The following is a 72,089-nucleotide window of genomic DNA, read 5'->3' as shown; positions in this document are numbered from 1 at the left end:
AACAAAGGCGGACGAGTATGATGAATTATGAATCTAAGTTGTAAAAAGTTGTCAAGATTCGTTCTGAGGGCACGAATCCAGAATGACGGGATATTTGAAATCAATGCTTATGTTGTGTTTGTTCATGAAATAATGATAAGAGAAAGAAAAATAATAAGAAACTGAAGTGGAAAGGAATATAAAGGCAATAGAGTTTGAGGTATGATAAGGGAGTTGGGTATAAGGAAACCCTAAAGACTCGTAGCAATAGATATAGAAAAGTATGCATTCGTAAGGATGAGGGTGATTCACCATGAGTTAAAGTTGATGGTGGAAGGCATAAGAGATATATATAGTTTACCCCCTGTAAGTTGGGGGGATTTGAGGAAACCTTGAGATAGTTTGAAGGATAAATAATGAGACGCGGATAGACTGAGGAGACAAGGAAGTAAGAAATTAGGAAAATTGGATGAAGGAAGTGACCTTCAAGAATGAGAAGTGTAAGACCGGTGGCTTGATACCCAGAAAGGGAGACGCCAGGTATGAGAGATATCCCAACATTGAGGTGACTGTTGAGATAAACAACAAAAGTAAATAAGGAATTATTAAGAAGAAGTTCATGTTGAACACGACCAATATCTTCCAGAACATCCTTGTTATCGTTACCAAATTAGGCAAGACAAGCGGATAACCGTTGTTATCTTTTGGAGGCCATATTTATTAACCTCATTTGAATACAGATGTTATTGTGAAATTAGGCATTTACTATCGAGGTGGGAAAGATTGAATAAGATACCCATATCAGGGATATATGACCTTATTTATCCATGGAAGGATGCAGGTACCTTTTAAAGGTGGAATTAAGGATAGAACATCGGTAAACTAAAATGAATCCTAGGGGAATGCATAAAGGTTGGCATTTCACCCTTAATAGGGATAGTATGAGTTTTGACAGTATGAATTGGAAAGGGTTAAGGTAGTAACAACCTTTAAGGATCAATGGAGAAATTTTTTCAGAAGTATATAGACTATGATTCTGGTATTAGTAAATGGTATTTTGATATGCCCTGTATCTAGGGAATACAGGAAGAACGATTGAAGGATAACCTTAGAGGTTTACAAGGAGAAAGGTAATATTCAAAATTCTCAAGAATAAAAATGTTGATAAAGGAAATATGACGTAATTATAATGTTGCCAAGTGGGGCACGTGTTAAACCACGAGAAAGTATGGATCGAACCAGTAATGGTCGAAATTGTTCAGGGCAATTAGGGCCTAGGATAAAAGATGTTCTAAGTATGATTGAGAGTCAGTCGTGACAGTGATTAACCTCTAAAGACTGAGGCAATAACTTATGGAAAAATGGTGATTTTTTTTACTCATCAGATATTAAGGAAAACATCTTCACTTAAGCAGTGATCGGAAATAAGGTAGAAAATTTATTTGGAGGTGGTTAAAAAGACATTGACTGTAAGGAAATTTTACTATCAGGAAAGGCCGAAGAGGTGGCCGACACTTTAAAGGTAAGTGGATAATTATAGGCGCGTGTGCCAAAAGAATACAGTGATGATGGTTAGAAATGCGAAGGTTGAATTATGGTTTGGAAGATTGACATTCCTTCTGATGACGGTGCAATACCCAACCGTAATAGTAGTAGGTAAAGGTTTAATTCGTGTAATCGCCATGAACGGGCTATCTATCTTAGAAGGTCCTATCTTGAGAATAATCCAGGACCATATTTCAAAAAGGACTACACGAACCTTTAAGTTAAGTCTTCTATTGAAGGCATATGATTAAGAATGGTATTAACCCGCTATCGGTGCTTTGATTGAAACTCTTCTGCAATTTTATATGCTTCATGTCATGTATGTATGTCAGGATCAGGAGTGTTCTTCATGAATCAGGAGTGGTGATTATGTTACCTCCTTAGAATGATTTGATACGACATGGATAGACTCCGTATGGTTAGCTATTAAGACTTCATGGAAAATGAATGACTATAGTAGGTCAGTGGTGGACCATAGTAAGGCAGCAATGATTCTGCGAGTAATGAGCTGATTACAACCGTGAGAGTTGTATTGGAATGGGTGTTGAGATTGAGTACCACTAATCGGGTCGTGGTAGTGTATAAGTTATCATTGATAGACTAATTAAGTAGAGTATCTACCTAGTGAATTATTATTCTTTCTTATCAATAGAGAGTCGTATTATTATACGAGGAAGGTTGCGGTGCAAGCATAGAATTCAAGTAACGATGATGTCTAGAATGAGATCCCAGATTCGATTTTCGATGTCGAGGGAGTTCCAAAGGTAATTGTGTATAAGCTCGAGGAAGAGCATGGGTCCATAGAATGATGGACGGGATAGCGAAAATATTTAGGCACGTGAAATGTGATGCTATAACACTTGATGTTGATATAAATACATATATGTTTTGTTCTTCTATGACAAACCTCTATAGTTCAGAGGTAGATTCCAAGCCAGATATTTTATGGCAATAAAATTTTTATGAATATACAATTCTCTTCAATTCGTTCTTTTCTCTTCTTTCATTTCATATAAACTGAGAAGAACAACCCTTCCAGAAGGGGAGGTATTGCCGAATGACTATCTATCTGTGTGATAGAAGCCTAGTAGGATACCATCTATTGTTTAATTGCTTGTCAAGTACTAAAGGCTGGCCACCTTCTGTACTAACTATGCGATATAACAAGTGTTCATGATCATAGTGATCTCTCAACAAATTCCTTTAATTCTATTTGATTGATCAAATTTTGGAAAATAGAAACAGCTGAAAAAGGAGTAATAAAGTTGTGGTAGTATTCGGAATGGAAACACATTCGTGATACTAAGGTTGGCATGGTTATTAAAAGGTTATAGAACGCTAACGAGCAAAAGTATAACCAGTATAATATTAGGAACGGAAGGTAGTAACGATTACGAACTGGAAAAGAATGGGTATTGAGAAGTAAAAGCTTTAATGTTAAAAGCTATAATGAGAGTCTGTGCAATAGACTTGAAAGAAATTAGAATGATCACTTAACACGGATTGAGTTTTCTTACGACAATAGATCATATGTCAGTATTGAGATATCGCCGTATGAGATCCTTGAGGGAAGACAATGTCGATCTCCCTTATGTTAGGATGAAGTTGTAGAGCGCAAGATGCTCGGACCCGCAGTAGTCCCAAGGACCAAGGATATGATAGATCTAATCAGAGGACGGCTGGTAGTAGCCCAAGATGGACATGATAAGTATGTTGATTTGTCATGAAAGGATAAAGAGTATGAAATAGGGGACCTAGTAATGTTATAGGTATCCCTTGGAAAGGATTGATGAGGTTCGGAAAGAAAGGAAAGCTAAGTCTACAATTTGTTGGACCCTTGGATATATTAAGATGTTTGGGAAGTTAGCATATGAGCTAGTCTTAACCCAGAACCTGTAGCAAGTTCGTAACGTGTTTCACGTATCAATGTTAAGGAAGTGTAATTTAGATGCCAGATAAATAGAGGCATATGAGCACATAGATATGCAACCCGACGTAACCTATATGGAGCAACCAGGAAGGGTTATAGAGTGAAAAGGAACAAGTGCTTAGGAGAAGGGTTATCAAACTAGGCAGAGTTTGGTGGTAGGACCACAATGTGGAGAATTGACTTGAGAGTTAGAAAGTGCAATACTAAGGAAGGTATCCCTATTCATTTTCTATCTGATTCCGGGACGGAATCCTTTTAAGGAGGGGAGACTGTAATAACCCCAATTTTTGGAAAATTTTGAAACCCTTATGAATAGTGTTTTTGCTGAATGAGAAAACTTTTCATGCCACGCTATGTAGGGGTTCTGTTATTGATCTTATGGGATATTATTAGTACTCTATGAAGTATATAAGTGTATGTAAAGATCGTCAGAATCCAATTCCGAACACTTTGGTTTTTCCCGGAAATCCACAATATACGGAGAGAATTGAGTATAAGGTAACAGGATAAAAAGGATTTAAATTAAAGGATTATAAAAGAGGATCATAGAAGGAATATAATATATTGAGAAAGGTTAAGGGAACCTAAGTAATAAGATCCCGGGTATGATCCTTCAAACGATAAAACGAGAACGAAAGTTAAGCGAACCGTATAGCAGATCAGCGGTCATTAGGCAAACGATTAGGAAGTTAATCAAAGGGATTAATGGGAATGATGTCATCCAACCAATAGAAAGAAGACAAGGAAGGAAGGATGACATCATGAGGATGAGGTAAGCATGACATGGGAAGGAAGGAGGTGTGGTTGAATAAGAACCACACAAATTCAAGGGCAAGGTAGTAATTTGCTAAATCAAAAACAAAAACCAAGCCAACCAAGCTAGCAAAATCATTTCATCAAAAATCAAAATCAACCAAGGCCTTGTTCTTCACTTTGCTCTCGGCTTTTACACATTTTAAAGGGTAGATTTTTCAAAAATCAAGATCCAAGCATCCTTAATTGGTAAGAAAATTCCCTAATCATCTTCATGCTTAGTTATGGCTATATCATGAGTTTAAGCCATTAATTCTTTCTCTAACTTCTTCATTTAACCAATGAAGAAGACAATGAATAGTGTTTTCAAGATTTTTAACTTGAAGTTTGTCTTGTTTTCTTGAAGATCCAAGCTTTCCTAAGGCTTCTCAAAGTTTCTTAAGGCTTCCTAGCTCTACCCACCACTCCAAGGAAGGTATACCATTTCCAAACCCTAGGTTCATATATATTATAAGGTGATTTTGATGAGTAGGATGTTATGGTATCTTGTTGTTATGATTAGAGTTTGAGATTTGGAATGGTAGTGAAATGAAATGGTAATTTTGTGGTTTTGATTTAAAGAAACTTAAGTATGATTAAAGTTAGGTTTAAGCATATGTATGAATGATTAAAAGTGAATTGGTTGGGATTGTTATGATGTGATAAGGATGGATGTTTGTTGTGTGTTGGATTTGAGGATGGTTTGGGTTGATTGTGGATGGTTTAAAAAATGGGAAATCGCGTAAACATAGCCGTCGTAACGTCCGATTTTCTTTGGACTGTTTTTGTGCATAGCAATAGGACCCGAGAACCCCCTGCTAGATTGTGACCACTGCCATGTTTAGATAGCTCATGTTACGAGCTTCGTTTTGATATGTAGTTCGTTCGATTCCGATTTACGGTTTAGGAGAAACGACCGTTTCAAGTAACGGCGTTTCACGAACGAAACTTTTTCCCTCGCCTTACTTTGAAATGTAGGTTAAAGACCAAAATGGGTTAATTAATGCATGAAACATTTATGGTAAGTGTTTTAGGCAGTTGGTAAGTCACTCGCGAAGGAATCGCTTTAAAACTCGTAAAGGTTAAATTATTAAAAATGGTGGAGCCGAGGGTACCCGAGTGACTTAAGCGAATCAGTGAGCGCAAAACAAGCGTTAGAGTCTAAGTTAGTTAAAGTATAGATTTACAAGTGACTTTGGTTTAATTCCAACTTACTTGTTGTTTATAGGTTACCAGACTCGTCCCGAGCCATTCGTAACCCCCAGTCGCTCAGGCAAGTATTCTATCCGTTATACTGTTGTTGTGATGTATACACTTGTATATGCATTATCTTGCGATAGATGCATGTTGGTTATTTAGCAAATTCTTGCGATATATTGTAGCATGTGATATGGTATATATGCATGCCTGTTTCATATTCTTGAAATATATATCTGTTGGTTCAGTTGATAATACCTATGCTAGAGGATAGCGGTAACTTGCATATACCCTTAGTATAGGGACCCAAAGGTGAAAATATTTTCTAAAACCGGGAGTCGAGGATCCCGAGTAGATTTTATATGGATATGGATATATATATATATATATATTTATATATATATATATATGGTAATAGTTTTCCAAACTATTAATCGAATAAGGTTTATTCGATAACTTTAAACTTTATTTTATTATTGAATATTATTTCGAATATTATTCGAGGACTTATGACTCCTTTTATATTATTTATTGAATATTATTTAAATATTCATTCGAGGGCTTATGACTCTTTTATATTATTTATTGAATATTATTTGAATATTCATTTGAGGATGTATGACTCCTTTATTTTATTTAATGAATATTATTTATAATATTCATTCGAGGTATTATGACTCAGCTTATTTTATTTATTGAATATTATTTGAATATTCATTTGAGGATCTATGACTCCGATTATGTGCTGTAATATATTCTTTATTTTATTAAAGAATAAGGTGTTAATAATCAAACTTATTTTCGATTATTCAAATAAAGATAATACTTTCATATAAGTATATCTTTGGTTATTTAATACTCGTTTCAAGTATAAGTTTTAATACTTCTACTTCAATTATTTTTATAAAGATTATTCTTTATGGGAATATTATTTAAATAATAATATTCAGTCATTTTCTAAATATTCTGGGGACTGATTTACTTCATTAAATCAGCCTTACTCCAAACACTCTTTAAAGTGTTTTCGAGTCTTCAAAATGATTTTTAAAAGTCAGAGCGGATCCCAAAACTCATTTTTATATTTAAGATCTTCCTTTTAAGGGGATTTAAATACTCGCTCAAAACCTGGGGAATCCGGCTCTGTGGTGTATTTTATATTCGCAACAAGGTTGCAGATTTGGTAAATGAATTGATTACTTGCCCAACGTTCGGGAAGTAAGCCCCTCTCATTGAGTCGGCATAAGCGACAGGCCGGGGTACGGTCTATTATTGTGTAAGTGGCTCAGTGGGAGTCCATCAAATGCATAAGTGGCTGAGTGGCAGTCCAGCATAGGTCTTAATTATGACCAGGGTGATGACCAGTGGGGAATTCGTCCATCTACTAGTAGAAAAGGTTACTTATTGGTATCTTTGCCTGATCAGCAAGATATCGGGTTTATGCCAAAATTCTTTTCCTTTCCAAAATTCATTGGATGTTTCAAACTCCGTTCATACTTTGCATAACGGAGGTTCCAGGAAATGTTTAAAGGGATATATATATGTGGATATATATATATCGGGAGTAAATAAAGTATCTCATAACTTTTTCATTCAATAATATTTCAAAGATTGAATCTATTCAAGTCTTATCTTGTGGTCTCATCAGTGGGATGAACTTTTGAAATTGATTATAACTTGAACGGTGGTAGTTCAAGTAGTATTTGGGAATGATATAAGTGTAGTGAAGTATTTGGTAACTTCATCTTTTAAACTTATATCTAATTAATAATTGTCTTATGAATGACAAAGATTTTCAGAAAAACGTTGAGACAAGGTTAGATATATGAGATCACCTTGCAACGATATTTTTATACAGTTATACACTGGGATTTTGTGTATATTATGCATGGGAGAGGACTTCCAATATTTTGAAAAGTATATATATGTATATATATACTGAATATTTTGCGACTTCATCGCATTAAGTTATCAACTTGGTTCATTTCTTTTGACCAAGACTTTCATGAGTATTATGAGTAGACTCATATACTGTAAATAATTATGCATATTATTTTGGTGGGCTTGCTGCTCACCCTTGCTTTCTTCTTTCATCACACAACATCAGATAGACAAGATGAACCGGACCAAGCTCCCGATTCGCAAGAGGTTAGAAATCGTTCGGCAGTCTTCTGGAAGCGTTGATGCTGCTGTAGCTGAGGTAGGAACTACCAATAGGCTAGGCCTTCAACTTTTGATGTACCAGACTTATGTATAATATGAATTGTAGTAATGGCAAATAAAATGTAAATCTATTCAGAAAACCTTTTAAGGTGTATTGGCAGATAATTGTGGAATATAATTACTTGTGGTTATATTTTTTTTATGTTCATCTCTGAGACTATAACGGGTTGTGGTGTGTGTTAGTGTGGGGTCACAGCATAAGGTTATTTTTATTAAGTAAGTGAAGTGGTATTGTGGAATGAAAGACCGTGACGACCCGGATCCCCGACCCCGGATCTGGGGGTGTTACATCCTCCTTTCTTGAACCTAATAATTCAGCTTGTTGGTTGGGTTCTCAATTTCAATGTTCTCAATGAGATGGTTAGCAAGCATCATAAAAAATCTAGCATAGTAGACACTTTTACCTCTCTTATTCAGTTTACCAAACTTATAACCTAACTCAAACAAGACCAAGTCACTAAAATTAAAGTATTTATCAGTAACTAGCATGTTAAGCATGGAAATGTTAACAGAATCAAAGTTACTAATCTTACCAGAAAATAACTTAGTTACCACATCACACAAAAAACTCCATTCCTTTAGCATGTTAACTATATCCGTGTCTGTGTGTGGAACAGTAACAATATTATCAGGAATTCTAAAGCATGCTTTGATAATGTCACTATTAATGCAGAACTGTTTACCTTTGAGAGTGAAAGTGATGGTCTTATCAGTAGAGTTGTACACTGCAGTTGTCCATATCTCCTCTACAACCTCACAGTAGATTGTGGGAGATTCCAGCGTCGCACAGTTGAGTTTATAGCTTTTCACAAAATCCATCATTTTGTGAAACTCTGTAGGCTGTTGAATCTCTTTGTTTATAAGAGCTGTAAAGTTGTTCTTTTCGTAGATATATCCAGTTTGAGACATGATTTTGACGACTGGTGCCATTGTTAGAGACTGAGTAATTTGCAGAGAAAATATTTGCTTTGGAGAAGAAAGGAAGTTAGAGCAATCGAATTGAGAATGATAAAAGAGTAGAATAAAAATGAATTCTGCTTTTATACTATCTCAGAAATAAACTGTCAAAAATAATAAAGTGAAATAAAGTAACCAATCAAAATAGCCCAAAATAGCCGTTTAAAAATAAATAAACTGTAAAAATTCTGTTACTTATCCGTCGTGTCATGCTTACAAACTGTAAGTATACTCGATGGATAATGTTCAGAGTTTTAACGGCTAAGATTGAGACAATTCGACAGACGAGGATAAATCAATTATCCGTCGAGTTATGAAATAATCCAGAAAAGTAATTGATTTTTATTAACAAATAATATTCCGATGGATGACCAAACTCGATGAATAATGAGCATCCGTCGGGATGTAAATTTTGACTTAGCCAAAATTTCATCCAAAGCTGAAAAATCAATTAATTTTCTGGTTGCATTAAAACTTGCAAAAATATATGAAATAATTCAAGAATAATTAAGCATACCTAACTCACTTACCAACCTTGAAAAGGTAGATTCATCAAGTGGCTTGGTAAATATATCTGCAAGCTGCTTTTCACTTGGAACAAAATGAAGTTCCACAGTACCATTCATTACATGCTCCCTAATGAAGTGGTACTTGATATCTATGTGCTTTGTTCTTGAATGCTGTACTGGATTTTCAGGATGGCAATTGCACTTGTGTTATCACAGAAAATGAGAATTTTATCCACTTGTAGACCATAGTCCAACAATTGGTTTTTCATCCACAAGATATGTGCACAGCAACTACCAGCAACAATATATTCAGCTTCAGCTGTAGAAGTAGAAACTGAATTTTGCTTTTTACTGAACAAGGACACAAGCTTGTTCTCTAGAGATTGACAGGTTCCTGTTGTACTTTTTCTATCTATTTTACAACCTGCATAATCTGTATCTGAATAACCAGTTAGATCAAAATCAGAATCTCTAAGGTACCAAAAGCCAAGTTTTGGTGTTCCCTTGAGATATCTGAAAATTCTCTTAATAGCTACTAAGTGAGATTCTCTAGGATCAGCGTGAAATCTAGCACAAAGACAAGTAGCAAACATTATATCTGGCCTACTAGCTGTTAAGTACAGAAGTGAGCCAACCATGCCCCAATAACTTGAAATATCCACAGACTTTTCAGTAGTGTTTAATTCAAGTTTAGTTGCAGTGGACATGGGAGTTTTTGCAGATGTGCAATCCATTAGATCAAACTTCTTTAAAAGATCATGAATGTATTTAGTTTGACTAATGAATATTCCATCACTAACTTGCTTAACTTGTAAACCAAGAAAGTAAGTTAGTTCTCCCGTCATGCTCATTTCATACTTACTTTGCATCAATTTGGCAAACTTTTTGCAAATTTTTTCATCTGTAGAGCCAAATATAATATCATCTACATAAATTTGAACAAGTATACTAGAGCCATTAACATTTCTAAAGAATAAAGTTTTATCAACAGTATCTCTTGTGAAGTGATTTTCCAAAAGAAACTTTGATAAAGTGTCATACCAAGCTCTAGGTGCTTGCTTCAGTCCATAAAGTGACTTCAAAAGATAGTAGACATAATCTGGAAAATTTGGGTCTTCAAAACAAGGAGGCTGACTAACATATACTTCCTCCTCCAAATCTTCATTCAGAAAAGCACTTTTGACATCCATTTGATAGACCTTGAAATTGGCATGAGTTGCATAGGCTAAGAAGATTCTGATGGCTTCAAGTCTTGCAACAGGAGAAAATGTTTCATCAAAATCTATTCCTTCTTATTGACAGTAGCCCTTAGCAACCAGTCTAGCTTTGTTCCTGATCACTATGCCATTTTAATCCATCTTATTTCTGAATACCCACTTGGTGTCAATTGGATTCTTCCCTTTAGGTTTGGGTACCAGCTTCCATAATTTGTTCCTTTCAAATTGGTTTAGCTCCTCCTGCATAGCTAAAATCCAATCAGGATCCAACAAAGCTTCTTCTACCTTCTTTGGTTCTTTCTTAGATAGGAAGCAGCTATATAAACATTCTTCTTAAGTTGCTCTCCTTGTTTGAACTCTAGAAGATGCATCACCAATGATGAGCTCAAAAGGGTGATCTTTAGTCCACTTTCTTTGATGAGGTAGATTAGCTTAGATGAAGACGCCTCATTGTTGTCTTGATGTGTGACTGAGTTTTGATTATTAGAAACTCCCCCTGAGTTTGTGAATCCATGATTTGAGAATGGGGAACTTTCTGTAAGTGATCTATTCTGACTTTCAGCTTCTCTTATTGTTCCGACGGATGATGCACTTTGTGTCCCGACAGATGAAGCTGACTGTCTCCCGACGGATAAGGCAGATTGTCTCCCGACGGATGAAACATTTTACAACTCGACAGATGTTAAATTATGTGCTTCATTAGTTGTAAATTTTTTTACATTATCCTTATTCACTATTTCTTGATCACTTTCATCATCACTCTCATCACTAACCATCTCCATATTATCAAACTTGAGACTTTTATGGAAATCTCCATCTTGTAGTCCTTCAATCTTTTTGTCATCAAACACAACATGTATTGATTCCATAACAATATTGGTTCTTAGATTGTAGACCCTATATGCCTTTCCCACAACATATCCAACAAAACATCCTTCATTAGCTTTAGCATCAAACTTCCCATTTTGATCAGTTTGATTCCTCAAGATAAAACATTTGCAGCTAAAGACATGAAGAAAATTTAGAGTTGGTTTCTTGTTCTTGAACAATTGGTAGGGTGTCATACACTTTTCTTGATTAACCAAAGAAATATCTCGAGTGTAGCAGGCGGTACTCACAGCTTCAGCCCAAAAATATGTTGGTAACTTTGATTCTTCAAGCATTATCCATGCAACTTCAATAAGAGATCTGTTCTTTCTTTCCACTACTCCATTTTGTTATGGAGTTCTTGCTGCAGAAAATTCATGCATAATCTCATTCTCATCACAAAATGATCTCATCACAGAATTCTTGAACTCAATTCCATTGTCACTCCTGATTCTTCTTACTTTAAAATCAGGATAATTGTTGACTTGCCTTATGTGATTGATGATGATTTCACTAGCTTCATCTTTAGACTTTAGGAAATATGTCCAAGAGAACTTTGAAAAAGCATCCACAATTACTAGGCAAAATCTTTTCCTAGAGATGGACAACACATTGACTGGTCCAAATAAATCCATGTGTAGCAATTGCAAAGGTTCTTCAATTATTGAATCAAGCTTCTTTCTGAATGATGCTTTGATCTGATTTCCTTTCTGGCAGGCATCACACAATCCATCCTTAGAAAACTCCACTTGAGGAATGCCTCTAACCAGTTCTTTCTTGACAAGCTCATTCATGGTCTTGAAGTTTAGATGGGACAGCTTCTTGTGCCATAGCCAACTTTCATCTTGACTTGCTTTACTAAGAAGACAAATGATAGATTCTGCATTAGATGCGTTGAAGTCAACTTAATACACATTTTCTTTTCTCACTCCAGTGAGAACCACTTTGTTGCTTCTTTTGTTTGTCACAACACAGGCTTCAGAATTAAAGGTTACTGAATTGCCCTTATACAAAGCTGGCTGATACTCAACAAATTGTGCTTGAGACCATCCACAAGGGCAACCTATTCAATGATGACATTGTCTTTTAAAATCAAGCCATATCCCACATTATAACCCTAGTTGTCATCTCCAAAAGTAATATTTGGGCCAGCTCTTTCCTTGAACTTTGTGAACATGGTAGAATCTCCAGTCATGTTCCTTGAACAACCACTATCCAGGTACCAAATATTCTTTCTGTTTCCCTGATTACTTGAAGAACTTGTTTCTATTTTATCAGATTTGGCCATCAGGGCTAGGTTGACATAGCTTGTTTCTTCATCTTCATCCAATCCATCAGATGCCCAGTCATTTTCTTGTGTAATGAAAGCCCTTTCCTTTTGCTTGAGCAACTCAAAGTATTCTTGTTTATAATCAACAGGCTCAAATTTCTTCTTGCTAGAATCTGACTTTCTACACTCACTGACAAAATGCCCAGCCAAGCCACATTTGAAACATTTGAATTTGGATTTATCCACCTTGTTTCTACTTGGCTTGGCTGCTTCAAAGTTCTTTTTGAACTTGAGGTTGGAAAATCTTTTGGAAAGGAATGCTAAATGTTCATCTATATCATCCATATCATCTTGGCTCAAATGATCTTCATTTTCAGCTACCAGCCCTTTGCTCTTGCTTTCACAAACCTTTGATGTAGACTCAATAGCTTCTACCTTCATCTCTTTCACTTTCTCTAACTCAGCAACCAGTGCTATGGACCCTCCTTTCTCCATCCTCTCATCTTGCTCTATTTCAAGCTCATATGTTTTCAGGATGCCATACAGTCTCTCCAAGGTGAACTCCTTTTAATCCTGTAAATTTCTCAATGAGACTGTCATTGGCTTCCACTCTTTTGGAAGAGATCTAAGGAACTTGAGATTAGAGTCTTTTGTTTGATAGACTCTTCCATGCAACTTCAGAGCATTTAGTAGTTTTTGAAATATACTAAAAATATCAGTGAGAGATTCATTGTCTTCACAATGGAAGTGCTCATATTGCTGAATTAGCAGCTGCATCTTATTTTCCCTTACTTGCTCAGTACCATCACAAATAATCTGGATAGTGTCCCAAACCTCTTTGGCTGTTTTGAAGTTAATGATGTTATCCAACATATCACCATCAACTCCATTGAACAATATATTCATGGCCTTCTTGTCTTTCCTGACTTGCTCAATATCAGGGTCTAACCATTCATGCCTTGGTTTTGGAACAGATGGCTCATTGCCAGTTGCAGCTCTCATTGGTACATGAGGACCTCTCTCTATGCAATCCACATAGGCCTCATCTTGGGAAAGAAGATTTAGGTGAATCTTCACCTTTCAGTGGTGATAATTATCTTTGTCCAGAAAAGGAATTTTAACTCCAACATCCTTCTTGTTCATCTTGCTGTTTGTTGTGATCTTTACACTCTTTGTACTTCAAGAGCTTGCTCTAATACCAATTGTTATTCCCTAATAATACAACAAGAATTACAAAAGGGGGGTTGAATGTAATTATGGCTTCTTTTTTTAGATTTAAAATAGTTCTTACTTGATAATATATAAGTGTTTGATTTGCAGAGTGCGGAATAAATACTTTATATGAATCAAAACACAAAGTAATAAAAACACACAAGCTTTTAAAACTTTCTTGTGGATTTAAAAGTTTCCACCAGATATATATATATATATATCGAATGAGAACCTTGTGAAGCTTGATTAGCTCACAGCTTCTTACAAGTATGAACAACTAAACTGACAGAGAAATGCTACAGAATACAGCTTGAAAATGTTTCTCTGAAAATGTGTGTGCTTAGTTCGATAATTGTTCTACTTGCTGCACTTGGTTTATATATCACCAAGTTTACATGACAATAAGACAAGATAATAAAAAAACATATCTAGTCTAACTCCATGATACTTCACTATTCTATTCCAGCATCTTTGAATATCTTCATAATAGCATGGAAATGGTAATGCTTCTTTGTTCTCAAATTCCTGCTAAACAGGCTGCCACATTCCTTTTACAAACACCCAACGCATGTGACTGTGTTGTCACTATCAACAGATATTTGAATTTGATCATCCGTCGGGTACATGCTTATCATCCGTCAGGTAGGTTTGTTGATCATCCTTCGGGTAGCTTTGTTGATTATCCGTCGGGTAGCTATTTGTCACTTGACTCCATTTCATTTATACAGAATTACAAGACATCTCATATTTACAATTAATCAACCTATTCTGCATATCCACTAGTAGTCAACATGACTCATATGCTCCTACAGAATTTATACAAAGTTATTTGCAGAAATGTGCTACAATACTTATTATTACATAAGCTACTCACTCGATGGATGTCAAATCATCATCCGTCGGGACTATATTAAATCATCTGTCGGGACTATATTTAATCATCCGTCGGAACTATATTTAATCATCCGTCGGGACCTACAAAATTCAATAAGTTAAATCTACTAAGGTGTTTTGTTTAATTTATCATCAAGTTCACAACATATTCCTAACAAAATATGATATGTAAATCTATATCTCTAAGTATGTGACTTAGAGATGAGATTATGAGAATAGTATTGATATTCATAAAGGTCCATAGTCAAGTATTATTATTAAGGGACGATAATAAATACATTGAGACTAGTGTGTTTGTTGACTGATGATCACATCTCATTGATCATAGGTATGGTGATACTAAATTCAAAACACAGGCACATGTATTAAATACATGGTGTTGGATTGACCCGTTGTGAGATACTACATGTTTAAAGTGTCATAAGTTAATCTCACAGTGATAATGATGTATTGGTACTTTGACCTGAAATCATTATATTTCTATACGAGAATTAATATACTTTGATACGATTGAAAGTTATCCTTGACCGGGTAAAAATAAAAGTAGACATTGGGTATATTATGAATCGTATGAGAAATATGAATGATCTAGATAGGATTTAGCCCTCCTTTATTAAATGAGTGATATTATTGGCCTCTTGATTGAGTAAGACTATAAACGTGCATGGTCGTGCTCAAATACTGATTTGTTTGATAGTTTACTCATTGATCAAGGAAAGAAGGATTAAACGTTAATAGAGGATGACACAATGCCTGCCTCGAGTTTGATCTATAATATAAGGCTAAAGGGATTATATTACATTGTACATTATTCACGAAAGGATTGATTGTATCACCAATTATTATTATTACTTGGGGAGCAATGATGTATTACTAGATGCCACTCATTGTTTATAATTTTATTATTAAAAAATAAAATTATTGCCAATGTAATAATAACCTAAATGGTCACATACAAAGAACGTTTAAAACGGAGTGTTATTTAAATTATGAATTTATATAATTTTATTATTATATATTAGAATTCGAATTTAATAATAATATAAACCTAAAATTAGAATGGGTCCTTTTAGAAGCCCATTAAGATTAGGGTTAGGCCTAAATCCTTTCTCCCTATATATACATTAAGATGCATATTTTTAGGGTTTAGTTAACACATCACATTTTTGAGAAAACCCTAGCAGCTCTACATCTTAGAGAGGCTAGACAGAGAGAGAAAAGAGGCAACCAAATTGGCTAGTACCGGCTCCGGTGATCATTGGACGATCGGGCGTTCGTGTGGATACCTTGGAGAGCAGATCTTCGAAAGGAGGGCTACTGTGTTGGTTCATCAAGATCTGTACATTCATCACAATCAAAAGGAAAGCTTTATTAAGATAAACATCTAATCTCCGAATTAAATGTCTTGTTTCGCATGGATCCTGCATTTGGGGTTTCATTTTTCTTATTTATTTTTTATTTTTCCGCTGCGTTTGTGTCATGAATCCCAACAATATCGTTAAGTCAAATTATCACTAGAGATCTCTGAGATATCGACAAGTCATTTCTTCACTAGAGAATTCAGAGATATCGATAAGCCAAAATGAAGACATGAAGATTGGAGACCTCGACAAGCCTAATTCTCTTATATAGAACTCAGAGACTTCGATAAGTCAAAACAACTATAGAGTAATAAGAGATCTCGATAATCCATTATACTTCTCTATATGACAAACTGGAGATCTCGATATAAAACTCAAAATACAAAATGCAGATCAGTTAAATATCCAGGATTATCAATCAACAAACAAATCAATCACTGATTTGAAAAGTCTACAAAAGCAGCTTGAAGAGTGCAAGATCAAAGGCCAAGATTAACTGACAAAGTAAAGTCACATACATGCACGATTTTCAAAGATACACTAAGATGGAAATAAAAAGATTTAGTTATCTAAAAGTAGGGTTTAGTACATGCTATTACATGCTGTGTAAAACCAGTGTTTGCAGTTCTATAAAGTAAACACTGGATGCTTTGTTTTAGTTGTAACAAAAGAGATCTAGAAAAACTTGTAACTCTAAAGAGAGAAGCTGAGTTCTTAACATACCAAGAACCCAGAAATTTGTAGAAAAACACTAGCTTGATTTTTATATATAATTAAGTGAGTTTTGAAAGTTTGTGTTCACTGTCTTTAGTTCAGGTAACATTATGTTGTTACATTTCTTGTCTGCTTTGCTCACCAAGTCTAAGTAAATTAAAAAGCCATTAAAATTGTCCAAAATAGATTAACCCCCCTATGTGTTGTATTCATTACCTAACAAGTGGTATCAGAGCAAAATCTGAAAGCAAACAGATTAAAGATCTTGGAAGAATGAATACACAGAAACTCAACAGTATCAAAATCCCTACCTTTGACAGATCTAACTACACACTATGGAAAAAGAAAATGATGTTGTTCATTAGGATGGCCAATCCACTATACATTCGGATCCTCAAGAATGGGCATTTCACCCCCATGGTAAGAGTTGAAGAATCTACAGATGGAGACATGGTCATTGCAGCACATTTTGCTCCTACAGATCCTTCAAAATATACTGAGCCTGAAAAAGAAAAAGTCTCTTTAGATAGTGACTTGTAGTTGATCTTGATAGAGTCACTTGACAATGTAATGTACAATAATATTGTCAACTGTGACACAGCCAAACAAATCTGGGAGAAAATAGAGATCTTATGTGAAGGAACAGAGGAAGTTAGGTCAAACTAAAGGAGGATTCTGGCTTCTCAGTATGAAGGGTTTATGGCTAAACCAAAAGAAGGAATTATTGAAGTTTTTGAAAGGTTCAACAAACTGATAAATGACTTGCAGCTACATGATAAATATTATGAAGCTGAGGAGGTTAGGCTAAATTTTTTGCTAGCCCTTCCTAACCATCTTGAACAAAAGGTATCAGCCATAAGGGAAGGAAGATATTTAAGTAGAATGACTTTGGAAGTTCTATATGGAATCTTGAAAACTTATGAACTTGAGATGCTGTAAAGAAAGTCATTGAAAGCACATCATGGACATGTTGTTGATGGTTCAAGCGCTTTGATTGTGAATGACAGAGAAGAAAATGAAGATGAACAAGATGATCAAGTTCCAGTTGTTCAAGCTATGGAACAAAAGAATAAAGGACCTCAGAAGCAAGTTGTATTAGAGCTGGAGGAAGATGAATATTATACCTTGGATGAGCTAGATGAAATGGACCAATCCATGGCTTACTTGGCTAGGAAATTCTCCAACATAAGAGTCAAGAAGCCAAGGTTCTTCAAGAGTATGGGACAATCTTCCTACAGTAATAATTGGAAACCAAAAACTCAGTATAATTCAGTTAGCAAAGGTGGCTACAAAACAGGATCTGTGGACAGATCAAGATAAGGTGCTTCAACTGTGATGAGTTAGGTCACTTTGATATTGAATGCACAAAGCCTAAAAAGGTGAAGAAGGATAAATCTTACTTAGAACTGGAAGCAAAGTATGAATCTCTCTTGAAGAAACAGTCTAGAAAAACTTAAATTGCAGAAGGAAAGAGTTGGGATGAAACTGATATTGATGATGAGGATGAAGAAGTTGGAAACTATGCACTAATGGCTTTTGAGCATGGAGAAGAATCCATTTCAAAATCAAAGGTACCAACTCTAACCACCATTGATTTAAATGCTAGTCAATATAAGGAGGCTGTGAAAAAGATGAGTGTGGATATGTTTCATATACACACTAGCTTAGTAGCAGCTACTGAGGAAGTAAGTAGGCTAACAAATGCTAATGAGAAGCTTGAGAGTGAGAGAAAAAGATGGATCTACTGCTTGTGGAGCTTGAGTCAGTCAAGCAAGAAAATGAATATTTGAAAAAAAGCTGAAGTGTGCCAATGAGATTGAAGCTATGTTAAGAGAAAAGATTGAAAAGAATGAGGTAAAACTAAAATCATTTAGGAATGCATCTGAGTTGGTTGGTCAATACCATAAGAAGAACAAATCATGTGCTAACATAGCAATTGGTCTTGATTATGATGCTTTGAACAACAACAAGAAAGATGTATGCTGAGAAAGGTTGGCACCCCTATGTTCAAAGCATGTGAAATAGATTTCAGTGAAGAAGAGTTGATCATAAAGCAAGAAATTGATGATGAGGATAATGAGAAGAAAAATGTAAAAACAACTCCAATTTCCAAAACTGAAAAGAAGCTCATGGTCAACCAAGATTCCAAGACACCTGTCAAGGAAGTAAAAATTGAAGATGGAAGAAAGAAAAAGAAGAATAGAAATGGGAAGATTAGGATAAACAAGAGCAATAATTTTGCTTATGTTGCAGAGCTCCAAGAAAACAATGTCAAAAATATGGCTCTGTGAATCATCTAACTCACCTCTATAAAAAGGTTGTTAGTAAGCCATGAGTGGGAGCATGCAAGTACAATGAGGCAAAAACTAAAGATCCCTACTCATTCTGTGACAAGTTTGATTGCATATCTTGTAACATGAAAGTAATGACAAGTTTCCATAAGCTGAGAGTTGATCTTAAGGAAATCAATATTGAGTCCTCAGTTAAAAAGGACAATGCACATCACTCAATGAATTCTATTCTTTCTGAATCATCAAACTCTACCTCTATCAAATTTGTTAACAAGAGAATAGTACCCAACACTGCTTGGGTTGCTAAACACACCTAAAACTCATTGTGTGCAGGGCAAAGGAAATAAAGTCATATGGATCATAGACAATGGATGCTCAAGTCATATGACAGGTGATATGGCCCTGCTATCACAGTTTGAGAAGAAGGCTGGCCCATTAGTGACTTTTGGAGACAACGACAAAGGTTTCACAATGGGATATGGCAAATTAATTTCTAGAAATGTTGTCATTAAAGATGTAGCACTGGTAGCTGGTCTTGAAGTGAATCTCTTTAGTGTCAGTCAATTTGCAGACAAAGGATTTAAGGTCTCATTTGACAAAGGAGAATGCATTTTTATCAGCAAAAAGACTGGTGAAGTTTCTCTAAAAGGAGCAAGGAAATGAAGCTTATTTATTGCAGACTTAGACTCAGCAAATAAGGATGGAATTTGTTGCTTCTACACCAAGGCATCTATAGAGCAAAGCAAGTTATGGCATAAGAAACTGTCTCACTTGAATTTCAAGTAAATCAATACTCTAGTAAAAAAGGAGTTGGTGAGAGACATGCCTAATCTAGAATTTGTTCAAGATGAAGTCTTTGATGCTTGTCAAAAAGGGAAATTGAAAAGATCAAGTCACAAGAGTAAAACTGTGAATTCTATAAGTGCACATTTGTAACTTATTCACATGGACTTATTTGGACCAGTCAATGTCCAGTCAATTTCAAGAAAAATATAAGCACTTATGATGGTGGATGACTACTCAAGATATACATGGGTAGAATTTATGCACTCTAAAGATGAAACTCCACACATCATAATTGAACACATCAAGAAGATTGAGAAGCAGGATGAAGATCAAAATTGTGTGAAAATGATTGAGGAGTGACAATGGAACATAATTCACGAATATAACCTTAACTGAATTCTACAAAGACAAAGGCATTGTTCAAGAATTCTCAGCAGCTATAACACCTCAACAAAATGATGTAGTTGAGAGAAAGAACAGAACACTAGTGGAAGCTGTTAGTAAAATGTTGCAAGATGCAAAATTGCCAACTAGTTTTTGGGAAGAAGCTGTGAACACTGCATGCTATACTCAAAACAGATATCTCATTAACAGGAATCTTGAAAAATCACCCTACTCAATCTTGTCTAAGAGAAAGCCAACTGTGAAGCAAATTCATGTTTTTGAAAGCAAGTGATATGTGTTGAAAGACAACTCTGAATATGTGGAAAAAATTGACTCTAAAGTTTTTGAGGCAATTTTTCTGGGATATTCATTGGAAAGAACTGCATACAAGGTCTATGTGCTTGATCAAAAGAAAATTATGGAAATCACATATGTTACTTTTGATGATGACAAGTGTCCAGGCTTGGAATGCCTTGATGAAAATGAAGCTAAAACCCTAAAGTTTAAAAATCTCAACATTGATAGTGATTCTGATGATGAAGCTGAAATCAACACAAATCACAGAACAAATGAAGAGTCAACTGAAAAAGTGAATCATGCGAATGAAAACTCATCTCATGAACCTGAATTTGATAGCACAAACTCAGGGGGAGAAAGAGAGAAAGGTTCTGCAAGTCATGCCAATGGTGAGGAAAACACAGAAAACTCAAGTCAACAAACTCACCCCAGAAAGTGGGATAAAAGTCACACTAGAGAAGTAATTATTGGTGATCCAACTGCTGGAGTGAGGACTAGAAGTGCAACTGTAAATGAATGTCTACATGCATGTTTTCTCTCAAAAATTGAGCCAAAGAAAACTAAAGAAGCTCTACTTGATCCTGATTGGATATTTTCTATGCAAGAGGAGCTAAATCTGTTTGAAAGAAACAAAGTTTGGGAGTTGGTTCCTGCACCAAAGAACAAAAGTATAATTGGAACAAAATGGGTGTACATGAACAAGATGGATGAGAATGGAATTGTCATCAGGAATAAGGCAAGGTTGGTTGCAAAAGGATACTCATAGGAGGAAGGAATTGACTATGATGAAACTTTTGCTCCAGTTGCAAGACTTGAAGCAATAAGGATTTTTCTTGCATTTGCTGCACATTCAAATTTTAAAGTATATCAAATAGATGTCAAGAGTGCCTTCCTAAATGATAAGTTAGAAGAAGAAGTTTATGTGCAACAGCCACCTGGCTTTAAAGATCCAGAATTTCCAAACTTTGTATACAAGTTACTCAAGGCTCTCTATGGACTAAAACAAGCACCTAGAGCCTGGTATGACACATTGTCATACTTTCTACTTAAACATGGATTCACTAGAGGAATAATAGATAAGACACTCTTCTACAAGCTGCATGGTAGTGATATGATCCTAGTTCAGATATATGTGGATGATATCATTTTTGGTTTTACAAATGAAAAGCTATGTCAAAGATTCTCTAAGCTTATGCAGAGTGAATATGAAATGAGCATGATGGGGGAATTAAGTTACTTTCTTGGACTTCAAGTCAGTCAAAGAAGTGATGGAATTTTCATCAGCCAAACTATGTTAAGGATTTATTGAAAAAGTTTGGTATGGTTGATTGTTCACCTGCATCTACACCTATGTCTACTGATACAAAGTTGGATGAAAATAAAAAGGGCAAAAGGGTAGATATTTCTAGCCACAGAGAAATGATTGGATCTTTGCTATACTTAACTACAAGTAGACTAGACATCATGTTTGCAACATATCTGTGTGCAAGATTTCAAGATAATCCAAAAGAATCACATTTGATGGCTGTGAAGAGGATTTTCATATACTTGAAGGGGACTCCAAACTTGGGATTATGGTATCCTAAGGGAACTAGTTTTGAAGCTGTTGGATACACAGATGCATATTTTGCTGGATGCAGGGTTGACAGAAAGAGCACTAGTGGTAGTTGTCAGTTTCTTGGACAAAGACTTGTATCCTGGTATAGCAAGAAATAACAATTTATGTCAACTTCCACAGCTGAGGCTGAATACATAGCTGCTGGAAGTTGTTGTGCTCAAGTGCTTTGGATTATAAATCATCTAATAGACTATGGCCTAGTGTTACACAAAATTCCAATTATGTGTGACAATACTAGTGATATATCTATTGTGGCTAATCCAGTTAATCATTCTAGAACAAAGCACATTGATGGGAGGTACCATTTTATTAGAGAACATGCTGCAAATGGTACCATTGAGCTCCATTTTTTCCAACAGAAAAATAATTAGCTGACATTTTTACTAAACTTTTGGATGAAACAACCTTCACTAGATTTGTAGGTGAAATTGGAATGTTAAATTCTTCATCCTAAGGCAAGAAGTCAGCAAATGTTTTGCAGCAGATTAATTTCTAGTAAATCAAAATTAATTTGATTTAATTAGAAATTAGCTGAAATATGAATTACAAATATTTCAGAAATCTCTGTATTTATTTTTCAAAATTCATAATTTAATTTGGAAATTTTCAAATTCTATGTAAACTGTGTAAATGTTAATTTGCATTCTCAATATGTAGAATTAACACAAGGCAGAATCCAAGTAATCAAAAGTATAGAGAACTGAGTTCTCGATAAGTCTCATTGACTTATCGACAAGTCATTTTAAGACTTTTCGAGTGAGTTCTCGACAAGTCAATTTCTGACTTCTCGAAGGATTTCTCGATAAGCTTCATTTTGACTTATCGATAACTCATTGTAGAGTTCTCTACAAGTGTTATTTTACAGAGTTCTCTACAAGTACAATTTTAGACTTATAAATAATTCAGAACTGAGATAATTTAATTTAATAAATTATTTTGATAAAATACTTTTGACAAAAATAATTTTGATTTTATTCTGATTTATTCAAATAAAAATTAGAAACAATTCAGTCCATTTAGGACAAACTAAGTATTTATTTGATATCTCGACAAGTCAATTTTAGTTCTCTAAAAGAGTAAATTAAAATGACTTCTCGATATGTAATTCTCTTTTTAAAATGACTTCTCGATAAGCAAACTCCAAACGTCTATTTTTCAGTTCTCGACAAGTCATTTACTTTTACTGTAAATACTCAGACATCTCGACATACACATACTTACGCCTTCGAGAACTCTAAGTGACCTAGAATTTTCAAATCAAAACCGATTTCTCTCTTATTTCAAACTTTTTCTCTTCAATTTTTCTTACCCACTAAACTTCATACTCTCCTCAATGGCAGCAAACATTATTGTACCCTTTATCCCAAAAGAGACCAACTTTCTTGCATTTTTGGATGCAAATCAAGCTCCTGAAGCTTTCAAAAGCTTTGTAAAATCTTTGTTTGAAATATACTTTGTGGGAGCTCTCACTGCTAATCTTGTGCTTTACTTGGATGTCTTAGGGGATTTCTGGAATACATCAGTGACAAGAACAGTTGTGCATGAGAATCAGGCTGCATCAATTGTGATAAACTGTACAATCAAGGGCCAACGGGTGGGGATTTTTGAGAATGATGTCAACATGGCATTAGGCATACCTACTGACAAGTTGGTGGAGGCTCCAACTCATGATGAGCTTTATGAATTCATGGACTTCATCAATTATTCTGAAAAGATTAATCTTTCAAGCATGAACAAAAAGAACATGAGAAGAGAGTGGTCCTTTCTTTTTGATTCAGTAATAACGACTTTCACTTGCAGAAAGTCAGGGTTTGACAACATCTCTAGTATTCTACAAAAGCTGGTCTACTCAATGGCTCACAACAAACAGATCAATGTAGGACACTACATATTGGAGGAGTTGAGCACCAGGATAACAATGCCATTAGAATCAAAAGGTAAGGAAATACGTCTTCCTAGATTCATTATGTCTGCTATGAACTATAAAGTAAATGACATATATTTGATAGATGGTGTAGATAGATCATTAATAGGAAATCGTAAGAAAGTGTCCAAAATTCTATTTGGATCATTAGTTACAAAGAACAAGATAACTGTAAGTCTCAAAATCACTACATTCATGATGGAGAGGTTTAAGACTTACCCTTACCCCATGCCTGACATGAGGAAAAATGCTCAGTCTAGTACAACAATGGTCCCTGAACCTGTGGAAGTACAAATACAGGAACACTAACAGGGACCTTCCAATACTCATACCCTTTCTTCGATACCAATAGCTGCTAGGAAGCCAACCACTTCATCCTCTCAAAAGGGTGAAGTGAGTAAAAAAAAGAGAAAGCGGGAAACTTTACCAATTATAAATGAGAGTGGTGAGGAACAAACAACACCTGAGTCACCCTTGGTTAAGAGAAAATTAAAGAAGGCTAAAAACTTAGAGTTGACCACTCAAGCCACCTCTGCATTCTCTCAAAAGGATGTAGTTGTAAACAAGGGACTTAAACAGACTCTAGAGGCACCCTCTTAAAAGGATGTCTTTATTGAAAAGATCATTAACCCAAATGTATCTTGTAAAGAGTCTGCACAACCATCACTTGAACAAATTCAAGTGTATGGAAGGAGAAATAAGGATGGCACACACAAGGAGAGCACATCTCTTGAAGCTCCCTCATCTATTCAGGGGGGGCTGCCAACACTCAACAACACCGAAATTCAAAATCTTATATGTAAAATTTCTTCTTCCTACACAGAACCTGAATCTAATTTTCAGGTGCAATCTCACTCAAGTGACTTGGTTCAAGAAATCTTGCTCACCACCCAGACACCAAATTTAGATGGTGAGAGGCTACTAGCTGGGGTAGACCTTGATGACACCATTACAAATTTGGGGGATTCATCACTTTTTACCGAAGCTCCCATGGTAATCACAAATGCACCTTCATGTTCAAATCAGCCTTCACATGCTGTAAGGTTTGAGGGTAGTACTCTTGTGGGGAGCTATCTAAATCCTCTCTAATTTAATTGGAGGTTCCTGTTACAGGAACAACTACCCTCAAAACCCTAGCTGAAATTGCATTAACAATTGAAGTGGGGAGTATAATTGCCAATGACCCTGCTATGGGAGAGGCAAGATCATCACATTCAGGTGATAATGATTTGCAAGAAGCACAAGGGTTTGAGGTTGGTGCACATGACAGTAACCCAGTAAAATCCCCTCCAATTCAATTGGAGGTTCCCATTACAAGTGGAGAACAACACCCTAACCACAGAGCATCTGTGAGTCAAACTGTGACTCTTGTCACAGATGGTTCTATTACATTATCACCATCACACCCAACCAACCAACCTTCTACTTCTCAACCTCAATAACCACATCTCATCTCACAATGGCTATAGACAACTGAGACTCAACCTACAATAGTAGATGATCTTCTTGTTGAGTACTTTTCTGGACTAGCCAACATTTCACAGCATTTGCTTACTTCATATATGAGCAATCAAGATTATCAAGCCATTCTTCTAACATACAATGAAGAAGTTGAAAAGCAGAAGCAGAAAATTGTTAAGAAAGCTGAGCAAGATGGAAATGTAGATGCTTGGCTGTCTAAGGATTTTGCTTTGGAGATGGATCAGGTCTTGGCTAGGTTTAGAGATGAATATGTCACCATTCTGGGAAGTAATGCCAAGGCCTTGACTCCACAAGATGTCTATGATGCAATCACTGAAGTTTACAATGCTCAACTCAAGGCTTTTCACCTATTTGGTAAAGCTCTCGAATTAAAGATGATTGGTCATGAGGACAAGATCAAAAAGCTTGTTAGAGAGAACATGGATGAGATCATATCTTCTCAAGTCAAGATCACCTCTAAATTTCAACATTTTGCTGACCAAATGGCAAGATTTAATCTGACCTTTTAGAAAAGGGTGTCAAGAATCTCAGGCAGTCTTTCATTGCTCTGCATGAGGTGGTTCAAGAATAAATAATAGGCTCAAATGATACAAAAATCAAGTTGAACCAGCTTCACCAAAGCAGATATGAGCCTTCTGCACAACTCATGGAGGGTATCAAATAAGCTGTGGAAGAAACCTTTAGATCCTCACTAGCTTCAAGCTCTCAACAACCTGCCACTACATATACAAATCTTCAAATTTAGGCTCTTCAAGATCAAGTCTCAACTCTGCAAACCTCCAATAACAACCTAACAGCTCAAGTGCAATCTCTCACTACACTAGTGCAGAGTCAACATGAAGACATTCAAGCCTTGGTGGATTCCCACAAGCACTTACAAATGCAAAATTATGTTACTTTAGGAGCCATCATGGGCAAGCTCAACATTCCATTTCCTGCACTTCCTGAGTCTGTGAGGCCAGAATTACCAACTCCCCTACTCATATCACCGAAATGATTCCCAGGTATTTATTTTAAAATCCCGACCGACTCCCGGTCTTATAATTATACGTCACGCTCGTGGTGGCATTAAACATTCTACGACATATACATATCGTACAACATCGCTACATTATGTGAAACCTCAATTACTTTGTATCATGGCAAGCATGACATTTATGCAAATGCTAATAAAACAATCCTTTCACAACACAACAGTATATGGAGTTGGGTTCGTAAACTTGTCTTGGTATCTCGAGGTGGAGTATACTCTAGGGTCCGCTCGAAAATTTATAACCATAAATATAAACTGTTTCGTTAGATCCCATTCTAATTTACGGTGACTCGTACTCATATGTTACTTATTATTCATTTTCTCACTTATTTTACCCTTATTAATTCTTTAAGTACTTATTCATGTCACGGTCGTTTCCTTTTCGAAGTACCTTATGTCCGTTTATATTTTCATTGTCGGCTCCGCTTATGAATTCTAACGGCATTCTGTTATGGATTAAAAACCAGGGTATATGATTGCTGTATTTATTACTAAGAAACGTGAGCTTCGAGGCTCGATTTGACTGCTCTTGTATTTCGTGACTCAATCTGCCTTAACAAGATGCCTATGTACCTTGTTGATTGCCAAAGATCAAGTCAAAAAACGTAGTTCTGCTTTGTGGGGTGAGGCCCCTTATATAGATGTTGGGAGTCCTTGAATTGGACTTGGTGTCGGAGACTTGGTGGTCAAGTCTCAGAATTAGAATGGATTTTGGAGTCCTAGGAAGTAGGGAAGCTGATTCCTTATCCATGAGGTTCCTTGGAGGCCAATCTACAAGGATTTATATCCCCTCTAGGACTCATCTTAATAGCTGTTTTTCTCCCTTATTAATTAATTACGAAATTAATTAATATTCAGGGTTTTGGGCTTTCTTTGTTCCATCAGGCCTAATCTGGTCCATCAGGCCTGATCAATATGTTAAACTTTCTGGTCTGAATGTCATACATCTTCTTATTGGGCTAAGTGGCCCAAGTCATGTGTAATTAATGCAACTTTAACCACATAATCAGGATTTATTTATCCCCCATCATTTGCCCCCTAACTTTTGGGAAACAGTGACTAGGTTTCGCAGAAGTTAAGTTCATTTCTTCCCTTACAGGGTATCGCTTTTACATAAAGTGTGGAGCGACCTACACATTTACAATGATTTGCTTTTATCCCTATTATTTAGGAATTATCTTAATTTCTAGGATTTTTCCTTTATTTTTCTGGATTTTTCCCTTAATTCTGGGATTTTTCCCTTAATTTTTTGGATTTTCCCCTTAATTATGGGATTTATCCTTAATTTTCTGGACTTTTCCCTTAATTTTCTGGAATTTTTCCCTCAATTATGGGATTTTTTCTTAATTTCTTGGCTTAAAATCGATCAGGATTCATACCAAATCGATCAGGAATCCTGGTCGAAATCGACTAGGATCCTGATCGATCTTACTTTGATATTGTCATTCTGGTCGATTGAATCTTCGATCAGGATTCCTGATCGATTTCGATCAGGATCTTGATCGAACTAGCTCAGGACACAACACTCTAATCGATGGAATCTTCGATCAGGATTTATGCAAAATTGATCAGGATTCCTGATAGATTTCGATCAGGACTCTGATCGAACTAGCTCTCAATACACCATTCTAATCGATGGAATCTTCGATTAGGATTTATGCATAATCGATCAGGATTCCTGATCGATTTTGATCAGGATTTTAATCGAACTTAGTGGACTTTTACCCTTTTAATCGAATAAAAATTCGATTAGGGTTTTTCTCTTTATCGATCAGGACTCTGATCGAACTAAGTGGATTTTTACCCTTTTAATCGAATGAAAATTTGATCAGGGTTCTTCCCTTTGTCGATCAGGACTCTGATCGAACTAAGTGGCTTTTTACCCTTTTAATCGAATGAAAATTCGATCAGGGTTCTTCTCTTTGTCGATCAAGACTCTGATCGAACTAAGTGGCTTTTTACCCTTTTAATCGAATGAAAATTCGATCAGGATTCTTCTCTTTGTCGATCAGGACTCTGATCGAACTAAGTGGCTTTTTACCCTTTTAATCGAATGAAATTTCGATCAGGATTCCTGCCTTTTGTCGATCAGGACTCTGATCGAATCATTTCTTTGAAATTCTGGTCGATTTTTGACCCTTCAATTTCCATCCGTGCTTCTAGAATATTCCTGACACTTATCCATAATGGGCTTTCCTCAAGTTGGGCCTTGCTGTATGGGCCTTAAAACGCCTCGTATTCCAAGATTTTCGCTTATATAAGAGAAGTGAGAAGTGAGAATCCTCACTTCACTTCTTATTTCTCAACTTTTCTCTCAAAAACTCTCTCAAATTTCTCTCAAGGTTCCTCTCTTAGAAAGGCGATTTCCGGCGACCTCAGCCACCGTAGCTCCACCACCTTCTAGTTTTTCTGGGTTTCAAGCCTTCATTCGAAGAATATCAATGGTGGATCGCGACCTAGATCGTTTGGGAAAGATGAACACTTCCAAGAGAGGTATAGTCATTCAAATCCAATCTCCGTATACTTCCTTAATCGATATGATAAAATCTAGAGGCGATGAATATCCCTCTTTATCTGAATTAGATTCATTAACCATGGTAACACTTTTCATGAGTTAGATGGTAGAATGGAGTCCATGAACACCATGTATAGACTTCCACCTCATCTTAGAATTACCCTAGCCGCCCCTGGGGATAGGACATGTAACTTGGAGGGCGATACTCTGTTTATTTATCGAGGAGCCCTGACCGCGGGTCTAAGGTTTCCATTCCATGAGTTTATTCCTCGTTTGCTTGCAGACATAAAAATCAATCCTTGTCAACTCCCCCTAACACATGGAGGAATATTATTTGTTTTATGGTTCTGTGTCTTAGAAATATATTTCCCCTTTCTGTAGCTATCTTTAGGAAAGTTTTCCAATTTTACAACAGTTCCATGGGTCAACCGGGCTGGGTTTTAATCCGTCAAAGGCCCAAAATTCCCCATATCTTTGATAGTAACTCTATAGTTGAGAACAACCCTAAATGGAGGGATGAGTTTGTTAGGTTGACCTGGACCGGGGGTGATTGTGCCACACTCTTTCGTAGGCCCTTTTGTAAAGTGTCAGACGGTAGTCCTTGTAGCATCAGGTTAACTGATGAGGAGGAGGTAGCCTATCAAACCCTCATTTCAGATGATGGAAAAATAGATACTTGGACTCTTTTAGAGGAGTTCTCGTTGAAGAAAGTCGACCTCTCTTAGGCTAATGACAAGGGTAAACTTATATATGTGCTGCTATTTCTTTTTTTCTTTTTATTGCAACTTTATTATCTCCTGAAGTTTAATATTCTTTCTTCTTTTTCTTTCAGCTTGTGAGGCCATTAATAATATCAACAGGCCTAAGGAGGGGGAATCGGGCTGCCAGAAGAGGGCCAAGCTAAACAGAGATCCCAGGGGCAATCCCGATGCTCCCGCCTTTCGTAGGCCTCACGTCCCTGTTGTGGAGCTGGGGGATGATGTGGATCCTCCACTTAAGGCACACTTCTTCAGGCCTAACTGGGGCTTTAGGAGAAGTAACACGGTGGTTGGATCCACCAAGCATGCTAAGGATTGGTCGTACCATTCCATCACTCCCCACGACTTCACTGACATTGTCACGGGGAGTGACATTGAGACCATCGAGCTTCTGGGTTCTCAAGCCCAAGCTGCGGTAACATACTACTTTTTCTTTTTAAATTTCAACTTTCTTGTTTTTCAATGAACTTGTGTTAACTCATGTTTCTTTGTGCAGAGTAACACCTACTTCCAGGCGGCCCTCCATCAGGCTAGGTCTTGGAAGGGTAACTCCGATGAATTTGAGAAGGAGATGAAGAAATGGGTGGAGAGAGCTAAGGTCCTGGAGAAGAAGCTGAACACGAAGAAGGAGGAGCTGGCTAAGGCTCATTCCGAGCTGGTGAAACTTAGGAGTGATAAGGAAACCAATATTGATGATTACATAGATTCTGATAAATTCAAGAATTTCATGGAGATTCATGATGAGGGTCTTTATTCCCTACAGTTTACCCAGGGATGGGATGCAGTCGTGAAGGCGGTTTCGGAGAGGCATCCGGGCTTAGTCGACCCTAAGGACTTTATAAGTCCTGAGCAGGCTGAGACGGAGGACAACATAGATGCCCTCTTCAACTCCCCTCAGCCGGATGATCGCATCTTGGATCCTAGCACTATTTCTCCTCCTGCTGAAAAGGAGCAGGAGAATGAAGGCTCCCACATGGAAGAGTAGTGTTTCTAGTTTGTAATTTTATTCATAACTTATTGTTGAACTTTATTTGTATGCAGAACTTATTACCCTTCGGGGTTAATTTATGCTGCTTTCTTCTTCATACCTTTCTCCTTTAACTTTCCAGCACTTATTATGCTTTTAACGTTAAATGACCTGAACTACATAGCCCTTTGTGCAACAAGCACTCCTTATAATAAAAGAATTCTTAAAGTCTTCTTCTTTCAATGATCAAAACATGATCTTTGTTAAAATCACACAAAGTATTATCACAACTTAAATATCCAAAGGTTGAAATAATTTCAAACTCATTAATATGAAGTCTGGTTTTCCAAAACCTTACATAGCATGGGTTTGACCCTTAACAATAATGACTCGACAATGTAAATCCTACTGGAATTAAAATATAAAATCCTATGCAAGCAAATCTTCAAGGTGCTTTTCAACCTACTTGTCATTTTGACAAGTGAGAATCGTACTCAACTGATTTACACATAGTAAACCTTCAGGTTTTGTGCATGCCAAGTTCTCGGGACTTTAAAACCATTCATAGTCTCTAACTTGTAGGTTCCCCTTCCTTGAACGCTCTTAACCTTGTACGGCCCTTCCCAGTTCGGGGCAAGCTTTCCTTTCTGCCCAACGCCAGAGGCTTCCACCTTCCTCAAGACTAAGTCTCCTTGCTTGAAGAACCTTTCCTTAACCCTTAGATTGTAGTAGAATGAAGCCTTTTTCTGATATTCCACTATCTTCGCATGTGCTTCATCTCGTACTTCATCAATTAGATCCAGGGCTAATCTTTGCCCTTCCTCATTTTCTTCAGCGTTAAAGGCTTGAATCCTGGGAGACGAATGTGATATCTCTACAGGAATAACCGCTTCAGCTCCATATGCCAACATGAAGGGAGTGGCTCCGATAGTAACTTTACAAGTAGTTCTATAAGCCCATAGTATTGGGAGTATTTCATCCACCCAGTTATTTCTCGACTTCTCGATCCTCTTCTTTAGTCCATCTAAGATTATTCGATTTGCCACTTCCGCTTGCCCATTGGCTTCTGGGTGAGCCACAGAGGTGAATCGTAATTCAATTTCTTTATCCTCACAATACTTCTTGAATTCCTCATTGTTGAACTGTGTTTCATTGTCAGTGACTAGGATGCGGGGAATTCCATACCGGCACATGATATTTTCCCACAGGAATTGTGCAACCTGCTTAGTTGTGATCTTGGCCAAAGGCTTGGCTTCAATCCACTTAGTAAAATAGTCAATGGCTACAATCAAAAACTTCCTCTGTGCCGTGGCCATGGGGAAAGGCCCAAGTATATCCATTCCCCACATAGCAAAGGGGATGGGTGAGTTGATGGAGGTCAGCATCTCGGGGGTTGTCTAATGACAGGTGCATGCTTCTGACAGCGGTCACACTTCTTCACATACTCTTTGGCATCAGCCATCATTTCTGGCCAATAGAAGCCTAAACGAGTTATCTAATGAGTGAGCGCTCTGCCCCCCAAGTATTTCCCATAAGTGTTTCCCATATATGCCTTCATGTACTTCTTCGAGAGCCAAGCATGCCTCATCGGGCCTGAGACACCTTAAGTAGGGAACCACAAAAGATCTTTTGTACAAAATCCCATCTATCAAAGAGTATCTTAGTGCTCGAACAGCCAACTTTCGTGCTTCAGTAGCATCGTTTGGCAACCATCCAGTTTGAATATAAGTCTTAATGGGATCTATCCATGACGTCCCCAGACCTATAGGAGCTACAAGTTTAACATCAATGCTCCGTGTCTTCAGAATGCGAAAGTATACACTTCCTGAGCTTTCCTCTATCTCAGATGAAGCAAACTTTGATAATGCATCTGCCTTAGCATTTTCCTCCCTCAGAATGTGCTCAATATGGCATTCATCGAATTGGGTCATCACAACCCTTACTAGGCGGACATACTTAGCCATCGTTTCATCCCTTGCCTCAAGCTCTCCCTTTACCTGGGATATGACCAGCTTCGAGTCTCCGCAAACTTTTAAGTTCTTGACTCTAAGTGTTCCTGCTAAGCCAAGACAAGCTATCAGAGCTTCATACTCTACCTCATTGTTTGTGGTCGGGAAGTCTAACTTCATGGCATACTCAATCAAGAACCCATCAGGGCTTTGTAAAACCAAACCTGCTCTACTTGAATTTGTTTTTGATGCTCCATCAAAATTGAGGACCCAATATTCCTTGTCCTTATCATCCTTTTCTTTGTCCCCCTTATCAACTTCCTTTTCTTGAGGTATGGTATCTTCCTGCCCCCCGACTTCTTGGTTGGGTATGGTACATTCCACCACGAAGTCAGTCAATGCCTTGGCTTTTATTGTTGTTCGTGGCTTATATTTAATGTTGAATTCTCCCAGCTCTATTGCCCATTTAATCAGTCTCCCAGTAGCCTTGGGACTATGAATTATATTTCTCAAGGGCTAATATGTTAGAACCTCAATTTGATGAGCCTAAAAGTAAGGACGTAACTTTCTTGAAGCCATTACCAGGGCTAAAGCAAACTTCTCAATGGTTGAATAATTCAACTCAGCTTCGTGCAGAATTTTGCTGACATAGTATACGGGTTTCTAGATTTTCAGTTCCTCCTTAACCAACACAGCGCTCACGGCATTTTCTGAAACGGCCAAGTACAAGTATAGAACCTCATTCAAAGCTGGCTTGGCCAATAACGGGGCTTGAGCCATATATTCCTTTAACTCTTCGAATGCCTTCTGGTTTTCTTCACTCCATACAAAATCCTTAACCTTCTTTAATGACTTAAAAAATGACAAACATTTATCCCCAAACTTGGAGACGAATCGTCCCAACGCGGCAACCCTTCCAGTGAGCTTTTGAACATCTTTGATAGTTTTTGGTGGCTCCATGTCCAAGATTGCCTTTATTTTATCGGGGTTGGCCTCGATCCCTCTCTTAGAGACCATCAATCCCAAAAAATTTCCAGATCCTACTCCGAAGGCATACTTCGTAGGATTTAACATCATCTTGTGGTACCTCAGGACCTCGAAAGCTTCCCTCAAATGGGTTATATGATCAGTCTTTACTAGACTCTTGACCAACATGTCATCAACATAGACTTCCATAGTCTTGCCAATAAGATCCTTAAAAATTTTATTTACCAACCTTTGATAGGTGGCTCGTGCATTCTTGAGACCAAATGCCATAACAAGATAACAATAAACACCAAAGTCAGTGATGAATGATACCTTTGGAATGTCATCCTTGTGCATCTTGATCTGATTATATCCACTAAATCCATCCATGAAGCTCAGCATCTCATGTACAGCAGTGGCATCTATCAAAGTATTAATCCTTGGCAACGGAAAACAGTCCTTAGGGCATGCATCATTCAGATTAGTGAAGTCTACACACATCCTCCAATTTCCATTGGCCTTTTTCACCATTACAGGGTTTGCTGACCATTCCGGAAACTGTATCTCCTCAATGAAACCAGCCTCCAAGAGCTTCTCAACCTCCTATTTTATAGCTTCTTGCCTTTCTGGAGCAAAACTTCTTTTCTTTTGCTTCATTGTCTTCCGATTTGGATCCACATTCAGCTTGTGAGTAATCAGTTCCTGGTCTATGCCTGGCATATCAGCTGCTGACCATGCAAACACATCACTATTTTCTTGCAAAAATTTCACCAACTTCCCTCTAAGGGGCTCCTCGAGTGTGGCTCCAATGAAAGTCACCTTCTCAGGATTCTCGGGGGCTAAAGAAATAGAAACCAAGTCTTCCGCTGGCTTTCCTCTTTTCTCATCATTCTCTCGGATATCCAGATCTTCAATAGGAAGAACCTGCCCCCCAACTCCATCTTCCCTCAAAGAGGCCACATAATAATTCTAGCCATTTTTTGATCTCCTCTTTCTTCTCCAATTCCATTCCGGGTGGGAAACTTCATAACTGAATGGTAGGAAGAAGGGACGGCCTTGAAGGCATGTATCCCTGTCCTTCCCATGATAGCGTTATAAGTTGAACTAGCCTTCACCACCACAAAGTCCAACATCTGTGTTGCTTGCCTTGGTTCCTGGCCTATTATTATTGGCAACTTGATTATCCCTTCCACGGGGCACTCTACTCCAGCAAATTCATATATCGGCATATCGGTCGGGGTTAATTGAGAATCATTATAACCCATCCTTAAAAAGGTGTCGTGGAGCAAGATATCCACTAAAGCACCATTATCTACTAGGACCCTCTTCACCGGGCTATTTCCTATTACTGGTGTTATGACCAGCGGGTCTTCATGAGGAAATTTCACACCCTCTAGGTCAGAATCATCATAAGCCAATGTTACTTCCATCCTGGCCCTCTTCGGAGCTTCTCCAACAATATGCATAACTTCTCGGGCATACGCTATCCTGGAGTTCTTGGATAATCCAGCAGCATTTGGTCCTCCAAAAATCGTGTTTATCACAGGCCCTCGTGGTCGCGGCCCTCCAAAAATTACATTTATAACCGGCCCTCTAGGCTGGGGATTCCGCCCCTGATCGTCTTTGTCCTTCCTACGATCTTTAAAATTCTTTCTCCCATTGTTATTCCTATCCCCTGCTTCTCCAGTGTATTTGTTCAATCTTCCTTTTCGAATGAGGAACTTAATTTCATCTTTCAGTTGTCTACACTCATCGGTGTCATGACCAACATTTTTGTGAAATCTACAATACCTGCTCTTATCTAGCTTAGCAGGATCAACCTTCAAGGGTTTAGGCCAACGAATATCTCAATCTTTCTCGATTTCCATTAAGATCTGGCTTCTAGGAGCATTCAGCTTAGCGTATTCAGTGAACTTTTGCCCAGGTCCTCCCTTTTCAGGGGTTGAATCAGAGTTTTGCTCAGTTCTAGGATACTTGTCCTTAGCTGTATATTCCAAGTCATTTTTTCACTTCTTGCCTCCAGCGGGCTCATTACTCACCACGGTCTTTCTCATGCTCTCTTCCACCTTGATGTACTTCCCGGCCCTATCTTGGAGCTGCAACATGCTTTCAGGGGGGCGTTTGGCCAAGGACATCTTGAAGAATTCATCCCTAGTTCCCTGTTGTAGTGATATCATGGCTACCTTGTCATCAAGGTTCAGGACTTTTAAAGCCTCCTTCGTGAAATGATTCAGTTATTCTCTCAAGGATTCCCTCACTCCCTATACAATGCTCATGAGGGATGCTGAACTTTTCTCATGCACTCTCCCGCTAATGAACTGCTTAATAAAATCTTGACTTAATTCTCTGAAGGACCCGATAGAGTTCGGGGGCAAACAACTATACCATCTTTGAGCCATACCCGACAGGGTTTGAGGAAAGGCCCGACACTTTATAGTGTCGTTCACGGGCTGCAACAACAGTGCATTAGAGAATGTCATGTCATGATTAGCGGGATCTCCCGTGCCATCATAAGCTTTGATAGTGGGCATCTTGAACTTCCTTGAGATATGGGCATTCATTATTTCTTCAGTGAATGGCGGAGTAGGATCATCAGGATCTCCAAGGGGAAGAAGATTGCTTGGATCAGCCCTTGGGACAACAACCCTTCTCTGTATTGGACCATCCAGGTCTATGATAGGGGAGGATTCCTCCCCCTTGGAGGTAATGGGGGTCTGGTATTCTGGTGCGCCTCCAAGTCATGCTTTAGCCTTTGAATCTCAGCCTCATGAGCCCTGATCCTTTCCTGCACTTCTTGGGAATTTGTCACTTGGGTGATCCTAGGACGCTGGTTACTATCAGGCATTGATTCTTTTCCAGCGCGCCTCCTTCTTGGGGCCACTTCATCATCCGAAGATTCGAAGTCTCTCTCAGTATAAGGGCCAGAGAATTCTTGATCCTCCGGTATAGGAGCCAAACCACGTATATAGGGAGGCGATCGCCCTTGTGCTTCACTCCGCCCAGCATGTCCACTTCCTCCAACCTCGGGGTAAATGGGCATCCAATATGGGAGATTAGTAGTCACAACAGCTGAATACTCATACCCAATGGGTCAAGAATTCACAGGTGCATGTAGTTGTTGAACTTGGGGATTCGTACCTTGAATAGCCGAGGGAATCGTCCCTTGTGGCTGAGGTTCAGTTACCCATATCTGGGCTTCTCCTTGGGTGGCTGCATAAGTTGAATGAGGAGGTATCTTCACGGTTGACGAAATCACTTGGGTTGTCCCCGATGGTGTTCCTTCCTCAAGAGCTCTAATTGTTCTCCGTGTTCTCGCCATAGTTGTTGTGGTGCTTTCCCACAGACGGCGCCAAATGTTATGGATTAAAAACTAGGGTATATGATTACTGTATTTATTACTAAGGAACGTGAGCTTCGAGGCTCGATTTGACTGCTCTTGTGTTTCGTGACTCAATCTGCCTTAACAAGATGCCTATGTACCTTGCTGATTGCCAAGGATCAAGTCAAAAAACATAGTTCTGATTTGTGGGGTGAGGCCCCTTGTATAGATGTTGGGAGTCCTTGAATTGGACTTGGTGTCGGAGACTTGGTGTCGGAGACTTGGTGGTCAAGTCTCAGAATTAGAATGGACTTTGGAGTCCTAGGAAGTAGGAAGCTGATTCCTTATCCATGAGGTTCCTTGGAGGCCAATCTACAAGGATTTATATCCCCTCCAAGACTCATCTTAATAGCTGTTTTTCTCCCTTATTAATTAATTACGAAATTAATTAATATTCAGGTTTTGGGCTTTCTTTGTTCCATCAGGCCTGATCTGGTCCATCCGGCCTGATCTGTTCTATCAGGCCTGATCAATGTGTTAACCTTTTTGGTCTGAATATCATACATCTTCTTATTGGGCTCCGTGGCCCAAGTCATGTGTAATTAATGCAACTTTAAACACATAATCAGGATTTATTTATTCCTTATCACTTTCTAATAGCGCGGTCTTGGTTCCGATATTTTTATTAAATTAAAAAATAATTATTCTTATTTGAAATATTTATAGTAGTTAAGGAACTCTATTTACTACTCTCTGTAAAAATTTCATGATTTACGAATGTTTTTAAGTCGATCATTTCTATTTCCAAAGTTCGTAATTCGTAGCAGTTTTTGTCGCGTAAATCACTTTTAGTAAAACGATCATAACTTTTGATCCGTAAATCGGAATCAAGCGATTCAAGTGTCTAAACGATCCTTATAACATTTTCTATTATAATTAAGTATTATTTTTCAAGAAACTACAATTTATATCTTCCGGACTTTCTGCAGAAATTTAATATTGTGTTTTGTTCGTTTTAGCGAGATTACGATTACGATCCGAGTTTCGTTTACGCCTTAAATCTCTATACTACCACCAACAATCATCAAATCATCATCACCAAACAAACTCCTCTTAATAACATCATGTTCTTGAGGCAACAATCATCAACCTTAAATCTACTTAACTAAACATCAAGATTACAACAAATCATTCACCAAAACTATGTTTACAACTATGTTCCAAAAGATTCTTGAACTTAAACCTTAAATAAAGATGGGTCAAATATTTATACCTTTATTGAAAGCTTGAGATGTGTTCTTGATGATGGTGAAGTCTTGGGAGTGCTTGGTAGGGTTTTTGGAACCTAAATCAACCATTAAAATCAGAAAACCAAAGAAAAGTTACTATTCATACTATTCACTATCATCTTTCTTGAATTTTTTCACCTATAAAACCTTGATAAAATGAGCTTAAAAATTATATTACCTTAGTTTAGGATGTATGAAGCTTAGGAATTAATGAGGGATTTTTTCCATGACTAGAGCTTGGAGTTTTAAAATTGATTTCTTGTTTATTTTTGTGTTTGGCCGAATGAGAGGGTTTGGGAGAAAAAGAGAGATTTTGTGTTGTTTCTTGGATGCTTCTTGGAGAAGTGATGAGTTTGTGTGTATATCTCATCCTAATTATGCATATCTAACACATATCTTTGCTAGCTTGCACAAATTCAAAGCTAGGATATTAGCTAAGTACCCCTTATATTATTCATGGTTACTATTTGCTAGCTTAGGTGATCATCCCTACCTAGCTTAGGTTACTATGTGTTAACCTAGCCATGGTTACTTCTTTGATTTAGTTCGATATGTTTATTTATTTGTTTACGCATTTGTTCGGTCGCTTAATCGTTTTCGTAATAATTTCTCATAAACGGTTCGCGGTGTAAATCCTTTTGTATTCATTCTTTATGTTTTGAAGTATCGTTCTTGGACATAAATCCGTAGGGTTTTAAATTCGTAATTACATTGTGATTTCCGTAATCCTCGATGGTTCATAAATACGGTCATTTTTCAAAGTTCATTTTCTTCGAAAACTAATAGCCTTTACATACACTCATTTCAAAGGGTCCTATGAATCTGGGACTCAGCTTCCCTTTCTTTCCAAACCTCATTACTCCCTTCGATGGAGATACCTTCAACAAATATTCTCTATCTTTTCTGGTCTGGTCGGCGTATTTCTTTTGTCTGTCTTGAGCTGCTGCCAGTCTCTTCCTAATGAGTCCCACCATCTCCCTGGTTTGCTGGACTAATTCGGGTCCTATTATCTGGTGTTCTCCAACCTCATCCCAACATAGGGGAGAGCGGCATCTCCTTCCGTAAAGGGCTTCATATGGAGGCATTCCTATGCTAGTGTGATAGCTATTGTTGTAGGAAAATTCGATCAGGGGTAAGTTGTCATTCCAATTCCCTTTAAAGTCGATGGTACATACTCGCAGCATATCTTCTAGGGTCTGAATAGTCCTTTTGCTTTGCCCATCAGTTTGGGGGTGGTAAGCGGTACTCATATTTAGTCTAGTGCCTGCACACTCCTGGAAGCTTCTCCAAAATCGGGAATTAAACCTTGGATCTCTATCTGACACTATGGCAATAGGAACGCTGTGTCTCACTACAATTTCCTTCAAGTAGATATCCACTAGCTTGTCTACTGTGTACCTTTCGTTGATCGGCAGGAAGTGCGCGGACTTGGTCATTATATCTATGATAACCCATATGGTATCGTGATTGGTTTTCGTTCTTGGTAGGCCTGTCACAAAATCCATGGCTATATGCTCCCATTTCCATTCCGGAATTTCCAGGGGCCGTAATAGTCCACTCGGTCGCTGATGTTCAGCCTTCACTCTCTGGCATGTCAAGCACTTGCTGACCCACCCTGCTACTTCTCTTTTCATGTTAGGCCACCAATAATATTTGTAATAACCCCAAAAATTTTGGACTTTTTGTAACCCTTATGAATAGTGATTTTGCTGATTATGCTAATTAAGGAAATTTTTCATGCCACACTATGTAGGAATTCTTTTATTGATATTCTGAGATCTTATTAGTACTCCATAACGTATATGAGTGTATGTAAAGATCGTCAGAATCCAAATTCGAACACTTTGATTTTTCCCGAAAATCCACCAGATACCGAAATAATTGAGTACAAGGTAACATGATTAAAAGCATTTAAATTCAAGGATTATAAGCAAGGATCATTAAAGGACTATAAAATATTAAGAGAGGGTTAGGGAAGCACAAGTAATAATATCCCGGATATGATCCCTCAAACGATCAACGAGAACGAGAGTTAAGCGAACCGTAAAACAAATAAACGTCCAAGGGGAAAGCACATGCAAGTAACATGAGAAGGAAGCTTCTAAGATAAGCTAAAACATGTGGTTAGAAGCAAGGTGACATCATCACACCACAAGAATGAGACATATGGCAAAGTAGTGATGCAAGCAATGACATAAGCAATTGAAAACAAGATATTTAGCCAATAATTAACCACAACCATGCATTCTTTGCACAAATATCAAGGCAAGACAAGCAAGCAAAAACTCTCCCCCATTTCTTTCTTCTTCCATTCGGCCTTTTCAAGAAATGAAGAAATAGATTTTCAAAACTCAAGTTCTAGGCCATGGAAAATTACAAGGTTTGTTTCCTTGGCCTATATTTCATAACTTAGTTATACCATGAGTTTAAGATCAAGATTCCATGGTTTGCTTAGCTAATCCACTCATCAAAGATGATGATGAATAGTAGTGAATAGTAACTTACTTTGATTTTCTTGATTTTCATGAAAGCTTAAGGTTGATTAAGCATAGATTAAGGTTCCTGAAGGCTTGTTAGTGACTACCCACTCTCCAAGGAAGGTATAAACTCTTGAATCCTTAGTTTTTAGTTTGGTTTGTTTGGATGATAATAGTGCTCAGATGAATGGGTTTAGTTTGATGTTGACGGATGTTGGATTGTTGTTGAATTGGTGATGATTTGGTATAGTTTAAACTTTGGAAATCGTTAGGTTATAGCCGTCGTAATGCCCGATTTTCTATAAACTGTTTTGTGATTAACTGTTGGACCCGAACACCCACTTCTATAAACTAACCACTTCCATGCTTAGATAGTTTATGTTTCAAGCTTCGTTTTGATATGTGGTTTGCTTGAATCCGATGTACGGTTTAGGAGAAACGACCGTTTTAAGTAACGGCATTTCGCAACCGAACCATTACCCCTTGCCTTACTTTGAAACCTTGGTTAAGGTCCTTAAATGACTAATTGGAGTATAAAACAATTATTTAAAATGGATTAGGCAGTTGGTAGGGTACTCACGAAAGAATCGCCTTAAAATTCTTAATGGTTAATTTATTAAAAATGGTGGAGCCAAGGGTACTCGAATGACTTATGTGATTCATTAAGCGTAGAAGTGACCATAAGCGAACGTTAAGGTTCAATTGGTTAAAGTCTAGTTTCTTAAGCGACCGGGTTTAATTCCGACTTATGTTGTTGTTCATAGGTTATCGGACCCACTCTAAACTTAAGTCTATCCGGGAACACTCAGGCAAGTTTTCTACCCGTTATACTGTTGTTGTGATGTATATATGTATATGCATTATCTTGTGATAGATGCATGTTGGTTAATTAGCAAATCTTGCGATATATTGGAGCATGCTGATATGGTTTATATGCATGTCTGTTTCATAATCTTGATATGTAATTGTTGATTCAATTGCTTATAATTGCATAATACTTATGCTAGAGATAAGCAGTAGTTGCGTATACACTTAGTATAGGGGACCTAAAGGCGAACATTTTCTAAAACCGGGAGTCGATGTTCCCGAGTATATTATATATATATAGTTTTCAAAACTATTAATCGAATAAGGTTTATTCGATAACTTTATTTTATTTAATGAATATTACTTTGAATATTCATTCGAGGACCTATGACTCGGTTTATTTAATTTAATGAATATTACTTTGAATATTCATTCGAGAACTTATGACTCGGTTTATTTTATTTAATGAATATTATTTTGAATATTCATTCGAGGACTTATGACTCTGCTTATTTTATTAAATAATATTCTTTATTTTATTAAAGAATAATGTTTCGATATTCAAACTCATTTTCGATTATTCAAATAAAGATCGTACTTTTGTATAAGTATATCTTTGGTTATTTATTATTCATTTCAAGTATGAGTTTTAAAACTTTTACTTCAATTATTTTTATAAGGATTATCCTTATGGGAATATTATTTAAATAATAATATTCATATATTTTCTAATATATTGGGACTGATTTATATTATTAAATCAGCATTACTCCAAACATTCTTAAAAATGTTTTCGAGTCTTCAAAATGATTTTAAAAGTTAGAGCGGATCCCAAAAACTCGTTTCCAGATTTAAGATCTTCCTTTCGAAGGAGACTTGAATATTCGCTCAAAAATCTTAGGGATCCGGCTCTCTGGTGTATTTTATATTCGCAACGTGGTTGTTGTTTTGAGATAACAATTTGATTACTTGCCCAATGTTCGGGAAGTAAGTCCATCTGATTGAGACGACATAAGCGACAGGTCGGGGTACGGTCTACGAAGGTGTAAAAGGCTGGGTAACAGTCCATCCACGCGTGAGTGGCTGGGTAACGGTCTAGCGCGAGGTCCGAATGCGGCCAGGGTGATGACCGGCGAGGAATTCATCCATCTACAGTAGAAAAGGTTACTTAATGGGTATCTTTGCCTGATCAGCAAGATATCGGGTTTATGCCAAAATTCTTTTCTTTCCAAATTCATTGGATATTGCAACTCTGTTCATACTTTACATGACAGAGGTTTTCAGGAAATGTATGAGAGATATATATGGATATATATATATATCGTGACTTAATGAAGTATCTCGTAACTTCATTTCTTTTGAATGATATTATAAAGATTGAATCTATTCAAATCTTGTCTTGTAGTCTCATCTATGTGATGAACTTTTGAAACTATTTATAACTTGAACGGTGGTAGTTCAAGTAGTATTCGGAAAAGATATAAGTATATTGGAGTATCTTTTAACTTCATCTTTTAAACTTATATCTAGTAAATGATTATCTTATGCATGTCAAAGATTTTCAGAAAAATGTTGAGACAAGGTTAGATATATGAGATTACCTTGCAACGATATTTTTATACAGTTATAAACTGGAACTCTATGTTTATTATGCATGGAAGAGGACTTCCAAGATTTTGAAAAGTATATGTATATATATACTGAATATTTTGCGACTTGGTCGCGTTAAGAGATCAAACTTGGTTCATTTCTTCTTGACCAAGACTTTTATGAGTACTATGAGAATGCTCATATATTGTTATCTATTATACATATTATTTTGGTGGGCTTGTTACTCACCCTTGATTTCTTCTTTCATCACATAACAACAGATACACAAGATGAACAGGATCAAGCTCCCAATTCGCGAGCGGATAGGAAACGTTCTGCAGTTTCCTGTAGGCGTTGATGCCGTTGTAGCTGAGGTAGGATCTACCAATAGGCTAGGCTTTCAACTTTTGATGTACTAGACTTGTGTATATTTATGAATTGTAATAATGGCAAGGAATATGTAAATTATTCAGAAACCCTTTTTAAGGTGAAACGGTTTATAATTGTGGAATAAAATGACTTGTGTTATTTTTGGTATTCATCTCTGAGACTATAACTTGTGGTGTGTGTGTATATATTGTGGGGTCACAGTACGCAGTAGTTGGTTGATTATTAAGATTAAGTATTATTAAGGGAAATGGAACTCGTGACAACCCGGATCCCCGACCCCGGATTTGGGGGTGTTACAGAAATGGTATCAGAGCTAAGCGTTATAAACCTCAGAGATGATATGACGTTAAAATAATAAGTTCACTAAGATAATAAGAACTCTTGCCAAGTTCATAGTCGGACTACCTAACGTAGTACTGACAGTTAAAACCCTTATGGGAACCCTTATAAATATTGTGATAGAAGCGTAGTTCGTTATCGTATATGGTAGTGGGACTCCAAATCCTGAGGTTGAGGAGCAACAACGCGATGATGTTTTATTACTTATTGGAGATCAGATTATGGATCCGATAGAGCGTCCTAACGCGGGACTGGATGATGTTCATATTGAGGATGTAGCGGTTGAGGATGTTGTCCTAGAAGGGATTGTTGCTAAGAAGAATCCCGTGGAGGATCCTGACAAGAATGAATGAAGGACCACTGAGGAATTGATGACCATGGTTATGGAAACTACCAGAGGTAGGATTGGCCGGTCACTACCAGAGGTTCGTTCAAGTTTGTAAAGATAGTAGCCCCTTCAACGCGGCTACTCGTAAGACTGAGAAGTTCGAATGGACAGAGAAATATGAGAACAGCTTTTAAGAACTGAAGCAAAGATTGGTGACGACCCCTATGATGGCGTTGCCGGATGGAAAAGGAGATTTTGTGATGTGTAGTGACGCTTCGCATAAGGAATTAGGGTGCTTCTTATACAGCACAACAAGGTAATCGTGTATGTGTCAAGACAATTAAGGGAATATAAAATTCGATATCCCCACCCGTGAGCTTGGGCTCGTGGCAATAGTAAGATTTGAGGCACTACTTGTATGGAGAGAAGTGCGAGATTTACATAAGCCGTAAGTGCTCTAGTATATTTTCACGCAGAAAGAGCTCAACATGCGCCAGAGAAGGTGGTTAGAGCTAATCAAGGATTACGATTAAGAGATTCTTTATCATCCATGGAAAGCCAAAATGGTGGCTAATGCCCTTAGTATAAAAGAGGGACTCAAGATGATAATGTCTTTGGGAGAGTTTATAAGAGATTTTGAGAAAATGGAAATAGAAGTGAAGGTAACCGGAGCCGGTACCGAAAAGCTGTTTGAGATTGCAATACAGCCCGAATTATTGGAAAAGAACATATTATGCCAGAAAAAGTGATGAATGAAGGCAGAGAGCCAACAAATAGATAAGAGATTAATACCGAGAAAGATGATAAGGGAATAATGAGGTATTCCTACAGAATTTGGGTTCCAAATCTTCAAGAGGTTAAAGATGAGATCTTAGATGAAAGCTAGTTTGAGGAATAAGATTTATAGCAAACCCTGAACGTGATAGTCAGGGAGGTCGCCATCAAGATAGAAGGAACCCATAACATAATGAAGTGGAAAATAAGGATTTAAAACATGTAGGATGACCCTGATTATGGGCAGGAGGAGGGAAGGTTCAGACTAAGGAAACAGAAATCGAGTAAGGAAAGGAGACCCAAGACGGTACTCCTATACGATAATTTATGGACCTTTCTAGACAGAACTTAGACTATTATCCCCAACCACCACCCTGAGGAAACAATGCGGTGAGAAATTCTTTCAGGACCTTTAAGTCACTAAGCTCTCAGAGTTCCAAGGAACAAGCTGACCCAGTCGAGGCAAGAGCCTGGCTAAAGGAAATATAAGAATCATTTGAGATTCTAAATGATTGACGAATCACAAAAGACTATTTTTGTCACTTACCCTCTTAAGAGAGAGGCCACCCGCTGGTGAAAGGCCAAGGAAGGCACGGAGCAAGAGATTATAATAAACTGATTTAAGTTCAGTCAATTGTTTTCAGGAAAGTACTTCCCAAGGTTATGGAGATAGTGTAAAAGCTTTAGAGCCAGAACAAAGGCAGACGAGTATGATGAATTATGAATCTATGTTGTAAAAGTTGTCAAGATTCGTTCTGAGGACACGAATCCAGAATGACGGGATGTTTGAAATCAATGCTTATGTTGTGTTGGTTCATGAAATAATGATAAGAGAAAGGAAAATAAAAAGAAACTGAAGTGGAAATGAATATAAAGGCAATAGAGTGTGAGGAATGATAAGGGAGTTGGGTATGAGGAAACCCTAAAGACTCGTAGCAATAGAAATAGAAAAGTATGTAATCGTCAGGATGAGGGTGATTCACCATGAGTTAAAATTGATGGTTGAAGGCATAAGAGATACATATATTTTATCCCCTGTAAGTTGGGAGGATTCGAGGAAACCTTGAGATAGTTCGAAGGATAAATAATGAGACGCGGATAGACTGAGGAGAAAAGAAAGTAAGAAATTAGGAAAATTGGATGAAGGAAGTGACCTTCAAGAATGTGAAGTGTAAGACCGGTGGCTTGATACCCAGAAAGGGAGACGCCAGGTATGAAAGATATCCCAACATTGAGATGACTGTTGAGATAAACAACAAAAGTATATAAGGAATTATTAAGAAGAAGTTCACGTTGAACACGACCAATATCTTCCAGAACATCCCTGTTGTCATTACCAAATTAGGCAAGCAAAGTGAAAAAAAAAACCGTTGTTATTTTTTGGAGGCCATATGGATTGACCTCAATTTGAATAAGGATGCTATTGTGAAATTAAGTATAGACTATCGAAGTGAGAATGATTGAATAAGGTAATCTATCAGGTATATATGACTTGATTTATCCATGGAAGAGTGTAAGTATCTTGTAAAGGTGGAATAAAGGATAAAACCCCGATAACTTGAAATGAATCCTAGGGGAATGCACAAAGGTTGGAATTTCACCCTTAATAGGGAAAACATGAGTTTTGACAGTATGAATTGGAAAGGATTAAGGTAACAACAACCTTTAAAGATCAGTAGAGAAATTTTTCAGAAGTAAATAGACAATGGTTCTAGTATTAGTAAATGGTATTTTGATATGCCCTGTATCTAGGGAATACAGGAGGAACGATTCAAGGATAACCTTAGAGGTTTTATAAGGAGAAAGGTATTATTCGAAGTTCTCAAGAATAGAAATTTGATAAAGGAAAAATGGCGTAATTATAATAATGCCAGGTGGGCACGTGTTAAACCATAAGAAGTATAGATCAACCCAATGAAGGTCGAGATTGGTGAAAACGAGAAGGACCCAAGATAAGAGACGTCCTAAGTACGATCGAGAGTCAGTCGTGACAATGTTCACATCTAAAGACTAAGGCAATGACTTATGGAAAAATGGTGATTTTTTTTTCTTTTCTCACCAGGACTTAAGAAAAGCATTTTCACATAAGCAGTGATTGAAATGAGGTAGAAAATTTAGTTGGAGGTGGTTAAAATGACATTGATTGTAAGGAAATTTTACTATCAGGAAAGGCCAAAGAGGTGGCCGACACCTTAAATGTAAGAGGATAATTATAGGCGCTCGTGCCAGAGGAATACAGTGATGATGGTTGAAGCCGTGAAGGTTGTATTATGGTTTGGAAGATTGACATTCCTTCTGATGACTTTGCAATACCCAACCGTAATAGTAGTTTGGTAAAGGTTTAATTCATGTAATCGCCATAAGCGGGCTATCTATCTTAGAAGGTACTATCTTGAGATAAGCCAGGACCATGTTACGAAATGACTAAATGAACCTTTGAGATGCATGTCTCCCAATAAAGACATATGGTTAATAATGGTACTAACCTGCTATCATTGCTTTGATTGAAACTCTTCTGCAATTTTATCTGCTTCATATCATGAAAGTACGTCAGGAGCTGGAGTGTTCTTCATGAATTATAAATGGTGATTATGTTAACTCCTTAGAAGAATTCGATACCACAGGTATAGACTTCGTATGGTTAGCTATTAAGATTCCAAGGAAAACGAATGACTACCGTAGGTCCGTGGTGGACTATAGTAATGCATCAACGATTCTTTGAATAATGAGCCGATTACAACCGCGAGAGTTGTATGGTAATGAATGTTGAGATTAAGTACCACTAATCGAGTCGTGGTGGTGTATAAGTTATCATTGATAGGCTAATTCTTATCAATAGAAAGTCGTATTACTATACGAGGAAGATTGCGGTGCAAGCATAGAATTCTAGTAACGATGATGTCTAGAATGAGATCCCAAATTCGATTTTCGATGTCGAGGGAGTTTCAAAGGTGATTGTGTATAAGCTCGAGGAAGAGCATGGGTCCATAGAATGATGGACGGAATAGCAAAATTATTTAAGCATGTGAAATGCGATGTGATAATACTGGATATTGATATGGATACATATGTTTTGTTCTCCTATGACAAACCTCTATAGTTCAGAGGTAGATTCCAAGCCAGATATTTGTGGCAGTATTTTTTTCATATACAATTCTCTTCAATTCGTTCTTTTCTCTTTTTTTCATTTCATGTAAGCTGAGAAGAACAACCCTTCAAGAAGGGGAGGTATTGCCGAATGACTATCTATCTGTGTGATAGAAGCCTAGTAGGATACCACATGTTGTTTAATTGCTTGTCAAGTACTAAAGGCTGGCCATCTTCTGTACTAACTATGCAATAGAACAACTGTTCATGATCATAGTGATCTCTTAATAAATTCTTTTACTTCTATACGAAGGACCAAGCTTTCGAAGATGGAGGCAGCTAGAGATGAAGTGGTACCAAGTAAGGTGGTATTCCAATTCTAACGCGTCCGTGATACTAAGGTTGACGCGATTATTAAGAGGTTATAAAACTCTAGCGAGTAAAGGTATATCTAGAATAGTACCTGTACGGAAGATAGTAACGATTACGAACTGGAAAAGAATGGGTATTGAGAAGCAAAAGCTATAGTGCTAGAAGCTATGATAAAATTCTGTGCAATAGACTTGAAAGAATTTGGAATGATCACTTAACGCGGATTGAGTTTACGATAATAGATCGTATGTCAGTATCGAGATATCGCCTTATGAGATCCTTGAGGGAAGACAATGTCGATCTCCCTTATGTTAGGATGAAGTTGTAGAGCGCAAGATGCTCGGACCCGCAGTAGTCCAAAGGACCAAGGATATAATAGATCTAATCAGAGGACGGCTGGTAGTTGCCCAAGATGGACATAATAAGTATGCTGATTTGACAATGAAAGGACAAAGAGTATGAAGTAAGGGACCTTTTGTTGTTAAAGGTATTCCCTTGGAAAGCCTTGGAAATGATGGATGAGGTTCGGAAAGAAAGGAAAGCTAAGCCCACAAATTGTTGGACCCTTGGATATATTAAGACGTATTGGGAAGTTAGCATATGAGCTAGCCCTACCCCCGAACATGTAGCAAGTTCATAACGTGTTCCACGTATCAATATTAAGGAAGTGTAATTCGGATGCCAGACAAATAGGGGCATATGAGCGCATAGACATGCAACCAGACGTAACCTATATGGAGCAACCAGGAAGGGTTATAGATTGAAAAGGAACAAGTGCTTAGGAGAAGGGTTATCAAACTAGTCAGAGTTTGATGGTAGAACCACAATGTGGGAAAATTTACTTGAGAGTTAGAAAGTGCAATGCTAAGAGAGTATCCCTATTCATTTTCTATCTGATTCCGGGACGGAATCCTTTTAAGGAGGGGAGACTGTAATAACCCCAAAAATTTTGGACTTTTTGTAACCCTTATGAATAGTGATTTTGCTGATTATGCTGATCAAGGAAATTTTTCATGCCACACTATGTAGGAATTCTTTTATTGATATTCTGAGATCTTATTAGTACTCTATAACGTATATGAGTGTGTGTAAAGATCGTCAGAATCCAAATTCGAACACTTTGATTTTTCCCGAAAATCCACCAGATACCGAAATAATTGAGTACAAGGTAACATGATTAAGCATTTAAATTCAAGGATTATAAGCAATGATCATTAAAGGACTATAAAATATTAAGAGAGGGTTAGGGAAGCCCAAGTAATAATATCCCGGATATGATCCCTCAAACGATCAACGAGAACGAGAGTTAAGTGAACCGTAAAACAAATAAACGTCCAAGGGGCAAGCACATGCAAGTAACATGAGAAGGAAGCTTCTAAGATAAGCTAAAACATGTGGTTAGAAGCAAGGTGACATCATCACACCACAAGAATGAGACATATGGCAAAGTAGTGATGCAAGCAATGACAGAAGCAAGTGAAAACAAGATATTTAGCCAATAATTAACCACAACCATGCATTCTTTGCCCAAATATCAAGGCAAGACAAGAAAGAAAAAGCTCTCCCCCATTTCTTTCTTCTTCCATTCGGCCTTTTCAAGAAATGAAGAAATAGATTTTCAAAACTCAAGTTCTAGGCCATGAAAAATTACAAGGTTTGTTTCCTTGGATCCTATATTTCATAACTTAGTTATACCATGAGTTTAAGATCAAGATTCCATGGTTTGCTTAGCTAATCCACTCATCAAAGATGATGATGAATAGTAGTGAATAGTAACTTACTTTGATTTTCTTGATTTTCATGAAAGCTTAAGGTTGATTAAGCATAGATTAAGGTTCCTGAAGGCTTGTTAGTGACTACCCACTCTCCAAGGAAGGTATAAACTCTTGAATCCTTAGTTTTAAGTTTGGTTTGTTTGGATGATAATAGTGCTCAGATGAATGGGTTTAGTTTGATGTTGATGGATGTTGGATTGTTGTTGAATTGGTGATGATTTGGTGTAGTTTAAACTTTGGAAATCGTTAGGTTATAGCCGCCGTAATGCCCGATTTTCTATAAACTGTTTTGTGATTAACTGTTGGACCCGAACACCCACTTCTATAAACTAACCACTTCCATGCTTAGATAGGTTATGTTTCAAGCTTCGTTTTATTAAAATTCTTAATGGTTAATTTATTAAAAATGTTAGAGCCAAGGGTACTCGAACGACTTATGTGATTCGTTAAGCGTAGAAGTGACCATAAGTGAACGTTAAGGTTCAATTGGTTAAAGTCTAGTTTCTTAAGCGACCGGGGTTTAATTCCGACTTATGTTGTTGTTCATAGGTTATCGGACCCACTCTAAACTTAAGTCTATCCGGGAACACTCAGGCAAGTTTTCTACCCGTTATACTGTTGTTGCGATGTATATATGTATATGCATTATCTTGTGATAGATGCATGTTGGTTAATTAGCAAATCTTGCGATATATTGGAGCATGCTGATATGGTTTATATGCATGTATGTTTCGTAATCTTGATATGTAATTGTTGATTCAATTGCTTATAATTGCATAATACCTATGCTAGAGATAAGCAGTAGTTGCGTATACCCTTAGTATAGGGGACCTAAAGGCGAACATTTTCTAAAACCGGGAGTCGATGTTCCCGAGTATATTATATATATATATATATATAGTTTTCAAAACTATTAATCGAATAAGGTTTATTCGATAACTTTATTTTATTTAATGAATATTACTTTGAATATTCATTTGAGGACCTATGACTCGGTTTATTTTATTTAATGAATATTACTTTGAATATTCATTCGAGGACTTATGACTCGGTTTTTTTTATTTATTGAATATTATTTTGAATATTCATTCGAGGACTTATGACTCTGCTTATTTTATTAAATAATATTCTTTATTTTATTAAAGAATAATATTTCGATAATCAAACTCATTTTCGATTATTCAAATAAAGATCGTACTTTCGTATAAGTATATCTTTGGTTATTTATTATTCATTTCAAGTATGAGTTTTAAAACTTTTACTTCAATTATTTTTATAAGAATTATCCTTATGGGAATATTATTTAAATAATAATATTCAGATATTTTCTAATATATTGGGACTGATTTATTTTATTAAATCAGCATTACTCCAAACATTCTTAAAAATGTTTTCGAGTCTTCAAAATGATTTTAAAAGTTAGAGCGGATCCCAAAAACTCGTTTCCAGATTTAAGATCTTCCTTTCGAAGGAGACTTGAATATTCGCTCAAAAATCTTAGGGATCCGGCTCTGTGGTGTATTTTATATTTGCAACGTGGTTGTTGTTTTGAGACAACAATTTGATTACTTGCCCAATGTTCGGGAAGTAAGTCCATCTAATTGAGTCGGCATAAGCAACAGGCCGGGGTACGGTCTATGAAGGTGTAAGAGGCTGGGTGACAGTCCATCCACGCGTGAGTGGCCGGGTAACGGTCTAGCGTGAGGTCCGAATGCGGCCAGGGTGATGACCGGCGAGGAATTCATCCATCTACAGTAGAAAAGGTTACTTAATGGGTATCTTTGCCTGATCAGCATGATATCGGGTTTATGCCAAAATTCTTTTCTTTCCAAATTCATTGGATATTGCAACTCTGTTCATACTTTACATGACAGAGGTTTTCAGGAAATGTATGAGAGATATATATGGATATATATATATCGTGACTTAATGAAGTATCTCGTAACTTCATTTCTTTTGAATGATATTATAAAGATTGAATCTATTCAAATCTTGTCTTGTAGTCTCATCTATGTAATGAACTTTTGAAACTAATTATAACTTGAACGGTGGTAGTTCAAGTAGTATTCGGAAAAGATATAAGTATATTGGAGTATCTTTTAAACTTATATCTAGTAAATGATTATCTTATGCATGTCAAAGATTTTCAGAAAAACGTTGAGACAAGGTTAGATATATGAGATCACCTTGCAACGATATTCTTATACAGTTATAAACTGGAACTCTGTGTTTATTATGCATGGAAGAGGACTTCCAAGATTTTGAAAAGTATATGTACATATATACTGAATATTTTGCGACTTGGTCGCGTTAAGAGATCAAACTTGGTTCATTTCTTCTTGACCAAGACTTTGATGAGTACTATGAGAATGCTCATAAATTGTTAATTATTATACATATTATTTCGGTGGGCTTGTTGCTCACCCTTGATTTCTTCTTTCATCATACAACAACAGATAGACAAGATGAACAGGATCAAGCTCCCAATTCGCGAGCGGATAGGAAACGTTCTGCAGTTTCCTGTAGGCGTTGATGCCGTTGTAGCTGAGGTAGGATCTACCAATAGGCTAGGCTTTCAACTTTTGATGTACTAGACTTATGTATATTTATGAATTGTAATAATGGCAAGGAATATGTAAATTATTCAGAAACCCTTTTTAAGGTGAAACGGTTTATAATTGTGGAATAAAATGACTTGTGTTATTTTTGGTATACATCTCTGAGACTATAACTTGTGGTGTATGTGTATATATTGTGGGGTCACAGTACGCAGTAGTTGGTTGATTATTAAGATTAAGTATTATTAAGGGAAATGGAACTCGTGACAACCCGGATCCCCGACCCCGGATTTGGGGGTGTTACATTATTCCTTAAGGTTACGGTACATTTTCGTACTTCCTGGGTGGATCGAATATCTGGAGTTGTGCCCTTCGTTCAGTAGCTCCTCCTTTATATCTTGCACATTTGGAATCCAAATTCGGGATGCATACCTCATGATACCTTTCTCATCCTTCTCGCATCTGACTTCTTCACCGGTCAATGTTTCTCTTTCTTCATTCATCTTCTTTTCTTGATACACTCGTATCTTTTCAGTCAGTTCCGACACTAGCTTAATCTTAAATAATCCTTATGTTCCTTTACCGATTATTCTCACGTCAATTTCCATCTTTTCGAACTCCTTAACTAACTCCTCAGATGTCATCATCATTTTGAGTCTCTCTTTTCTACTGAGGGCGTCAGCCACCAAATTGGCTTTACCCGGGTGATACAAAATTTCACAGTCGTAGTCCTTAATCAATTCTAACCACCTCCTTTGTCTCATGTTTAGTTCTTTCTGAGTAAAAATATATTTGAGGCTCTTATGGTCTGTGTAAATCTTGCATTTCTTACCGTACAGGTAGTGCCTCCAAATTTTTAGGGCAAACAATATGGCTGCTAATTCTATATCGTGTGTTGGGTATCTGATCTCATACTCCTTTAACTGTCGAGAGGTATATGCGATAACCTTTTCGTGCTGCATAGGCACACATCCTTGTCCTTTATGCGATGCGTCGCTGTTTATCACAAACTATCCCTTTCCATCGGGAAGAGCGAGCACTGGTGCTGACACCAGTCTCCTTTTTAGTTCCTGAAAGCTTTCCTCACATTTCTCTGTCCATACGAACTTTTCCATTTTCCGGGTAACTCTAGTTAGTGGGCCGGCTATCTTGGCAAAATCTTGCATGAATCTCCAGTAATATCCTGCTAAATCCACAAAACTCCTAACCTCTGTTGGGGTAGTCGGTCTTTCCCAATTGGATATCGCCTCTATCTTAGCAGGGTCAACTAAAACTCTTTTGCTACTCACCACATGCCCTAATAACTGAACTTACTTTAACCAAAACTCGCATTTCGAGAACTTGGCATATAATTTCTCATTCCTCAAGATTTCTAAGACTATCCTCAAATGTTCTGCATATTCTTGCTCTATCTTTGAGTAGATCAGAATATCATCTATAAAAGCTATCACACATATATCTAGGTACTTTTTGAACACTATGTTCATCAAATCCATAAAGGTTGCGGGTGCATTGGTTAGTCCAAACGACATGACTAAGAACTCATAGTGCCCATACCTAGTGCAAAAAACAGGCTTTGGTATATCTTCAGGTTTGATTTTCAATTGGTGATATCCTGTCCTCAAATCTATTTTGGAAAAGTGCACATCACCCTTAAGTTTGTCAAATAGGTCATCAATCCTAGGGAGAGGGTACCTATTCTTGATAGTTAGCTTATTCAACTCCCGGTAGTATATGCATAATCTCATACCACCATCCTTTTTCTTTACGAACAGTATTGGCGCTCCCCATGGTGACACACTGGGTCTTATCATTCTGTTATCTAATAACTCTTGCAGTTGAAAAGCTAGTTCCTTCATCTCAACTGGGGCTAGCCTATAAGGGGCCTTGGACACTGGTGCCGTCCCTGGTGCTAATTCTATAACAAATTCTATTTCTCTGTCGGTGGCAATTCTGGTAAGTTCTCTGGGAACACATCCTCGAATTCATTCACTATGGGTAGGTTCTGTATGTTGGGAACTTCCTTCTTAGTATCCATCACGTAAGCCAAATAGGCCTCGTTACCTTTCTTTAACAATCTCTTTTCCTGTAGCAAGGTCAGAAATTTATGGCTCTGTCGTTGACCTTTGAAAACTACCTCCTTTCCATTTTGCACTCTTATCATCACTCTCTTTCACTCACAATCTATTTGTGCTCCATTACTGGATAACCAATCCATTCCTAAGATTATATCAAATTTTTCTAACGCAAATGGGATTAAGTCAACTTCGAAGACTTTCCCTTCTAATTTTAACTTGCATTTAGGGTGTACTTGATTTACAGGAATTATTTCTTTGTTTGCTATTTCCACTTGTAATACCTCACATAAGGGTATGGCGTTAAGTTTTAACTTTTTAGCAAAATCTTGAAATATAAACGACTTGGTCGCTCCAGAATTAAATAGGACATTTGCATGTTCGGAATCTAACAGAAGGGTACCTGCTATCATGCCAGTGTTCCGGACAGCGTCCTGAACGGTCATGTTGAAGGTCCTAGCAGCTGGGGGCCGGTTGGATGTAGCTCTGCTCATCCCTGAGGCTGGGGGCTTCAATGTCGGGCAATCCTTCTTCATATGCCCTACCTTCCCATATTGGAAACACATCACGTTGGGTTGGGTGCAGTTGTTGGCAAGGTGTCCGGGTTGGTCGCACCTGTAGCATTTCAGAGGGGCTCTCGCTTGGTTGCACACTCCAAGGTGTCTTCTTCTACATATTTGACACTTCGGTATTGGGGCGCGGGGTTTGCTATGAAATGTTGCCCTAGATTGCCCACCGCCCTGGCCAACACTCTCACTTGGGGCCTTTCTAAATACGGGGCCTCTCACAGGTTGGGACACCACTCCCCTGATGAACCTGCTTAGAAGGCTCTTGTTCCCGGTTCCTCCTCCTCCTCCACCTTGGCTTCCTATCTTCCTTTTCCTATTTCCCTTTTCCTTCAAACTTTGCTCACTTCCAGCTTCAACAATTGAGGCTTTTTGCACTAAGGTGGCGTAATCTGTCAGCTCTAGTACTGCCACTCGGTTCTGGATCCACTATTTCAGACCAAGCTGAAACCTTCACACTTTCTTCTCTTCGGTATTCACAAACTCAGGCACAAATCATGACAACTCAGTAAACTTAGCCTCATACTCTGCCACAGTCATCTTATCTTGTTTCAACCCTAGAAACTTAATCTTTATATGAGTTTCCATAAACCTAGGGAAATACTTGTCTAAGAACAATCGGGTAAATCTATCCCATGGAATCACAACATCAGTCTCGAGGTTTCATTTGGACTCCCACCAGTAGTTAGTTTCTCCTTTCAGCATGTAAGAAGTGAAAATGGTCTTGTGTCGTTCTTCTACACTTAGTATTTCGAAGGACTTTTCTATTTCCTTGAGCCAGGCCCTTGCCTCAACGGGGTCGGCAGATCCTAGAAACTCTGGGGGTTTGAGGGATTTGAATGCCCTGAAGGCAGTGGTCGCAGTCTGTTGGGCAATATGCGGCTGTAGTGGAATGGGCTGTTGGTTTAGATTTGCCCTTAAAAGTTCCATAAACTCATTCATGGGGTTCCCTCCCTGATGGGTATCCTCGGCCTCTTCCTCTACATACTCTTCCTCATCATACTCATTATAGTCTAGGTCTCTTTCACTATCCTCATTCACTATATGGTCAGGTCCATTCCGTTGTTGATTAACAGATTCTGTGGGTCGTTCCCTGGTTCCTCTTCTACGGGGTGGCATCGTTCTAATAATGAAAATATGTTAATATAGTTGTAAAATTTTTTACATTTGGATTAATTTATTCATAGGTAAGCATGTCATTTATTATCTAGCATATTTTTTTTACAAGTGCAATAATATGGAAATCAATTTCTTAATAACTGCTAGATATATACCATAGGGTCTCCCAAATTATATCTTGAGAACAAAACAACTATCTGAGTTCATACATGACCTGATTATAATACATCACCACTTGTCCTGAATACTGAAATGCAAATACATATACAAGGTACCCTGAAGGGCTAGGAATGCTATCTACTACTAGCTATCCTAACAAAATTGGTGACAAGTCACCCAGCCCTTTACAAGGTCTATAAATAGTCACTCGTCTCTCAGTCACTGTCACTGTGCATGAGGTCTCGCACCCTCCTCATCGCTCCTGCCAACATCAGTTCTGCGTCAACTACTGGGATGTATCCCCCCATCGCCGTCATCCTCATCTGAACCCGGGTACGGAGCTCGATCCCATCGATCTCCTGGTGAGCTATAATCGGGGAAGTAGCTCTAAAGTCCCCCGGGTATCCTAGCCTGATGGCTCTCTCGGCATTCAGCGCCTGACGTAGCTCCACAATGCGGGTAGATGTCGCGGTGATCTCAGCGTTAAGCTGAGCCACTATCCAGTCATGCACTGCTACATGTAAGGTCGATGGGGGTGGTAGAGGTGAGACTGGGTCGCTAGAGGATATGTCATGAGCATCGTAGGTCTGTGCGTCCATCCCATCATCCTCGTCCTCATCAGTGTAGGGCAAAGGGCTCAGCATCCCTGGGTGAGGTGTAGGAGAGCGATCAATCGGGAGAGGGTACATCTCTATATCCCTCCACTCTATGCCATCTCCCTGAGGCATCTCAACATCATCAACTATGGGGACAGAAAGGTCAGTCTCCTCCTCCGAGGGATCCTCAGTAGGGTCATGATCTGAGTCATCAATGGGTGGGTCCTTTGGCTCGGGAGTAGAGTCACGCTCAAGGGCCATAATATCATCAACAGGGTCAATCTCCCCCATAGGCTCCACTGGTACCTGACACAATAGGCAAGGTGTTACTAACTTAGAGTCGGAATTCCCTTGAGGGTAAAACTGTCAAGACTACCCATGTAGCCTGACAACGAACTCGACTTGAGCTCTAATTGATTATTTATTATTCTTATGTCTACGTATTTTATATCCTATCGTTTCCAAGATTTGATAACCTAAGGCTCTGATACCATTTCTGTGGCACCCCAAAATCTGGGGTCAAGGATCTAGGAGGCCACACCACCTTGAATGCTATATAACACTTATCTCGTATCACAATATCTAAATACTCACACTTTTACAACCCCACACTTATCACACACACACACACTTATAGGTTAATGTCTTGGAAACGAACCATTCATTACTAGAGTAAATCAATCCACAAAGTGATAATTATTACAACCCAAACGTAATTAAGTCTTACTGGGGAAATAACCTTTAAGTAAGATTAGTCCGTCGGCCAAATATTCATTTTTTTATTCATTATCTTACATAAGTCATATTTGTAAATAAGCTGGACTAAAAACAACTGAAAATCAATCCAGCTTATTCGATCTACCTGAGGTACAACACCAAACATCCTACGGAGCTGGCCATTTCCTACCCGTTTCCTGGCTGTGAGTTTCATGATAGGCATCTTGATTCACTGTTGTGTTGTGTCAATTTAAGAAAACAAGTGTGAGCTATAATGCCCAACATAGTAATGTACAGTATGAAATGACTGTATGATAAACTCAAGTATAATGCCATATATGATAATTACGTTTTATAAAAAATAGTTATTCTTGGTGATACACACCTTATTTTGAAAACAATTCTTTAATGGATTTATTATCCTGCGAATACCTTAACGGTAAACCCAACACCTAGGCTTGGGTTACGGTATTGCATCATAATTCCAATTGGAAGAATTTTAGGACATTCACTGGAGCCACCGCATATGATGATCAGTCGGACTACGGAAATAGTAACCTTTTCTACATGTAGAGGGATGACTTCTTTACTCCCGGTTGTCACCCTAGCCGCATTCGGGCTTTATATGCTTCCTCATTCCACCCGGGTATCTTTTGCATACTTCGTATGTCCTTCAGTACACATGGTACCTTCTCATACGGAAAATTAATATAGCAGTCTCCCCTGTCCACGAAGTACTGGATCTCTACCCCTCCTTTGTCCTTTTAAGAATCCTATCATATACTTGGAATCATCGAACTATATCGAAGTTCCCCAAGCGTTTTGCTTGTTGATAGGCACAGCTTATCTCATATATATATATATATATGTACTTCCGAAAGTTTTCGGAGAAAGTACTAAGGATGTGAGTTGACCGTTGTCAACAGATAAATAAATATGGGGTGGAGTTTCCTTTGAAACTATATTCAAAATATTTAAAATATGTCGAGATAATATTCTCCGACGATCTGAAATTATTCGAATGATTTTCCGAAAATCAGAAAGTAATTTAAATCAAGTTTTATGATTTTTAAATCATATTAAATCATTTGATAAATAATTATTAATTAAATAATAATCCTTAAATAATTAATCCTTGAATAATTATACTTAAAAAGAATATTTGAAATAATATTCCTCAACTAATTTAGGTTTAAATAATTAAAGAAATCTTTAATAATTAATCGAGTTTGAAATAAATAATCATTGGAGAATAATTCTCCTATTTTAAATGAATAAATGAATTAATATCCATCATTCGGGTATTTAAATATAGTTGAGGTAATACGATTTTTGGAAATCGTTTTAATAAAAGCTCGAGGTATTTAATGTTTTGTAAGTGGACGTCGTGTCCCTTGGAACACAACTACTATGGACTTTAATCGTCCTAAAATATCATCACAATGATTCCCAATTTTTTATTTTAAAATCCCGACCGACTCTCGATCTTATAATTATACGTCACGCTCGTGGCGGCGTTAAACATTCTACGACATATACATATCGTACAACATCGCTACATTATGCGAAAACTCAATTACTTAGTATCATAGCAAGCATGATATTTATGCAAATGATAATAAAACAATCCTTTCAAAACACAACAGTATATGGAGTTGGGTTCGTAAACTTTCCTGGCTATCTCGAGGTGGAGGATGCTCTAGGGTCCGCTCGAAAATCTATAACCATAAATATAAACCGTTTCGTTAGATCCCGTTCTAATTTACGGCGACTCGTACTCTTATACTACTTATTATTCGTTTTCTCACTTATTTCACCCTTATTAATTCTTTAAGTACTTATTCATGTCACGGTCGCTTCCTTTTCGAAGTACCTTATGTCCGTTTATATTTTCATCGTGTGCTCCGCTTATGAATTCTAACGGCTTTCTAATCGCGCGGTCTTGGTTCTGATATTTTTATTAAATTGAAAAATCATTATTCTCACTTTAAATTTTTATAGAAGTTAAGAAACTCTATTTACTACTCTTTCATAAAATTTTATGATTTAAGAATGTTTTTAAGTTGATCATTTCTATTTCCAAAGTTCGTAATTCGTAGCAGTTTTTGTCGCGTAAATCACTTTTAGTAAAGCGGTCATAACTTTTGATCCGTAAATCGGAATCAAGCGATTCAAGCGCCTAAACGATCCTTATAAAATTTTCTATCATAATCAAGTGTTATTTTTCAAGAAACTACACTTTATATCTTCGGGACTTTCTGTAGAAACTTAATGTTATGTTTTGTTCGTTTTAGCGAGATTACGATTACGATCCGAGTTTCGTTTACACCTTAAATCTCTATCCTACCACCAACAATCATCAAATCATTATCACCATACTAACTCCTCTCAAGAACATCATGTTCTTGAGGCAACAATCATCAACCTTAAATCTACTTAACTAAACATCAAGATTACAACAAATCATTGACCAAAACTATGATTACAACTATGTTCCAAAAGATTCTTGAACTTAAACCTTAAATAAAGATGGGTCAAATATTTATACCTTTCTTGAAAGCTTGAGATATTTTCTTGATGATGGTGAAGTAATGGGAGTGCTTGGTAGGGTTTTTGGAACCTAAATCAACCATTAAAATCAAAAAACCAAAGAAAAGTTACTATTCATACTATTCACTATTATCTTACCTTAGTTTAGGATGTATGAAGCTTAGGAATTAATGAGGGATTTTTTCCATGACTAGAGCTTGGAGTTTTGAAATTGATTTCTTGTTTGTTTTTGTGTTTGGCCGAATGGGAGGGTTTGGGAGAGAGAGAGAGAGAGAGAGAGAGAGAGAGAGATTTTATGTTGTTGCTTGGATGCTTCTTGGAGAAGTGATGAGTTTGTGTGTATATCTCATCCTAATTATGCATATCTAACACATATCTTTGCTAGCTTGCACAAATTCAAAGCTAGGATATTAGCTAAGTACCCCCTAGTACTATTCATGGTTACTATTTGCTAGCTTAGGTGATCATCCCTACCTAGCTTAGGTTACTATATGTTAACCTAACCATGATTACTTCTTTGATTTAGTTCGATACGTTTATTTATTCGTTTACGCGTTTGTTCGGTCGCTTAATCATTTTCGTAATAATTTCTCGTAAACGGTCATTCTTTATATTTTGAAGCATTGTTCTTGGATATAAATCCGTAGGATTTTAAATTCGTAATTACATTGTGATTCCCGTAATCCTCGATGGTTCGTAAATACGGTCATTTTTCAAGGTTCATTTTCTTCGGAAACTAATAGCGTTTACATACACTCATTTGGTACGTATAATCATGTTATCAACTCTGAAACTCAATCTCTCATGCACAACATAGTGTGGGCTAAAAAGTTTTCCCCGTCTGTCAGGATTACTATTCATTAAGCATTTTTACAAATTCTCAAAAATTCGAGTTATTACATTAGTGCAACTGTAACTGGACCACCATATAGTTTACAAGTTAGACAACAATGCAGCTATGGAACTCAAGTTTGAACTTGGTTACCATTGCTACTGCCGGTAAACTAATGTAAGACATACTCATTCTTGTGATGTATAACATCTACCATCACTTTATCCTCTTAAGCGACTTGAGAGTCTTCAATTGCTGGACTAAGCAAACAATCACCTCTTTCAGAGTAACTTTTCTAGATTCCTTGTAGTTCCAAAGTTTTAAAACTACATACCTCTCACTCAGATTATACTCAATTAGTTCCGTTACTGCTTTCACTAGAGATTCGTAAGGTGTGTCCCCCCATTGATTCCTCAATCCTTGCAATTGCTGATCATTTTCATGAATCATTGTCAGGAACTAGCTTTTGTGTTTTGTATTTTTATGTTTTGTTTGTGATTTTCTGTTTAAGTAAGCAAGTAAAGGCAGGAAAAGTAGTAAAATGAGAACAGAGATAGAGAGAGATCATAGAAACAGAGAGTAGAGAGAAAGAGATCAGATATTAGGAGAGAGATAGAGATCAGAGATAGAGTGAGGAAGAAGACAAAGATTCAGTTATAGAGAAGAAAGTTAGAGAGAGAAGTGAGAGAGAGAGAGATTGGTGAAAACATTTCCATTTCATATATTTCATCATAACCAAACACATGTCTCTTTACAGGTATATATAGACACTACTGACATATAACTAACTAACAATAAAAGACACTTCTACCCTCACTAAGTAGCACATACACCAACATATGTTCAATACAAGACATAGTACTTACTAGCACACTACTAGCACATTACTACTGTACTATTTATACACTAATACACAGTAATGCAGCCAATTCTTCCCCCTTGAAAAACAACCATGTCCTTATGGTTGATCTAACACTTGGTACATCTATTCTTCTTGCAAAGTTGGTTTCATACTAATAACATGGATATCCTCCTGGATCATATATTGTGATTGTATTCCTTTTCCTTGAGGCCTTATAAACTTCAAGTTTCAATCTCAATAAACTTCCAGGTTTATCTAATCTGCCTAGTATTCCATCTGAAATTTCAATATTAACCATAACCTTGTGGTGCCCCTGCCACTGTCCAGGTTGGCCATGGCCATAAACAGAATATATTAGTGCAACTTTCTCAAGCTTCACTTCTTTAATGCTGAACATGTCTCTGAACATCACCCTAGCACTTGCTAAATGATCTTTTTGCATAAGACCACCTGGATCAAAGATAATAAAGCTCTTCTTGGCAAGATGGCTAGGCTTTTCCAAACTAAAAGAATTTGCAGCTGTTGGACTATATCTGCAAGGAATATCTTCAATCAATTCTCCTATCATCTTCATTCCAGCTCTTACCATATCAACATGATGTTGACTGGATGCACTAACTCCCTCATTCTGATGATCAACTCCTTGAAGTCCATTTGTATTCACCATTTGGCTCATAAACATCTTTTTCCTTAATTGATGCTCCTTTATAAGTTGGTCTATTGTTAGCTTCCAACAAATAATATCCTCCAATTGCCCCAGCTCTCCCATATTGGTAGAAATCCTAGAAGATACTCATTTGTTGGCACCTTATTTCTTTCCAACTTTGTAACTACCAACAATCTTGGACATGGGTCCAAGTACAAGTCCAGAGGACCTTAACTTCATGTTACTCTCTTCCTTGCTTTCCTCAGTTATACCACTCTTGATATACTCTTCATCAGCATCACCTTAGTAATCCATCAACTTTGGTTTGTAACCATATTTAAGTACCTTGCTTGGTTTGTGGGCCAAAGATTATGCATGTTCTTCTTTGGTCAGTAAAGTTGGGCAAGCTTGCTGACACACATATTGCTGATCCTTAAACTCAGGACAGTAAGTAAACAAGCCTCTATTCACTCCATCTTTCAACTGACTTGGTGTACCTCCATGTGGTGTCTTGTTATTGCTTCTTTTCTTGTGTAAGCTTTATAGGTTTGAAATTGCAACCAGCTCTTTTGATCTTTCTCTTGTAGAGATTTCAGATTGTAAGATGTTCAATAATTTGGAGTTACCTTCATCTAGTGCTGCTAAGATAAATTCTTGCTCAAGCCAGAACTCCTGGCTATAACCTCTTTCTTCATCATAGACAGGTCTACCATCATATATAGGTTCAACATCCAATAGTTGATCACACTCCTGTATAGATTTAATAATTCCAGCTTCTTCAACCATGGGACAACACAACTTGAGTTTTACTTTGCCCTGATTGTCACTAGACTTGCTAGCATTCTCCTCCATTCCCTTCTGCCAAACAAAAGGATTTACAGACTCTTCCTCAAACTCCTGAACCTTCATTTGCCAAATTTCTTCCATCATCTTTATGGCTACTTCTATTGTAGCCTCTAGCTTCTGTAATTTCTTACTGGTTTTTTCTTTATATTCAGCTATATGTTGTTGTACTGTACACAGCCTCATCCAACGCCTTGTCTTCACCTTTACTTACTACAAGCTCCATTTTTACTTACTACAAGCTCCATTTTTAGTAACCTTCACACTAGTACTATAAATTACAATACCTCAAACACCCAGAGTGCCTCACTACTGTTCTGTAACTCCACGGATTAATACAGTAACACTCCAAATTCTTCACAGTACTCCAAACCTTCTTTAACAACTTGTTCTCAATTACTTCACAATCTAACAGTGGTTCACTCGAGAGAAATATCCAACACCTTTAGTGCACTTCTTAGTTTTGCCCCAAAATTCACAAAAATACTTGCACAACAAACAACACACACTCCTCCACAATGTTAATTCTCAATCACTCCACAACAATATAACAAACACCTGGTGTGCATAACTTCTAAAAATAAAAAAAATCACAGAACTCACTCTCACTCCACCACAGTTCAATAAATCTACTGTATACACAACCTCACACAATCCTCCTTACAACTTTAACCTCAATTGCTCTACAATATCTCCAAATCTCAACAACACAGCTCAATAACAACAATTAAGATTTAACAAAGTTATAAACCTAATATTTTTGTGTGTTCCTCCAACAACAGCCACTACTAACAAACTATGCCTAAGCACAGCCGAAATAGCAGTCACTACACCAGCAAAGACTGAATATCACAGGATAAGAAAAGATCTAGCAGTAAAGATTGAGGTACACCTGATTTGAGTCCAAAATTCAAGTTCTGAACTTTTAGCTGAGATTACTGAGTACGTAGGCTCGATATGCTCAGATTTGAGTGCACAACATGACTAAAGCAGTGGTTGATCTAAATTTAGAGCTCTGATACCAAATATGTCAGGAACTAGGTTATGTGTTTTGTATTTTTATGTTTTGTTTGTGATTTTCTGTTTAAGTAAGCAAGTAAAGGCATAAAAAGTAGTAAAATGAAAATAGAGATAGAGAGAGATCAGAGAAACAGAGAGTAGAGAGAAAGAGATCAGATATTGGGAGAGGGATAGAGATCAGAGATAGAGTGAGGAAGAAGACAAAGATTCAGTTATAGAGAAGAAAGTTAGAGAGAGAAGTGAGGGAGAGAGATTGGTGGAAACATTTCCATTTCATATATTTCATCATAACCAAACACAGGTCTCTTTACAGGTATATATAGACACTACTGACATATAACTAACTAACAATAAAAGACACATCTACCCTCACTAAGTAGCACAGACTCCAACATATGTTCAATACAAGACATAGTACTTACTAGCACATTACTAATGTACTATTTATACACTAATAGACAGTAATGCAGCCCAATCCTGACAATCATTTCATGCAGTTCGGTGGAAATACTAATTAATGCATACAAGAAAGTGTAATAACTCATGACACAATGCTTACAAATACAGGAGCTTAGTAACATACTCGATAAGCACCTTTTTTGTTTTTCCATATGGTGCTCACCTTAAAAAGAAAGTGAAGTATTGCCACATAAGTGTCAAATGCAAAGGATCCATAATTCCTTATTTGTAATTATAAAAGAATATACATAAGGGCAGATATATGAGTGGTAAATCAAGATTTGAGTAGCAAATATTTGATGCAAATAGCTATAGCTATGAGTTCTAGCCATAAAATGAATTCGAATCAAAGTGTTCGCCAAAACCAGTTGTTAAACCACTATCTAACAAAAGTGAAATTGATGAAACCACACACATTTCAAACTATTCACTACGTTAAAATTTGGTTTTGAATTTATTTTATGCCAATTTTTATCAAAGGATGGTAGTTCGGGACAACTTCCACAATCTGATATAATCTTCTTGGAATTGAGAGATCACCTATTAATTATGGAAACAAATATATGTGTTGTGCCCTGCTCACATTTTACTCTTTGCCTTTATTACTAATTAAACTTATAAAGTATATTATGTAATTGATAAAATTTAAGGCTGAACACTTACCAACGTACAATTCCATATAGGATACCAGTCTAGCTTATGGTAGTTACATATACAGTATGGGGAGGTGGATGAGAAATATAAGTAAACATTGTGTAGGTCAATGGTTCTCTTCATAAAAGCATATATTCTGTTAATAGAAATTTCAATATTAGAGCTATTACGTGTTTAGTAATTTCATCACAGTTCATCCATCACTCTTCCATGGTTCCACCCAGTCACTTGTTATATTTCAATAGTCCAACCCCTAAATTCGTATTTCTTGACATAGAACTAAAAAGGATCAACTAGATCCTTATCAACATCAAGTTAATTCAATTAAATTTTTAATTGTAGAAAGACAGGTATACACAAGGAACTGTATATGAAAATCCCAGATGAAAGTACTCAAATAATTATAGAAAGAAAGACAGAGAAAAGAAATTATCTTATAGGGATCCTGAAGTTGGAACTCCTCAACACTTGAAGACAGTTCATAAAGTAAAACATTGAGATGAATAAAACATAAGTAGCCATACCTGCAACTTCTCATCTTTAAATACTTGCTTGAAAGGATGCCAGTTGGAATTATTGACCTTGATCCTTCCATAATGAGCTTAGCTCCATAGCTCTCATCTCTGCTTCATCCCTTAAGAACTTCTGGAAGCACACGTCTTCAAAAGATTTTTGATCAACCTTTCCCATCCTCTTAACTCCAACTACAGAACTATCTGTAATAGTAAAACCTGGAACAGACACTTAGGTCGTAAGCCTTGAACTGAAGTCCGAAAACTTTAAAGACATACTGTCTCTAAATAATTATCTCATATAGTATCACTAGACAATAATGAAACATATAAGAATATCAGAATCCATTTATGTCTCACATTTAATTATTCCTTCTGCGCCTCCTGTAACTGATCATTGTTCATTTGCTCTTTAAGTATAAGAGTTTGGTTTAGGACTTTCCATATCATTCAATTCCTCAGCCTTTTCAGCCAACTCTGACATTCAATCCTCTATCTGGAATGTCATGTTATAATCACCCTCAAGAGGGACTTGAGATTTCAACTGTATCACAATTATACAAACAATATGTCAACTTACCAGATCATTCTGATATCATTCGGTTGTAAGCTTAATGAAGATATGGCTATTGGAAGTTACTTTTCTCCTTGGACTTCAAAACAGTCTCTAGTAGGAAAGCTTAATATTAGAATGGTTAATACACAATATAAAACATAACTATAATAAATAGTAAGACATCAGAGATGAGGGTTAAGTTATTTCTCAGAGAGAAATAAGAGAGAACTGATCCCTCATGTTACAAGTATTATTTCTAACATTGAAAATCATTCATAACTCATAAGTATCAAACAATGCATGGAAGACATGAGGGAGACACAAATATGAACAGTGGAAACCTTATGCACAATTTAGGGAACAATTTGAACCCACCATTGCCTCTTAGAATATGAATTTGAAAATCATAACAAATAGAGGACAACTCTTACAAGATTTAAAGTGAGAATAGAACATACACACTTATATCTCCTTCAAGATTGTATATTGGTACAAAACTACATCCTTGAGACCTATACTATTTAACTTAAATAACTGCCATTACATTATACAGATAGACACATTGTGAAATTTCTATTAATGCAAAATATAATACAATCTGTTAATTTTATCACTATGCATCCACTCGTGCTATGTGGTTATATTATAAAGTATATTCACAAAAGCAAAATAATGATACATATATATTATTTATAAGGACAAAAAATATGAACCTTCATAAAGTAAAAATAGATGCGACATGGCGTATTAAAAACTAAGGTGGATAATAATATATAAAAACAACCTATAAGCCATATGTGTGGCCATATGTGTGTTTATCAGAGCCCAAAACAGGGGATAACAGGGTAATAATACCAGGACATAAAAGCAGTACGCAATACAAATAATAAATAAAACAAGCTAAGAATCTATTTAAAAACAAACTGGATATCAAATTTTAACCAATATCCAAATATATATTTTCTAACTAAATTAAATTAAGAAAATATAAAAAAAATGATCTACAACTCAACTAAATTAAAGTAAACATAATAAATTTAAAAAAGGGGGATGAGAGAGAATATGAGAGAGAAGTACATAGTTCCGATATCACTAGCAACCTATTCATATGTCACAAGCAACATGTTAATTTGGCAGATATTTTGCTACTTAGATTTTAACTGCCTCTTTGTCTAGATGTCTTTTACTTGTTAAACATATTTTATCATTATCTCGGCCCACTAATCATAATCAGCTGAAAGCATGCACATGGGTTTATGCTTCTTGAAGCTCCATGATGTTAGAGCAACTGTAACTGGTGCAAAATATCGAATAGAAGGCTCGAACATGAAAGTACATAGGCTTTGTATTCACCTTGTAAAACCAGTTGTGACAGATCTCGAAGACTGGAATTCTATTTTTGGCTGTTGCAAGCTGCCTGAAAACCAAAATACAGTTGCCAACCAAAAGCCTTTATTAAGACATACATATATATTATTTTTTCATAGAAATTTATATATTACTGGGGCTTACATCAATTTACAAAATCAAATCCCGGTAAAAGGATGAAGACATAGAGTATTAGCGCCAAAAAGCTATTGACCTTACCAAGAACTACAACTTCTTGTCAAGTATCTTCCCCGCTCTACACTTATGTGAATAAGCTGGCCAGAACGATGTTTTTCTTTTTCCAAAACCCCAACCCACCACCCAACCTGAAAAATGACTTATAAAAGGAATGTATGTGAGACCAGAGACAGTTGAACTACAACTAAAGTCAGGGACTCGCATGTTGATTGTTTATACATCAAAACAAAATAATAATTACTCCGAGACACATTCAAATTACTGCATTCACGTATATACTAATCATTTAATTGAATTATTTCGGAATTGCCCTTGACTGAAGTCTTAATTGCATTTTGATTCTGCTTCTATTAAGACATTTTCTTTGAATCCATTGATAGCTTTTCTGTGGCATTTCGAGAAGTACTGCATAAACAAATCAACAATTTAGCATCATCCCGTTATGCAATTAGACTTATAAAAGAATAATATCGTAAAAATTAGTCTCTAGATAAATTAAGCATACTTGCACATTAAATATAAGAATCGGCCATGATTGAATTCTGAGCTCTATGAACTGATTCCTCAGTAACAACAGTTTTTCCATAAAATGAGGTAATGGTCATACATGTCACTGATGTCATTAGTGTTAGGTACCATTTCGATTACTGTAGCTCAGAAGAAACATAAGCAAAACCTAAGCGTAGATTATAAATATATTTTACAATAGTTAAATGAGTTAAGTAAGCGGCGGCGCTGTAATGCGAACAAAATGAATGTGATGTATGATTTTTTTTCACAAAGTGCGGCTACTACTATCGCTTTTTTCATACATTATGTTAGGTCATCTTTCAGTACTTCAGTAGTTAATTTGTACCTTATGTTAACACAATTGGGGAGATATAAGCGGAATACATTCTTTGCAAAGAAGACACCATATTAGCCAGAGAATAAAGCATCTCGTTAGTGATTCAACTGTGATTATGTTACACCAAAGACAAGAAAATTAAAAAAAACTTGTCAAATTAAAACAAATTAAGTAGCTAAAACTATAATCAATACTATGATGCACTTAAGGAAAACATAAAAAAAAACTAAAATATGGGGGGAGAGAAGGTGTAAGAGATTACTAACAAGGGAAATATATAAACATATATAGAGTAATAGAGTAATAATACACATTCACTTTCTTCATACCTGAAGTGTTCGGCAGAGAATTGCTTGAAGATAAATTAGGGCACAATCTAAATTACAGCAACTAAGATGTCCATTTATCTGACAATTGAAATCCCTCACAGATGAATGGTGTGATGGTTTATGGGCCCAATGTTACAGTCGAGAGATATGTTAATTTCAATCGATTTAGGGTTGTTTGGTCATGTACAGTCCATTGAGTTTGAATTGGGGAAGAATAAATAGTCCACGGAGATGTCAAAACTTGATTTAAATATTGTAATTGAAATCTCCTGGAGAATTTTAGGGCCAGGGCGAGAGAGACAGAGGGGTTACAATCGTGACTATGAGTTGGGGCGAATACAATCAAAATTGGCTTGGGTCTATTACTTCTAATCTAAATTATATTATTTTTTTTATCTATTTTATAAATAATTTTTTATAAACGTCATGGTTATATAAACGTCATGTTAGTGTTGACTGAATCGACGTATATGTCAATCATATATGTCAATCATATATGTCAATCATATACGTCGGTTTTTCGTTAATCGACGTAAAACGTTGTTTCAAAAGAATAATATACGTCGCCTTCTTAAAAATCCGATGTATAAAATGTTATATATGTTGGGTTCCTCATTATGCGACGTAAAATGTACAACGTTAAAGTGCAGTTTTGTACTATAGTTGTAAAGTTCAAGTCTTCAAGAAAAAATAGTATTTTCTTGAATTTAAGTGATTGTTTGAATTAAAGGATTGAAGATAGATCGGGTTTTTGCAAATATTTGTTGGTGATTTTGTAGTGATTTTATTTTTTAATAGCAGATTGTGGATGTGTTTGTGAAGTTGAGAGGTTTGATTAAAGAAAGGGTATTTTCTTGAATTTATATGAGAACTGGGGTTTGAGAAATTGATAAATTGCGATGACCTTGACAAGTCTATATTATTTTGTTTCGCATTCAATGATAAGGGTTCCAGATATTGCTTTGAAAGGGATCATGGAGAGTATGAGCGACATTGTGGAAAAGGTTGCAGTGAGGGAAGAAGAGATGGTCTATATGTTTCGGTTAGCAAAAATGTCAAGGAAAATGCTCACAATCTTTGTTTTCTAGTAGCAAAGGGTTTCATAGCATATGTCTAGTGAAGCCTGCAACTTCATCTTAAGGTTATGGTAGATTTATTAGGTTAACAGTTTCATTATCCATATTTCATACACATACTTTGTCCGATTGGTTGAATTTTGATTCCCGATATTGAAATTCAAAATCTGCTACTTGCGGGCGACCAAGCAACAAGTAACAAATAATTAGGTAAATCCCATGTGAATAATATCATATGTTAAGGTTTGTTTCAATGCTTTTAAAATTAAGCGATCAGATTATTATTTGTTTGAAGTTGGTATTGATTCTTGCGTATTTGTTAAATTGTTATTTTCACTTTTTACGTATTTTGACACGCACACACAAGCCGGAGGTCTTTCGAAAAATATCCTCTTCATTCTTCGGAATGAGGGGAAGGTTGTGTACATCTTACCCTCCCCAAACCCTACGTTAAGCGGGATATATTGTATATATTTGGTTTGGTATTTTCATGCTAAGTTGTTTTATGCTTTTTTCTGTAAGAATATACTTTTAAAGAGCAACTCAATTCAACCTATTTGATGGAGAAAAGTATGGATGTGGAAAATATTTATAAAACCTGTAGTAAGAATGTCTTGAACAAAATGACAATATGATGCTCAACAATGTATTTGGAAGCAATATTGTCACAATAGATATTAATAGATATTGGAACCGGAATTTGGAGATCAGAAAAGAGGCCTTCAAACCAAACAAGTTCACTGGTGGTATAACTAAAGCTCCGGTATTCCGCTTCAGCAGTACTTTTAGAAACAGTATTCTGTTTCTTAGTCTTCCAAGAAATTAAGGAAGAACCGAGGAATACAACATATCCAGATAAAGAACGAGTAGAAAAAGGGCAGATTCCCCAATCAGTATCACAATAAGCGGGTAATGTCAAAGAAATATTGGCTTTGTAGAACAAACCAACATTCAAAGTGCCTTTCAAGTATTTCAACACATGTAATACATCATGTAAGTGAGACTCTGCATGAGCAGATAAAAATTAAGATAATTGCTGAACAAAATAAGAAATGTTAGGCCGTGTGAGATAAAGAAGTTTACCAACCAGCCTATGATAGACTTCAGGATTAGGGTTGTTCACGAACTGAGTCGAGCCGATTTTTGACGTAAACGAGCCCAGTTTTAAATTTTTTCTGACGAGCCGAGCCGAGCTTTCCTACCGAACAAAAAAATATGTTCGAGCTCGAGTTCGTTAACTAACGAGCCGAACACGGGCTTGTTCACGAACAAACGCGAGTCGAGTCGAACCGAGCCAGGACGAACAGCTCGTTAAAAACAGAAAAAAAATTAAGAAATGAAAAAGCTCAACCCAATATGTCCAAAA

The 72,089-nt window shown here is 36.9% G+C and overlaps 1 long non-coding RNA gene across 3 annotated transcripts; it reads right to left on the bottom strand.

The window, feature by feature from the left end:
* Positions 1-14,318: 14,318 nt before the first annotated feature.
* On the bottom strand, positions 14,319-69,974 carry LOC141722455 (uncharacterized). Of its 3 annotated transcripts, none has more exons than XR_012575483.1 (7): positions 69,648-69,974; positions 68,493-68,876; positions 68,259-68,322; positions 66,930-67,016; positions 66,710-66,845; positions 66,362-66,568; positions 14,319-14,670 (listed from the first exon to the last, which is right to left on the bottom strand). It is a non-coding gene; the product is annotated as an uncharacterized LOC141722455 (long non-coding RNA). The 3 variants fall into 3 exon arrangements; XR_012575489.1 differs by lacking the exon at positions 14,319-14,670 and adding an exon at positions 57,246-57,560; XR_012575477.1 differs by lacking the exon at positions 14,319-14,670 and having other exon boundaries at positions 65,858-66,568.
* Positions 69,975-72,089: the final 2,115 nt, after the last annotated feature.

The sequence above is a fragment of the Apium graveolens genome, chromosome 1, assembly GCF_009905375.1.
Source record: "Apium graveolens cultivar Ventura chromosome 1, ASM990537v1, whole genome shotgun sequence".
In the NCBI taxonomy this organism is placed as follows: Eukaryota; Viridiplantae; Streptophyta; class Magnoliopsida; order Apiales; family Apiaceae; genus Apium; species Apium graveolens.
This window is presented reverse-complemented; position numbering and strand designations above follow the sequence as displayed.